The 72,089-nt window shown below is 37.2% G+C and overlaps 3 protein-coding genes across 3 annotated transcripts in view; all 3 read left to right on the top strand.

Annotated features, from left to right (window-relative positions):
- LOC134651242 (uncharacterized) overlaps nt 1-3,098 on the top strand; it is a 9,752-nt gene extending 6,654 nt beyond the window's left edge. The window contains exons 4-5 of the mRNA XM_063506307.1: nt 1,671-1,956; nt 2,898-3,098. Coding sequence (XP_063362377.1) covers nt 1,671-1,956; nt 2,898-3,049 — 438 coding nt within the window. The 3' untranslated portion in view covers nt 3,050-3,098. The remainder of the gene's footprint in view (nt 1-1,670; nt 1,957-2,897) is intronic.
- Nucleotides 3,099-53,995: 50,897 nt separating this feature from the next.
- Nucleotides 53,996-58,374, top strand: LOC134651241 (uncharacterized). Its single transcript, XM_063506306.1, has 5 exons — nt 53,996-55,484; nt 55,573-56,034; nt 56,442-56,672; nt 57,236-57,545; nt 58,105-58,374. Exons 1-5 carry the CDS (start codon nt 54,255-54,257, stop codon nt 58,290-58,292), a joined length of 2,421 nt encoding a protein of 806 aa, XP_063362376.1. The 5' UTR covers nt 53,996-54,254; the 3' UTR covers nt 58,293-58,374.
- A 3,303-nt stretch (nt 58,375-61,677) lies between these two features.
- LOC134651249 (hexosaminidase D-like) lies at nt 61,678-70,110 on the top strand. Its single transcript, XM_063506318.1, has 11 exons — nt 61,678-61,754; nt 61,836-61,890; nt 62,633-62,815; nt 63,061-63,258; nt 64,182-64,365; nt 65,796-65,950; nt 66,967-67,079; nt 67,738-67,835; nt 68,820-68,937; nt 69,395-69,481; nt 69,897-70,110. The coding sequence occupies exons 1-11, from the start codon at nt 61,747-61,749 to the stop codon at nt 70,108-70,110; spliced, it is 1,413 nt and encodes a 470-aa protein (XP_063362388.1). The 5' UTR covers nt 61,678-61,746.
- The last annotated feature ends 1,979 nt before the right edge of the window (nt 70,111-72,089 follow it).

Genomic DNA, 72,089 nt, shown 5'->3' with positions numbered 1-72,089 from the left:
TATCTATGGATAGGTCTTCAAAAATGATATTGAGGTTTCTAATATCATTTTTTTCTAAACTGAATAGTTTGCGCGAGAGACACTTCCAAAAATGGTAAAATGTGTGTCCCCCCCCCTGTAACTTCTAAAATAAGAGAATGATAAAACTAAAAAAATATATGATGTACATTACCATGTAAATTTCCACCGAAAATTGGTTTGAACGAGATCTAGTAAGTAGTTTTTTTTATACGTCAGCATAAATCGCCTAAATACGGAACCCTTCATGGGCGAGTCCGACTCGCACTTGGCCGCTTTTTTAATAAATAGAGTGATTCAAGACGAAGGTTTATGTATAATTTGTTAACCCGTGCGAAGCCGGGGCGGGTCGCTAGTACTTAATAAATTGTTCAATACCAGATTAGTGTTTCTGATGGGTGATGAGGTATAGCCGACAGACTGATACGTTGTCTTTATAATAAAGATATACTTACGCGGTGCATTCGTTCTAAGCCTACAAGATTACTACGTCGCCAGACTAGGCCTTAAAAAATGTATTGTCACTGTATGTGTATATGTATATCTTTCATAAACCAGTGCAAAGTAGGATTTGATTCTGTTTGCTTACATAATCCGTTTACCGCCATTACTGCTATTATTTAGCACGCAATGCCAAAACCGACCTTGTCCTTAAGGTCATTTGTACACGCCAACAAGCTAGTGTATTAACCTCATTACGTCATAATGTAAAACACGCTGATTTTTAGGGTTCCGTATTCAACCCACTGCCATATAGTTTCAACAAGACCGTCCGTCTTTCTGTCCGTTAGGCTAAAGTAGTAATTTGACATGTACCTAGTACCTACCCTACGTAGACCCTGACTCCAGCCTGCGGCTGCCATGAATTAACACCCTCGTTTCCATTATTTCAACCCCCTCGTTGCACAATGTAATATTGAAATTAGTCGTTAACATGACCGGTACAGAAAATTTATTTGAGATACACGACACATGACGTACCTATGAACTTTATTATCAATATGTAAGCTCCTTATAGCGACACTATCTCAGAGCTAAATAGAATATTGTCAAGCTTTACAGTACCCGCCCGTACCACGAGTCACACTGACATGTACGCTAACGTCTACTTAATTTACTTTCTATACATCTCGCTCGCACTAGCTAATATATGCCAGTACGAGCGAGATGCTTAGAAAATAAGTTACGTTCAGGCTAGCGTTTATGTCAGTGCCATACTGGTGGTAGCTGTACAGGTAGGAGATAGGTATACTCGTATCAGTCACGCCGATAAAGTAGTAAATAAAATATCCCCTATTGAAAATTCACTTATAATTTGGAAGTTTCGTTTATAATAACACCTACGGAACTCTACACTTATTATAATCTTAGATGTTCTTGACCGGTAATTTTAATATGCCTGCTTCTATGATAACGATAAGATTTTTAGTATTACCATAAAGTTAGTCTCTGTGGACCGAGAGAACAGGCAGAAGGTATCGTAAATCGTAATACTATATGAAAGTATTAGGTAAGTTGTAAGTTTTTGAGAAACTTGAATTTGACGATGCCTGTGGTTGCAAATGCTACTTCTGTGCATTTTGGACGACTGCATTGAATAACTAGTTCTTGTATTTGAAGAAAGACTTATCCTAATAAACCCTAAATTCCAGGTGGGCCTAGGCTACATAGGCGACTTCCCAAGCGTGTCAATCGGCAACCTCTACGCGGCGTGCCTCGTCTTCTGCGGGGCATCCGTCGCCGCCATCCCACCTGCCGCCTCCAACTACTGGCTTCTCTGCTGCGTGGCGGCTGCCTTCGGCTTGTTGTTCGCCGCTTCGTTCACATTCACACCGAGCTTGCTGGTGACGCTGGTGTCGCTGGATGAGTTTACGACGGCGTATGGATTGGTGCTGCTCGCTCAAGGGATCGGACATTTGATTGGACCGCCTTTGTCTGGTTAGACTCTTGTTTACTTTACTACCCTGTTTTATTACCATCATCATCTTCCTCGCGTTTGTCCCGGCTTTTTGCCATTTGAATTGAATCAAAACGAAAAAGTTTTCTTTTTTAACAATAAATACCTACCAATTCCTTTGAAGCAACGGGCCAGTCCCCTGGTGTCACATTATATTCCTTTGAAGCAACGGGCCAGTCCCCTGGTGTCACATTATTTTTTAGGGTTCCGTAGCCAAATGGCAAAAAACGGAACCCTTATAGATTCGTCATGTCTGTCTGTCTGTCCGTCTGTCCGTCCGTATGTCACAGTCACTTTTCTCCGAAACTATAAGAACTATACTGTTGAAACTTAGTAAGTACCTAGATGTATTCTGTGAACCGCATTAAGATTTTCACACAAAAATAGAAAAAAAACAATAAATTTTTGGGGTTCCCCATACTTAGAACTGAAACTCAAAATTTTTTTTTTCATCAAACCCATACGTGTGGGGTATCTATGGATAGGTCTTCAAGTTTCATGGTAATGTACATCATATATTTTTTTTAGTTTTATCATTCTGTTATTTTAGAAGTTACAGGGGGGGGGGGGGCACATTTTACCACTTTGGAAGTGACTCTCGCGCAAACTATTCAGTTTAGAAAAAAATGATATTAGAAACCTCAATATCATTTTTTTCTAAACTGAATAGTTTGCGCGAGGGACACTTCCAAAGTGGTAAAATGTGTCCCCCCCCCCTGTAACTTCTAAAATAACAGAATGATAAAACTAAAAAAAATATATGATGTACATTACCATGTAAACTTCCACCGAAAATTGGTTTGAACGAGATCTAGTAAGTGGTTTTTTTTTAATACGTCATAAATCGCCTAAATACGGAACCCTTCATGGGCGAGTCCGACTCGCACTTGGCCGCTTTTTTATACAAACTTTAATTTTACAGGTCTCATCTACGACCTAACCCTGTCCTGGGAGCTCTCATTCTACCTGGCTGGAGGCTGGATCGTGGTGGCCGGCGTGCTCATTTCATTCATCCATCCATTCCGTGCGTTGGAGCAGAGGCGACAGGCCAATCAGGAGAACGAGGCTATATAAACAACCAATCAGCTTCCATCTCCCTGCAAGGAAAATAATGGTAAAATAATTGGTAACCCTTAGACCGTCAAAGAGATCTACTGAACGCGCGCGGCTCCAACCCAATGTCAACCTTCGTGCATTCCGACAAGGTTCACGCGATGACGCGCCGCACATGAAGCGTGGCGTTCAAAGGGTTATAGGGGTTAGTTATAAGGGATATAGACCTTATACTCGTTTCTACTAGCGCCTGCAAGGATATGACTTGGTAAAATAACTCTAGTGGATAACTTGGGAGACCGGGACTGGATTGAAACTTGTCAAAATTGACAAAAAATAATAATATAGCACCTAGGAGTAATCAGGATCAGTTTGCCATGTTTGAATTGTGGGGACCTAGCCAAGCCAAGCCATTTTACAGAAAATACCATTATGACGTGACTTTTCGTATACATTTTTACTTCTCGATTGGCATTTGTCAATATACGGTTATCTTATCACCCATTAGTGCCAAGAAACCATGAAAATTTTTCGCCGTAAAAACTATTTATCTGTATTGTGTCGTAGAGATGCGTCAAAACAGCGTAGGAGCCACAATATCGGAAATACCGACTGCAAAATATGACTAACCCTTAATTTAGTCAAGTACAATTTTGTTCCAAACGAAGTATAATGTGATTTATCCTTACCTATAGGATCCTTAAAAGTGTAATGAGAGGACATGTTCCAGTAGGTCCGTAAACTAAATAAATACAAGGAATTTAATAGTAGATCTTAACTGTAAATTTTACACTCCAGTAGTAGGTTTTGTCACTAGTGAAATATTTTGAAAAGTTTACTTACAATTAATTTTTAACAAGCAGATACGTCTGCGAGCGATACTACAATTTTTTATATTAAAGGAAAAAATGGAAAATTAAATTAAATGAATTCCATCGAAATGGAATTGTTCGGTTGACTGTGGTTCGATATCTAACTTATTTTAATTTATTGTGTTGTTAACCACCAAGTAGGTATTTTTAAATATTTTTTGGTAGATCTTGTAGAATAATGTAAAATAACTTTGTTAAATATTATCCATGTATCAGGGGCAGGAATATATTTTAGATGTAATTTGTAAATTGAATACTATAATATTTTATAAATGTATATTTCAATCGTGGAGTGCAAGCCGAGAATAATTAAGGAAAATCAATTAAATTGAAGTACCGAATAAGACAATAGTTAGAGTTTAATGTGTAAGTAAACTTATCTTAAATAAGTACCAGGTATAATATACTCCACTATTACTTTTGTAAATTTTTTTGGTACCTATTTCATTATTGTTCAGGAATTTATACACTTCGAAATAGTTTTTGTCATTCACATCAATGTGATAAGGGTTCTAGTTCTTATGCTCTAGGTATACCTACTTATTAAATTAACCCCTTGTGGTAATCCCAATGCATTGTCGTTGCATTAAATAAAATTTGGTAAACGACTCCCATAACAAAACGTCCTAATGTAAAGTATATAAAAATACTACTACTATTTTTGGAAGTCAGTCAAAACTCCTGGAGAAAAATACAAATTACAAATGCAACAACACAAAAAGTTGTAAGTAAGTAAGTAAATAAATATCCTTTTCGAATATGCTCACTGTTTTTAAGTAGCAAAGTACCCTTGTTCGAGCTGCTGAGGTGAAAACTTAATTGTTGGTATATCTTAAGAAAACATGAGTGAATAGGTAAGTGATGAAGAAGGAATACATTTTTCGGGTTCTCTAATATGTTCTCACTGCTGAGGTGAAAAGTTTTGTGAACTACACGAGATCAAAGTTATTTACATCTCGGGCGCTTTTGAGTCCCTTACTACGCTCAAGATTCTAGTAGTATAGAATCTTTCGCTTGCACGGGACTCAAAATAAGCACTCGAAGAAATATCAAACTTTGATCTCTTGTTGTACAAATAACTATTATTATGCACCATAAAGTTAAAAAATACACAGAAAGCTAAATACAAGCTTAATACTAGGACAAAGTAGGTTGATTTTCGGTTACTTGTTGGTATTATTTTATGATATTTCAACTTTCAGTTATTTTTGGAAAGAATACCCGCAAGGGGCCCACTGATTACCAGTCCGCCGGACGATATCGGCCTGTCAGTTAGAACAAAAATTTGACAGTTCCGAACAACTGACAGGCCGATATCGTCCGGCGGACTGGTAATCAGTGGGCCCTTTTACAGGAACAAATCGCCATTGTACTTTTAATGAATTATATCTGACATTTATTTAATTACCTATCCTCGTTTTGTACAATAAAGTGTCTTTCTTAAAAACCTTTTTAAATATAAGTACTTAGGTAAAAATAGATTTAAGTGTAAATAAAAAACAAAACAGTAATAATGATAACGTGAAATCTCATAAATTGTAAGAAAATGTGACTTCCCACATATACATATAGCGTGAGGAAGCGAAGAGTTAAATACAGTCAACCACTTAGGTAACTCATATGGTTGCCGAGGTAGGTAGCCCATTTCTAGTAGAAGTTAGGTTGGTTTGTGCTATATTTTAGCCCAATTCAGTGTCCCACCGCTGGGCAAAATGGTATGAAAAAATTTGTACATTACTAGGCTACATTTGCAAGGGCAGAATTCAACCAAAACCTTAAAATATTTCACTTGCAACACGAAAACATGTCTAATTATCATTTATTTTCGGTACCCTGCATGTAGCAGTATGATTTTAGTGCCTATAATTTTAAACAAAGTATATTTTCAGAGTAACTGACATAAAAGGTAAAAAAACCTTCGTGGTAGGTATCCAATTATCCGCCGCAAGGTTTTCGCGGTGCGCCATAATTATGTTTTGTTTCTCTCTAACTTCCTGCGGGCTCAGCACGGCCGTCGTTTTTATCGACTATCACTATGCCCGTCACTTTTGCACTTACATACTTGTTAGAACGTGACAGGCATGGTGATAAACGATAAAAATGCGACCGTGCTACTAGGGCTGGACCTATCATATGAACCGTATGAGTTTAGTGGTATAAATAAGGGTTAGCAAATTACTAGCGTAATATATACAGGGTGCTTCCTGTAACAGGAGCAATAAATTAAACTGTAGGCTGTACTCCTCAAACTGACCAACATTTGTTCAGCAACTTTTGAAAATAACTCATGTTTTGATTTTTATTACACTATAAAGTTTATTCTAAGACGCAATGTATTGCAAATTTTGTTATGTTTAAAGTGTGACAAGCAACGTCAAACACACTGATGTCAGCGTACACTGAAGGCAATATTTATTTTGTATGAAAAAGGATTCATATTTTTTAAAAGTTGCTGAACAAATGTTGGTCAGTTTGAGGAGTACAGCCTTTAGTTTAATTTATTGCTCCTGTTACAGGAAGCACCCTGTATGTAGGTACTTAGGTCATACTGAAAATTCCTGGACTGGCCACTTAGAAAAAATAAGTTTTCTCATATATCAGAATCCAGAGACTTTCAGTATGACCCACGTATATATATATATCTTGTGCCTTTGTTTTCATATTATATTTTCTTTACGTCCAAAATACGCTTACCATTACCTTTGTTATTTATGTACCTAATTCTTTAGTTGAGCGTTTTAATAATTCTAAAGAACCGCTAGTTGTCATGGTAACGTCTCGTGCGTTACCTAAATAAATACTCGTTAAAATTATCGATCTTCAAGATTATGTTAGAAAATATGTCCAGTCACCAAAACTATTAGCTTAATTATCACCCCTGCATACTTATTTATATAGCTAAGAGCTAACAAAATTTATGTTTTCTTTTCGTAAGTAGGTTTAATTAGTAATAAATAGCATCGGGTATTCACCTATTTATAAGTACTTAGTATAAATAATATTATTTTATATTGAATATAAAATAATTGTCACTGTTGGGGGCAAATATTCTATTTATAGTTTATTTTTAAGCTTAGTTTTTAATTTTAGTTTGTTATTAATAAATTATAAATTATTAAAATGTTATTTGTCTTTCAATATCTGGCGTAGGCATTTATTTACTGTGTCTTAAATTATTTATAATAATTTTGTGATATGGCGTTCATTACCTTTGGTGATTTATTATAATTTTATAGAACCTATAGTAGGGGAGCCCAAGAGGGGATTTTTATGTTTACTCGAGCGCGTCAGATTAAGATATGAGTGATATCTTGTTACCCCGTGTACCTTTACCCCTTTTAGCCATCTTTGTTGAGCCCACAGTTGAGCCCTTGGTTGGTGGGGGGTTCAGCAGATTGTGGATTTCGTCATATTAGTCCAAATTAACGCTATAATTGTGCTATTACTAAATCTGATAATTATTTGCACGCATTTCCTTAATCTGACGGTTACAATGTAAAAATTAGGCGTCAAACTTGTGTTCGTCAGATTAAGAAAATGCCTACAAATAAGTGCTATATTAAGTTATAGAAAAAATATAGCATTAACGTGGACAATAACGACCAAACCCACAAACTGCTTAACGATTTTTTAACCCTCCACCAACCTCCCGAAATTTAAAAAAAATTGTAGACGCTTTCCAGCTCGCTGAAAAAAAAACTTTATGTAACTTTTTTTTCTTCTTATCATCTAATATTTCGATTCCAATAGGTCTGTATGACGCTCGAGTAAGTACACATTTAGCATCGTCGGCTCCCCAACTACTATAATATAATTAAGAACTGTTATTTGTCATGTTATAAATACATATTTTTTATATAGGTAAAACTGTGTATTGGCTGTGAAGTTTGTTTGCTATGTATTGTAGTAATTTTTGTTTATTAATTGTTAGTAGATAATTATGTTAATAATGTACTATGTACTTAATCTACTTATTAGCAGTTGGTAATGTTAATCAATAAATGCGTTATTTCGTTTTATAGTATGTAAATGTACTTAAACAACACATATATTATAGGTAGCCTTTAAATCGTTATAACCATTTTGATTTTGAATAGTGTCTAGAATGATTAAAATGACAGGGATGTAGTTCGTATATGTCATGCCACTTCAGTCAACCTCGGTACTTTTTGTACCGAGACTGCCTGAAATAGCAGGACACGTTCGCACGTTTCCGTGAAAATACGATGTAAAACAATTATGCACTACATCTGTACATATCCACTCACATGATTCCAGCAACTAGAGTTTCAAGATTGCGCACCTCTAAAATGATCGTCGCAACTCGAGTTGCAAAAGGAGTGTATGCTGTTTTTTATTTATTATCTGTGAAGGGCTGCACAGATACGGTATAAACAATTTTTAAAACACAGACTACCAACGTGACAATATTTAAAAAATGTTTCAACCATATAGACACAACCACAGTATTTCTTATCTATTTTACTTTGCAAGTTGTTCAGGAAGTGCGATGTGTAAAAAGTTGCTGCGTGTTTTAAAATGCCTCAAGTATTCAAATTTAGATATTTCTATTAGTAATGTATATTAAACTACTCCGCGTTTATTGGTCTATTAGTTTACAACTATATTTTAGACCTACTTAATATTGATGACCAAATAATATCACTTCAAAACAATAGTTCTGTAGATTCTTGACGTGTTTCTTATTTGAATGCCCTACATTTCTAAGATTACTAAATATATCTTGAGCAACCAATAGACATTAAATAGTTCGATTATTAAGTTACATTAATAAACCATAGAATGTATTAAATCACTGTGTATTACACAGGATTAGCGATCAAAACATGTGACGGTAAATTGTAAGTACAAACCCGGCAACTGTGGTTGCTTAAAGCATTTCTGCATATCGTAAGGCATGTGGTGTACTAGACGCGTTGCATACGCGTTTTGGGATTTTTTTTACTACTTACTTATAATTTGTATTTACTAATATTTCTTTGCTATTTACATTGAATAAACTAAATAATTATACGATTAAATAAATAATTAATTAGGTATTACAATTTTAAAGTTCCTATTTCTGTTGAACATGTGCACCGCGCGCTGTTGTGTCTCCACCCTAAATGGGTAGCCATCTTTATTTTTGAGATGGAAGAAGTCAGTTTACCGGCTTATTTACGTTTGTAATCAGTATAATTTTATGTGTTAATAGTTATTACTGGTTTATTGTGCTTAATATGTTGTGAAGTGTGTATTATGGTGGATGTATTAAACGTGTTAGTGTAGTTATAAGTTAGTTCGGTTGTTGGTGATCGGCAATTATAAAAACACCAAAATTTAGTAGGTACGTAGATACTCTTTTGTTATTTTAAGTTATATAGCTACTATCATCGTTATAATTGCATAAGTTATGCATTTTATTTCAAGATTATTAGTGTCTTAAACTGTTTTTTACTATATTTTAGTACTTCAGTGTCTAAATTAGCCACAAAAAAATCATGAACATAATATATAGTTTCACAGCAGATTGAGCAATTCGAAAGTTTCTTATCGGAATTTGAATTAGTTTTACTCGGCAATTTCATAGGTGAGCTATCAAGATGTTTAGTACCAATTAAAAGCTTATTAAGTCTTCTTTAAATTGAATACAAAAAAAAGATACGTTATCGATTTAGATTTTTAATTAAAAATAGTTTTCTACTATAACGCGGACATTATTTCATTGGGTCAACTTTGTGAATTTTTAATAATTATTTTTATTATAACAGCACAATGCTATAGTGGTAAAATAAATTCTTTGTTTCTTTATCATTAAAAAACCAAAATAATCGTTGCAAATGCTTTAGCAGAAGTAAAGTTATCGATTTTTGAAAATATCATGACACTGTGCCGTCGTATCTGCGAAATGGCAGAGCAGTTCAGGGCACCTTTTGTTAAAATCGGAATCATGTGAGTGGATATTATATCAACATACCGTAAAGTGGAATTCCATTTAGAATGGCGCGCTAACATTAGTCGTCGAATTTTGAGGAATAGGGAGTTGATTTTTGAACGCAAGCTTAATCATTTTATGATGTGGTTGGCAACCTAACAGAAATACGCGACGAAACGAATTCCTTATACAAATCGGTGATCAACTGATCAATCAATGTAAGCCACAAATAAATCAAGACATAGTCGTACTTAGTTATAGATAGTACTTAGATATCGTTTCATAGAAAATTTTAATTTCGCGCCTTTTTTTACTGACAAGATTTGCTTGACCATCTATATATTGATTAGGTACGTCCAATTTTTAGATCAAAATACCTTCAATTATTATAATGTGTAAATGCATGAAATATGTATGCATATAATTATGTACATTTTAACATAATATGTCCTTAAGTTAAAATTGTATAGATATAATTTGCACAATAAAAAAATGTGTAAATAAATAAAATAAGTACTGAACTGCACAACTAGTAGTCGTAATATAAAAATCTTGTTTAAAAAACTTTGTATTTCACTATCAACATAAAATATAACTTTAATGTGATCTGTTTAGGTGAAATTTGTAATCAATTAAAGAACAATAAATAAATGTTAACTGTATAAAGCACGTTTTACTACTTGCCTCTCCTACAAAATTTTATAACAAGAAAAATAAACTCTCAAAGCTTTGAAATTCTACTGAAGAATCATTACTTCATCGATTCAGAGGCCGTGAGTTCAAGTCTCACCCAAGACAGTAATTGTTCCAATTTTAAATTCATTCTAAGCTTAATAGCATCGGTCGCAGATGGTTCTGCTTATTAAAAATTAAAATCATTACTTGTCTCTTCCTTAGGTGTTATGATACGACGGACATGATTTCCAGGCCCCTTAAGCCAACGTGCTAATCGTTAACGCTCCGTAGCGTATCGTAGTCATCTATCTCTATCACTCATCCTTATTAGTGCGATAGTGACAGTTGCGTTTCGTTATGCATCGCGGGCATCAATCAGCATGAGCTATCGTCAAGACTGTATCAAAACCAGAGCAAACCGGAAACAAATCGTGTAATCAAAATCGGCCCCCTGGTCCCCCGCACACGTAAGTCGTATTTTTGAATGAATGAATGTTTATTTGCGTCAAACAAGCGTATATATATATATGTATGTATATATATAGGTGTTACATTTTTGTCTCTGTACGATCCTTGTTCCTTATTTTGTTTTGTTTGGAGTTTATTTTCTGCCCTCCGACTGGAAAGCCTTAACTTTCGGTCCGCTGCGCTAATCGAAGTTGCCGCTTTCCGGATCCGTTGAACAGAAAAATATAGTTTGTCAAAGGACTATATCATTTCAAACATAGACAGAGAGAATCATACGTTACTATCTTTGTCTTACACTAGTACTAGCACCCAAAAGAAAAGGATGAGTATAGTTTTATTTGTTCTTATTTTTTGGTTTGACCAACTATAGTAGGTATACACACCTCGGCCAGTAAATAAATAAGCCTCAGATCAGAGTCATGTAATAGGGATGATGACACATGTTGAATTTTATAACAAAATCTAGTAAAATAGATAGCAAATGAGCAATTTATCACAATATTGTAGATATTAAAAAAATATATTGAAATAATACAAAAATCTGCAGCATCTGAAACTTTCAAAATTATTTTTTTTTTTTAACTTTCAAAAACAAAATAAATAAGGATAACATTCGATTCCTCACATTTTACCAAAACTATATTATACATAAACGCAATATTTCACCGACAAAAATGCAATTTTCTTGTTTTGTTCATACTTCAAGATGCACTCTCAGTGACCTTGACGTCACGTTCATATAGCGATTTGTTAGGGGCGTTTCGCGAGTGAAGTACGACTGTCGGACTTTGACTATAATTTCTAACTTTTGTATTGCTTTAATGCAATGGGACCCATATAGACATTTGATCCTAAAAACAAACCTGATTAATTGATACCATAAATTAAAATTCGTCATCTAGCCCAGCGGTCGGCAACCCGCGGCCCGTGAACCTGTCATTTGCGGCCCGCGACAAACGGAAATGTCTGATAAAGTCATAAATATTAACAGAGTGCGGCCCGCGTGAAACTTCGTTAACTACTATGTGGCCCTTGGCTGCTAAAAGGTCGCCAACCGCTGATCTAGCCTATTGTCGGCCGAAGCGAAGCCGATCTTTTACTTTACTACCCTAGCACACCTAATATAGGTACTTAAAATAATAAATTATTTTAAATACTTACCTCATTAGAAGGTTTAAGCTTTTAAGTAATATTTTTATGATATTAAGTAGAATTAATTAGGTAGTAAGAATTACCAGGTATTGGATTTGAGCGATTTAATAAAATACACAGACAGTGAACAGAGCCAAGTGGCGGGAAAGAGGGGAGGCCTTTGCCCAGCAGTGGGATACCTACACTAATCGGCAATAAAAAATAAAAATAAAATACACCGTCCGTAATAAGGTAACGTACCTAATATAATAGGTAGATAGACTAGATAGCTAATGCAATGGTCAACTAATCTACAGCATTGATTAAGCAAACTCGCATTGTACAGTCAGCAGCAGAAGTTGCTAAGCGGGCGAGGTGTTCAAAATGATCTTGACGCGACTTTATTGTTAAGGGAATAATAGCGTGTCAAGGTAATTGTAAACACCTTTTTTTGTTTTTTTTCTATTGGGAGGAAAATGCATTCTGGATAACCGGACTGTTATGTCGGACTTTCACCGACTAAAAACCTCCCTGCAGTTGTCCTCCTCGGCGCATTTCTCACGGCTCTGGGATCTCCAATGAACGCGCCAGGTCCTAGCGTTATGCCCCTTTATGGGTCCCCTCTTTTTTCAGTCGCAGTCCCTAGCTGCGACCGTCTCCGACCCCGAGGACCCCTTTTAGTCGCCTTTTACCACAGGCAGGGGATGCCGTAGCCGTATATTCTTACGCCCGGGCTACACACCTCGCCCGCTTAGCAACTTCTGCTGCTGACTGTATAGGAATCAAGTGGTTTGTCACAGTGACCCAATTCTATCCAATATCGTTAACTTGATACTATTTAGCTAAAGCACGCACACTACGCCATTCAGCTGAGCATCAGAAATTATATAAATAGTAGATTGTTAATCGAGGCGTGAAAGGCACCCATTTCGGTCGAGGTAGTTTATATAGTCCGAGAGTGAAACGGGGCTTTTCACCCGAGTTAAACATTTTACTTTTCATTACGATAACGATATGTGTAATCATTAAAAAAAAACGTAACTAAGTATTTAGTATTTCGTATTTCTTAAGGGTACTTTCAATTAACAGATTAAGCTGGTAAAACTATTGTTATTTATAAAATGGAAATTGTACAACAAATCTATTTAAAACCAATTTTTAATTGCTCTTAAGACACGTACCGTACCTACTTAAAAAATGTCGGCGATAAAAATTTCTATCAAATTGGCATTTTTTTAATTTACAAAGTGGCTGTGCTTAATTCAAAATTAATTTAAGTTTACATGTTTCATTTTAGCCACAGTGTATAATTAATTAGAGTCAGATTAAGTAGGTACTAAATGAATACGTACCTATAGTTGGTCAAACCAAATCTGTCAGTAAATAAGAACAAATACAAATACAAATGCTTTATTCGTCGATCATAGGTGTACACAACATGAACAAAAAAACTATACTCATCCTTTTCTTTTGGGTGCTAGTACTAATGTAAGACAAAGATAGTATGATTATCTCTATGTTTGAAATGAGACAGTTCTTTGACAAACTATATATACCTACATAAATGTGTTTGTTGAATCATGCAATCATATGCAGCAAGTGCATGAATAACAGCAGTGCATTGTTGGTTCATTAGTTAACGCTCGACAGAGACACTTAAATAATATAGACTAACATTTTCCATACAAATTGCGATCCTCATTAACTTTATTATTCTTTCTCCATCCTCAAACCAGTTCCTATTTTTTATTTGTCTTTGGTCGATGTTCTGGGAACGATGTCCTCACCATTCAATTATGTTAGGTTTCAGATTACATTAACCTACCTAATTTATATTCATAACACCTTAGTAAGAGATAATCTGATACTTTGGACCGAATTTGACATGACAAAGCGTGGAAATGTCTCAATAAACTTTCATAAATAATTGACTTTCATGGTGACAATTCCACAATGTGTCTTTTCAAAATCTGTGCACAGTTTAAGTTATATAAAATCTATTATTTAAGTACATAGGTAATTTTGGCTATAATAGTTAGCTATAATCAGACAAAAATTTAGCGATCAGAAATAGGGTATCGTCTTGGGTCGTCCCATTGGTTTTTCGTCAAGTTCTTAAATTAGTCCTATTCTGCTTTCGTCAGCCATTCTACATTCGTCACAATCGTCGGTGGCTTTCAATGTAGAATGCGTGGCGAAAGCAGAATAGGACTAACTTAAGAACTTGACGAAAAACGAATGGGACGACCCAAGATACCAGAAATAGAAATCTATAATTTTCATATCCCAACCCCCAAAAGAGGTATACCTACTTAGTTCTGTTGCTTCATACAAATGGGGTAGGCTTCAACTGAGTGGTGTTGCTAGGTGTAGTACATATTTTTATTTTACAAGTAAATACGCTTTTTAAGTGTGACCTTGCACTCCGGCGCTATTCATAAACGTCTGCTAAGATAATCAGCTGATGATCATCGTTTGTCCCTCTCTGTGGCATAACGACAGATAGGGACAAACGACGATCATCAACAGATCAAGTTAGCAGCCGTTTATGAATATCGCCATGAACCACTAGTACATAAAACAGATTCTCCGGGCCTAAGACACGGCCCGACGCGATTTTGGCTGCAAAACTGAAATTGATTCCGATTTTAGTAACGGATGTTGCGTACACGCCGATGACGTCACGCGTTTATCGCTGGCCCCGTCACCAGTCGCGACTCGCGAGAATAAATGGGGTTTAAGATAACAGCTGTTTGAAGAGATTATTCTGCATTCATAGTTAAAAAATGTGAGATTTTTAGGGTTCAGTAGGTACATCAATGGGAAAAAAATGTCACCCTTCTAGGATCACTCGTGTGTCTGTTTATATACGTCCGTCTGTCACAGCCTATTTGCTCCGAAACTGCTGTATACACAGGATTACCAGAACGGGACGCATGCTCTTTGTCTTTGCCGGACAAACTTACAGAAAAGAGTTACACAGTACTACAGTACATATTTTACAAGTAAGTGTGAACTTGCACTCTTAAACACTACACAAAAAAGATTCTTCGGGCCTGAAACACGGCCCGGCGCGATTTTGGCTGCAAAACTGAAATTGATCCCGATTTTAGTAACGGATGTTACGTACACGATGATGATAAGCAAAATTAAATTAATTGACGGAACCCTCCTCAAACAGTTAAATTTATCTTACCGAATGACCTCGGAGCTCGGAGTCACCTATACAACCTCGGGCGATATTACCCTGGCTAACTGTCAAAGTCACAAATAAACCGAAAGATTTTCAGCAGTTCTCCTGAAATTCTCGCAACGTACAAACGCTTTTCACAATGCTTCATATAATTTAAATGTAAAATTCCACTGTAATAAAGTTTTACAACTACAATTAGGTATTCAAGTGGTATTGCCAAGTAAACAAGCTTTATCTGCGAGTGATAACAGCATTCGTGGCCCCGTCTCCCAGAGGAGCGAACGTGTATTAACATTTTTTATTTACATGTAGGTTTATTTAAGTTTTCCAGTGGGATAAATAGTGAAATTGTGATGAAAATGCGGCGAGGCGGTGCGAGGCGCGATCGCGCCGCTTCAGGTTCATGAACACGGACAGATGTGTACCGGTTGCCTTCCACGACGCACGTGCTTGTGAGTTCTGTGTTGTGTGTGAACTGTACCAGTGACGTGACCTGCTCTAAAGGTAACTTACTTTTATAAATAGTTTATGAATGAACCGCTCTCTTTGTTATAACCGTAGTGAAGTTGGCAATGTATTGATATGTTTATGTTTTGACGCTGATAAGTGTAATCTGCGTTCAATGAGAGTCAAAGTGATTTACAATTTATTTTATTGTTTACACGGGTTATCCTTCGTTACAAATAAGTTACAAGTTACTATGAATTATGATTATAACAAAGTGTATAAAGATAACGACAAAGTACTAACCTATATAAAGTTTTTAGTTTGGAAAACATAAGTAAATATAATAAAAAAACTGTTCAACCGTTAAAATTAAAATACGTCAGCTTCCAGACATCCAGTCACGTTCTATATTTAAAGTAAAACGTATCTATAAATAGTATAATATAGGTAATGTTGGAGTCGCGAGAGTAGCGAAGCCACGTAAGTGCCATTACTTCGCCATTACGAATGACACAGACACACAATTATTCTGTCCTTATCCTTATCTTGTTGGTATTTACTAGGAAAATTGCACTTAGATAAGTACTTGTAAAGTTGATTACTTTGAATTGATTAACACTCGTAACCGACGGCCCTACGTTTTTCAGCTACTTATATGTAAGAAATTAAACGTGTTAAGTATACCTACTTACTTACTTTATTATAAATTGACTCCTTTCATTTGTATAATATTTTGTTACCGGCGTTCCTACATTTTTCAGTGCATTTTTTTGTAAGAAATAAATGTATTATATGTATATAAATATTATAAATTGACTCAGCTTGCGCCTGCTTTAAAAACTTTAGACTCTATTTTCATTAATTCAAAAAAATGCTCTACAACATTTCTTGAATACCTGTTTCAAAGTATCAAGGTTCTACCTTCAGTGATTGTGGCTGGTAATCTTATACCTTTAAACAAGCAATTCTTGTATATTTATACATATATTTCGGGGATCTCGGAAACGGCTCTAAGGATTTCGATGAAATTTGCTATAGGGGGGTTTTCGGGGGAGTAAAATCAATCTTTATCTCTGGGAAAACGCGCATTATTGAGATTGATGTTTTCCGAGCAAAGTTCTCTTTATTGAAAATGGGCAGTATTTATTAGTGCGTGTAGGATCTAGAATCCAACGCTGACGGTAAGTATTATATCACGTTGTATAACAACGGTAAAGTTTACATAAGTATAATGTGTCAAATGATTGATAATCAAGTCAACAATGTACTAAAACGTGAACAAATATCGGCACGTGCCAGGGTCACTAACGTACGTTCTTAGGTATTATTACCACATTTAATGAAGATTTTTATACCGAGCGAAATTTTTTAGTGGCTACCTAACTTCAACATGAGAGAAGCAATATTTGGGTGACTGAGCCACTATTCAAGCAGAGCCACTGTTTCCACCTTGACCCTACGCGAAATTGATTAGTATACATATATTAATTACATTGATGCTAGGCTAGAAGAACCGACAGAATTTGTATGAAAAAATTTCAGAAAAAAATAGAGAAACAATGCGACGCGACGCCGACATAGTTACAAGTGTAGGTATTGTTAATCGGTATTGTAGGTAATATTTTATTCATAAGTCTGTTTATTTTTTATTGAAACGGTTAGCTGGAGCCATAAAAAAAATTAGCCAACTATACCTATAGCAACAAGAAAACGAGTGAGACTTACAAAAAACGTATATTTTATCCTTGAACTTAATGAGCGGAATTTATTATTTTCTACCTGAGTTAGTCTTTTGATTTATCGTAAATACATAGGTAATTTAAGTAAGACTGTTTCGACCGCCCAGTGGCGCCCTCATTAGGGGACTTGTGTCTTAATAAAGCAATTAATTTATGTATAAATCAGTAGGTATATATTGTTATTAATATTGTTGTCCTACCTTCTGATTTCCCAACTTTTGGTCTTTGTCACGTAGTTTTATTTTGCTATATCACCTAAATGGAAAAATTTATGGCCACCAATCCACCATTTTCCGTCTAGTAAATATGTAGGTAATTATAAGAATAATTTTATGCATTTTTGTTCTTTTTTAATAGAATTTAAAGTTTGTTGATTGCTGATACTATTTTTTTTTCTTCTGATGACAATAATAACTATACCAGTCTTATGTTATAAAACTGTTTACTGATTACTCGTATTTATTTTATTTATTTATGCACTTATTATATCTAAAGTCAAAAGATAAGAAGTACACATAGAATTAGCGTTTTAATGCCTTTTGGATTTGAACGATAGACTTAACAGGGACGTGGAGATCACTCTTTACTGCTGATAACGAATATTATATGTATGTGAGGATATACACATACTCGTATTATTATGTCGCGTTGCTAACTCATTTTAATATGGGAAATTTCTGTTTCGGTCTGCTTAGGGAAAATCATCACCTGAAAATGTTTTGCTTTTTATACTGGTTAATATATTTTTTATTCTCTCATCCTTATGGCTGAAAGTACCTACCTACCAAATAACTGCGGATTTTACATACCTAAGTTTAGTTCCTATTCATTATAAAATGCTAAATAAAATAATAATAATAATTTCATGTATAGATTACCCGTCCGATTACCCCACATCATTGTTCCATATCATGATTCCGCGTAAACATAATCGAAGTAAGCGTTCACTGTTGTCAAGCCAATACAGTTTGAGAAATCATCTGTCAAGTATTCAAACAGCTGTTATAAATTACCTGCCATGCTTCTTTTGACTCGTGTACCTGTGTCACATAACAATGGCAGTTATGAATGACATTCGACTCATAAAAACTTAACCTATCCATGTGCTGTTAAATCAAATAAAATTACACTTTGTTACCAAGCATTAAATACTACTCTTGGTGTTTAAAACGGTCGGGTAGCGCCATGAAGAAAAAGATACGATGGTCTGGAAATGTACGTGCAATATACAACCCTACTCCGCAGACATACGGTTCAAAACGCATTTCTTTTTAATACTTGACTATACAAAGTGCAGTTAGTATCTTTTAGTTTTATGTGGTCGGGCATGGCTTGGTACTTTTCCATTGAGTGGAGAGGCGAAAGTGAATAAGGTACCGGTTTATTTTTAAACGGGATTTTACAGGTCTGTTTACGAATTTAAACAAATACGTGGAAGGTGGTGTTTAGCCGAACAGCTGTTTGGTGAAAGGGGTTTACTGACATGGTTTATTATTGTAATCATAGTTAAATTTGCTAACCCTAATACGCTATAAATATGCATAACAAGTCAAAACAGGGCCTATTAGGCATTGCATATGAATATAACCCAATTTGACAGTTTGACAGTAGTAGTTTCTATAGGGTGTAGGTAACTTTGATTCTAAGAGGAATAACATGACATTTGCATGAAACATTTCTGTTGGAACAACTTTGTTTCACAAAAAACTAAGCATTTATAGAAGTATTTAATTTAAGTGATCCGATCATTCAACACATAAGTTGGAACCGTAGAATTACAACGCATTTCCGTTTCCTATTTTATTTAGTTTCTTAATCTTATATTAATATAACTTTAAGTTTACACATGTGGTGTGTGCCTATAATTAGCTGTGCAATAAACTTAAGACACCTATCGAATGTATCTATACCTAACAATGTATCATTGTAACCGCTGTTGGCAGACCTATTAAATAAAATAAAAAAAATAAAATGAAAGTGTGATTTTGTCCTGTTAGGTATGTATTGCTAAGTAGGGGATTTACTCAACACCTCTTATGTTAATTAAAACTGTGATTCGTTATCAAAGTATGTATTATACAATTGTGGCTTTCCTTAGTAATACGTAATAAATAAATCAAGCTATGAATATGTTTTTGTATAGGTAGCAAGTTAGCAATGAGTATTAAAATATGAGCGAGAATGGAACGAGATTGTATTTAGGTATATAGACAGTCTTGGTACCCGATGTCTATCTGGTAAGACCGTCTGGTCTTACCAGATAGACGGTCATGCCCACATTGACCTTAGTAAAATTTCATTTTGGACGAAGATAATAATATGTATATATTTGAGTTAATTTTGGACCACAGGGAGCTTTTGGGCTATAGTTTTTTGGGGAAGTTCTGAGATTAACAAATAGACAGAACATCAAACACAATAATATTGTCCATTGTATGCAAAAAAGTCGCAAAAAACGAGCAGATAAAAGTAATAATTGCTAATTTAAATATACCTACTTATTTATGGGCGAGGTCCAAACCAGTGTTTTGCAAATAAAATTATTTATAAGGCCCGTAAAGCTGTGTCTACAAGAACGGGTTTTGTATTGAAAAAATATCAAAGAATTGGGTTTACCTCTTGTTTATTGACCAAAAGCATTTTCAGAAGAAGAAATATTTAATTATTTTAGCATTGCTGTTCATTAGTTCCGTCTGGCCTTTGAGTAATTCTCGGCCATTCTCGGGTCAAAGGTGTAGGGTTAGATCCGGTGTGTAGCTTTATTTGACGTTCATAATTCATAAGCGAATTGTAATCTTGTTTGTGACATTGTTTCTTAATATTCTTTACGGTACATCTGGTGGTCGATTACGACACCCTGTACTATAATAAGCACATTACTTAACTACGTCGAAAATTTAAAGGGCCATATGTAGGTACTATAAAACGTAGTACGATACACGTGCGAATTCCCTATTTTTCGCACTTGTTTCGTAAAGAACTAACTTTATAGGTATTGAGATAACATGTCTTAAAATTGACTTTAAAGCGACAGAGAACAAAATGTGGGGCCCTTCTCGAACAATAAATAATCTTCAATCTAACAAATCATGTGGGTTCTATAAAAAGGACTCTAGACAGGCCAGTGTGTAGCGAGCTTTACCTGCCGTTCCTCGCAGAGCTTGTTAGGCGGGTTCTTGACTTAAGTTCATCGAACGTTCAAAGACGTTCGCTTACACATAGTCAGAGATCCGATGAGGAGTTCCTTAGCTTGACGGTTAATAAAAGAAACGGACATGGAATGGAGGTACCGTAAACTTTCTAAATATTTCCTGGCTTAAAAAAACAGGGATACTCTACCCAACCGATGTATCATATTGACTATACATGCAAATACCTAATTTTAAATCAACTAACACAAGTAGGTAATGTAGCAATCTTTGCTTTATTCATGCTAAAATTAGGTATGTACATGATTTGCATAGTGAACGTAATATCATCTGAGAAAATGTTACCTATTTTGAAAATTAGGTATAATTGAAAGTCTTTATTTCAGGTCTGTCGGCCCATATTCTGTTAGTGTAACTGCGCTTAAAAAATATATTAGTTGAGTACATAATTATATCTTAGCTGTTGCATTTTGTTACGAAGCGTTTATTTACGCTGATGGTTAATTCTTAAAAGTTACAAAGTTAAAATGTTACTAACATTATTAACATTAACATTTGGATCGCTGCTGGTCTGAAATAAACTTTTCTTTTTCTTCGAAAATCGATAATTATCCCTTGATGCCCCTTCATAAGAAGATGATCCTTCTGCATCTATAGCTAATGATAGCTAACAGACAATGTAATAATCTGACAGTCGGTTCCCTGACTCACACGAATACTTGCGCCATTGCAAACGATGCACCGAAGTCATGCTATACAGTACAGTCGCCATCAGATATATCGGAGCGGCCAAGGTGTTCACAATATCTGAACACGCACTCTAACGCCTTGACAATAGAGGCGCGTTCAAATATTTGTGAGCCCCTCGGCCACTCCGATATATCTGATGGCGACTGTACAGTGTCATGTTCAGTATATCAGTATGCGTGCTATGTTTTGTTTGCATCGTCTGGTGTTTTGAGGACAAGTTAGTAAACACTGCGCACGGGCAGATTTGCATTTGCAAATTGTGCAATGTCTAAAATCGTCGAGTCGCGATGTAATGTTTTAAAGCAACTGTGTAGGATTGTTTTCGGTAATTAATCCAAATACCTAACCGTTGATATACTCGTAAACATACGTTTTTCAGCAAAGAGGAAAACTCTCTCTCTCTCTCTCTCTGCCTAGCCTTATTCCATCATTTGGGGTCGGCTCTACTAGTCCTTATTTGCCAGGGCTGTCCCGGGTTGTCTTAGATGTGACATTTGCATCTTTCATGTTTTCAGCAGAGGAAAACATTGAGAGAAAATTTTGTTTTTCTTGTGGATTGGAAGACCATAGTCACTTTGGTAAACACTAGTGTTTACGACATTTTTTAGGGACCTAGGTTCCCTTAGGAGGCAATTGGTGATTAGAAGATGATTAAGATACTTTAAAAAAAATATCATCTTTAATGCGCAGTACAGGTACAGAATTTGAGCAAATTAGGTACTTTTATTTTTTTCATATTCAAGACCAAATGTGTGCACGCTTTTCTAAATGTATTTTAATAAGCGTAAAATTAAATATCTTTGGACGCTAAGTTTGAGACTAACTTCACTGTTTTTATTTCTTAAAGTCGTCTCATTTTCGAGAAGGTTCAAATGGTTCAATGCACCCATAATTTCCTTTTACTGCACATTTGGTAGTTTCATTTTCTTGTTTGTGGCAATGTCTTATAAGGTTTATTGTCTGGTATGCGAGGAATTCAAGCTGTCCTGTTTTATTTCAGAAAATAAAATAGCAAAAGCTAATACTTGCAAGGAATGCGGGTTCTAGCGAACGTGTGAATGAACTTGTTGGCTGAGTGCGCAACAGTTGCGCCCGCCTGTCGGTTTTAGGACACATTAGGCCCTTTTTAAGGCATTAAGTAATTTTTACTTTTTTATTTTATATGAAATTGTATAATTGTATTTTATATTTACATGATGTAGAAAAAGCTTCAGTTTAAAAAATAAATCTTTCGAGTTATCATATTTCTAATAGGAGTGTCAATAACAACTATGTCAAAATTGTACCATAGTTGTAGCATAGTAGGATTAATTTCAGTTCCATTTCGTTACCTTGTCACAGTGTCAATAGTATGACTTAGGGAAAGCGACTTTCATATTGATTGTCACTGTGACAAGGTACGAAATGATATGGAAATTAAATTATTTGACTGTACAAAATCAAACGTGTCAAAACCATCTGTCCATCTTAATGTTTGCACGCGACTTGTTTGCCGACAAACATCATAAACTTTATAAAGATTTTTTACGTTTTTGTGAATCAACATAGTCATCATCACTATACTTATCTTAAGCTTAATTAGGTATTGTCATATTCATAACATAATTTTACTTTACTATAACGTATTTAATTTTACAGCGCATTGGCGCCCCTAGCTGTAATGCTGTAAAATTATCCCTGAATAAATATCAAATCACATCTCAAATCTCAACAGTATCGTGGTGTTGCTAATTTTGAACCGTTATGCTCAGTTCTTTTGTTTAAGTAAACGGTGTTGAAGGTAAGTGGGCCATCGTACGATAGCCGAGTGTCAAGAACGACGAACAGATGTGGCGCTAGACGCAGCGCAGACATCTTATGTTATGTATGTAGATAACGGAAAAAGGAAAACTGGAAAATATGGGGCATTCCACAAAAAGGTCTACTTTATCGGGGACGTGACGCGTATGGCAGCTAGCTTAATAAATTGCAGAAAAATGGATTGTAAACTGTTGAATTTTAAACTAAGACTATCAGACGTTATCCATAACCATCAAATATAGACTTTTTAGCTTTATCAGAAGTGTTCAAAATAGCGTCATGTACCCAACACTTTTTTAGAATGTCCCATCTAATGTCTCGAGACTTACGACTTACGATACGTAAAGTTCTCAATTCGAGTTAAGTCAGATTTAAATAACCAGAAAATTACAGTAACTACAACAACAACACTCTTAACTGTCCATCGTTGGACCTGACAAATATAGACTTCTTAGCTTTATCAGAAGTATTCAAAATAGCGTCATGTACCCAACACTTTTTTAGAATGTCCCATCTAATGTCTCGAGACTTACGACTTACGATACGTAAAGTTCTCAATTCGAGTTGAGGTAAATATAAATAACCAGAAAATTACAGTACCTACAACAGCAACACTCTTAACTGTCCATCGTTAGGCCTAAACCTGACCTGACCTGGTGCTGGATGGTGTTATTGAACTTGTGGACATTCAGTCATATGTGACGTTATCTATAATAATTTTTAAGAAAAAAAACCGACTTCTATGCGGCCCGGTGAAAGATTATTGTAGATGGTGCGCTATGTAGAAAAGGAAACATTTCGTGTCTGTAAGGCTCGCAGTTCTAACCTAACCCACTTTTGTTCGGTTCTGTGAGGATAGCAGTTCAAACCTAACCTAACCCACTTAACGGCGCATGCGGTGCGGTGTACGGGGATTTGAGCGGGAGGGGTTTGGCCTCATCATACTTTATACCTACATTTTATGGTAGGTAATCATAGTGGTTTATTTAGTTTAGGTATCATAGTGGTTTTCCTGGTCAAGGTCCGGGTCTGTGTCCGAGTCCGGGTCCGAGTCCGGGTCTAGTCCAGGTCCGAGTCCGAATCCGAGTCCAGGTCCGAGTCCGGGTCCGAACCGGATCTGGGTACGAGTCCGGATCTGGATCTGAGTCCGGGTCCCAGTCCAAGTCAAAGTCGAAATTCGAAATCACCAAACATGTACTATTGCGTCGTTGAAGAGTTCTGTTCTGATCATCATCAGCAGTTCCAGTTCATCAAATGCGATAGTTTTTAATGTTAATGCTTTATTTTATGATGAAAATACAGAAAATTCTATACGTGTGCCTTTAAGATTTGAGGAGTTCCCTCGATTTCTCATGGATCCCATGTTCAGAACTTGAGCTTGACATAAATATGGCTTAAAAACCTAACTTGCTTAACAAACATAACGAAAAGAAAAAATCGCCAAACGCGAGCTTAAAGAGTTTCGTTCTGGTCATCATCAGCAGTACACTTCCTCAAATGTTACTTTTTAAATGTATATGCTTGATTTGTTGATTAAAACACAACAATCACTATATGTACCTATGCCTTTAAGATTTGAGGAGTTCCCTCGATTCCTTATGGATCTCATCATCAGAACTCGAGCTTGACAGAAATGTGGCTTAAAAACTAAACTTGCTTAACAAACATAACGAAGAGGACAAATCGCCAAACGTGAACTATGGGTCGTTGAAGAGTTCTGTTCTGATCATCATCAGCAGTTCCACTTCATCAAATGCGACAGTTTTTAATAAAAATGCTTGATTTTCTGATGAAAATACAAAAATCTCTATACGCACACCTTTAAGATTTGAGGAGTTCCCTCGATTCCTCATGGATCCCATCATCAGAACTCGTGCTTGACAAAAATGTGGCTTAAAAACTTAACTTGCTTAACAAACATAACGAAGAGGACAAATCGCCAAACATGAACTATGCGTCGTTGAAGAGTTCTGTTCTGATCATCATCAGCAGTTCCACTTCATCAAATGTCACGTTTCTGAATGTATATGCTTGATTTGTTGATAAAAAAAAACACAAAAATCACTATATGTATGCCTTTAAGATTTGAGGAGTTCCCTCGATTCCTCATGGATCCCATCATCAGAACTGGGTTTTGACAAAAACGGGACCAATCTGTATGCATATACTTACAATCAAAAAAAAAATTTTCAAAATCGGTCCAGCAATGACGGAGATATGGAGTAACAAACATACAACCGAATTGATAACCTCCTCCTTTTAGATTTGGAAGTCGGTTAAAAAGGGGACCTTATTGTCGATGGCGCTTACGCCATTATTAAAGATGCTCTGATAATAAACATAATGCCGCGCGACGCTGTACGGCGTAAGCGCCATCGACAATAAGGGCCCTATTCATACATAATGCCCCATATAGTTGTAGTAGGTACTGGACTATAGTTGGGAGGTTTAACAGTAGTTTCTGAAGCATTGACGAGTTATTCTAAAAGATAACGAGCAGGGTTGGGCTCGGCACTCCTCGCAACTGCCTCTAATGGGATATTACTGGTCGAGGCTACCCGTTACCTACATGAAAGGTAGACACGGACATTGGATATTTTAAATATAGGATCACGCACTCAGTGATTCATGAAAAATTTGTAGGTTGAGCTATCACGAGATTTCTACATTAGATTAGATATGCCCCTTTTATATAAATTTAAGTACTTATTTTTTTTAGAGAATGCCATATATGGCTATTAAAAAAAACGCTGTTAGTCTAGCGTGTGGCTCAAACCTAACAAGCAAAGAGTTTTTCGGAAATTATGTACGCTACGATTATAATTTCACATTTACCAGCCGCGTTTTGGCGAAGAAAAATATTGTGAGGAAACAGGACTAATGCTAATCCCTGTAAGGTCGAGTTTTCTCTCTGTGTTTGAAAGTCAGATGGCAATGGCAGGCATTTTCGTAAAAACTAGTGTCTAACTGCGCCAATTCTTGGGATTGGTTGCTAAGCGAACCCCAGACTTCTATTACACGTAATGTCAATTGGTTATAATTGTAGATCGGAACAACTGACCGAACCGTCTCGAACCCCATCATCTGACCAATTGACTCGCACTGTACCGCACAAATATATTGTTCCAATTACAAGCAATTGTACCAGAATAAACTAATGGATATAGCGGCACGGAAATAGAAGTGCTGTGGGCGCCATATTGATGCTAATTGATTGTTTTATTAGTGAAATGGTTTAAACCGATGGAGAAAGGCCCGTAACTATTGGGTGGATCAACTTTTTTGTGATGTTAATTAATTGTTATACACTGTCCAGTTATCCAATGGACAATAGTGGCGTAGCTTGTTAAAATTAGGTACCTAAATGTTATATCACGTTCTACCGGGCCGGGCACAGTTGGGAATATGTACGTATAGATATATGAATCATTCCCATCAGTCCCAGCCTCGTATGGCGGCGGTCACGTCGGGCGGGGACAAATGGGAAATACAACCTCAGTAGATGGCTCATTATAAAAATTGCTTGTAGGTACCTGTTACTACCACAAAAATGCATGTTTTATTAATTTAATGTTTGAATGGCACATAAATCAGATTTATTGACATAACATTGCATTGCTTTCTTGAAGAATTCTGAAAATCATAAAGCTAAGGTGTTTCTTACATTTCAAACGCGAGTGACTACGTAGTGAGAGTGCGAGGATCTTCCGAGGTTTCAGCTTTTAGTTTTTGGTGGGACGTGTGCACTAGACTATAAGTTTTCCAGGTGACAATTAACACTTGGGGCCGTATGTCACAATTATAAAAGACATTCATTAATAGATGTCACAGGCGTCCATAATGACCTCATGAGGCGATAACTCAAATGTAAGAGACGTGGCCAAGTCTGGAGGCGGGCTGGACAAATTTCTGACAGTCAGAATTTAAATTTACACGCTCCGTATCTCTAGATTGCAAACACAAAATCACGTGCAGGCCCCGGTTTTCTGTAAATAAATTAAATTGATTAACAGCGGTCATTAAGTAAAATTTACTATTTTATTATTATTTAAAATATTTACTTAGTAAAGGAATTACTTACCTACATGCACCGAACATCTTGTACAATATAAGTAAGTACATAAATATACCAATATCTGGGAGCAAAACATCTTTTTTTTTTCCATGGCCTAACAGACGTCGGCGACCACCTTCGCCATCTCTCTCTCCTGCTCTTAGCCATTCTTACCAGTGTGGCTGCGTTATAAACGTGCATCCAATTTAATGTTGTCAAGCCAGGTGACTCTCCTTCTTCCCCAAACAAAACATATAAAAACTCAAAAATGCGCGCTTTCCCAGAGATAAGACCTAGATCGATTTTTCAGCAGTGGGACACAATATAGACTATATATTAGGTATAAAAAAAGGCAAATGAAATTTCGACTTTTTGCGGTAGGTCCTCTGATCCTTCCTAATGGCGGCGCTCTGGTCTGAAGTATCAAAACACACGATGCCGTCTATAGTTCGTTGGCGTTAAGAATGCGTCAAGATCTTTATTGTCAACCGTCCGGCCTAGAGCCATGTCCGTAACCAATCAAATCGCTTTCAAAATTAAGTTCACAGTAACTAGAGGGGCTACCGCGAAAACCGAAATTCGCTAAATCGGGGATCTTTCTCTTTTACTCCAATGCAGGCGTAATTAGAGTGACAAGGAAAAATGCCCGCAATTTGCGAATTTCTATTTTCGCGGTTATAGCCCTGAAGGCATACTTTCTAATTAGGAACGATTTGATTGGTTACGAGCATCACTAGGTCGGCGGACAGTGATGAATGTGATGATTTTACTGCAATCTTAGCGCGAAAGAACTATCGTATTCACCTCAAAACAGTCGCCATCAGATATATCGGAGTGGCCGAGGTGGTCAAAATATCTAAACACGCACTCTAACGCATTGACAATAAAGGCGTGTTCAGATATTTGTGAACGCCTTGGCCGCTCCGATATGTCTGATGGCGTCTGCACCAGACGTAAAATGACGTCAGTTGGCAACGATTAGGATCACCAGATCCGGAGATTGCGAGGTTTATCAGCGAAATGGGTTTACGAGTGGACCAACTGATTTGTTATGACGGCTCGTCTGGCAGAACAAAGGAGTTTTCAAAATATACGACCCTGTCTGTCCTTAGTGTGTTTTTACTGTGTTTGTTATATCTTGCTACTGTTTAAGATAACGAAGGATTTTAATAATGTTTTAGTTTGTACAAAAATACTCTTAAAAGGTGATATGCCTAATGAAATCTCTAAGTTTTTGTGTCTAGGCTTATAGTTCGTTTTTTTATTTAGCATTAGACAAAAGGTAACCAATATTGACGTGTCTTTTTATAGAAAAACACTTTTGAAAAATAAGTCACGGCACATATATAACAATTATGAATCATATACGATTATTTACATTATTTTGCTTTCATGAGTAATAATAGCATGGACTAACCTACTAGGACGCGCCATCGCCATTTTGAGTAGCGTGACTTTATATTTAGTTCCCAAAAGTAAAGCAGATGTCTCTAGTAGTGTCAAATGTTGCAATAAGTGTGATTCTGTATTAATGCCATCTGACGGGTTGGAATGACAACTATCGTCATGCTCTCGTCTTGCCTCAATGTTGATAATATATTTCGTGAGATGGCGCTTCGACCATACCCCGTACTGAATGCGTTTCATTTGACGCATTTTTTTGGCTGTTTGATATTTAAAAAATATAAATATATTCATTCGTATAAAATATAAATATAATACGCATTAGCGATGTCTTACTAATTTTAATAACTCTAATGCATTTTTCTGTCACATAATATTAATGTTACCGACGCGCGGTAACACGATACATTACATTTAAGTATTTTTACCTATACTTGGTCAACCAGATCTTGACAGTAGAAAAAGGCGGCAAATTTGAAAAATGTAGGCGCGAAGGGATATCGTCCCATAGAAAATTTGAATTTCGCGCCTTTTTCTACTGTCAAGATCTGATTGACCAAGTATATTTGTAATATATTTGATAAAGTTCTATTTTTTATTGACATATTTATTTACACTGGGTACCATGACAACCTCAAATATTATACTCAACATATGTAAAAAGGTAAGTAATGCATAAAGGCGTATCCAGACTAGTAAATTTTTCGCCAGTCTGATAAAATTCTCCGATTGAATCAGGCCGAGCGGACGCAAATACCAATTTGATTCCCCGATCAAATAAGCAGGTGCTGACACAAAAATGCCAATTTTCACAGTAATCATCTATGGAATGCAAATTGGTGATTTAATTTGTGTACCTACGTGTGGATGCTAAATGAGATTGGCCAATTAGTGGGTATCCAGACGGGACTGATCAAATCAGTCGATTTGTTCAGGAAAATAATTGGCCAATCTCATCTTGCCTAGCGTCCACACGTACCTACACAAATTAAATCACCAATTTGCATTCTACTATGAAAATTGTCATTTTTGTGTCCGCGCCTGCTGATGTGATCGGGGAATCAAATTGGTATTTGCGTCCGCACGGCCTGATTCGATACGAGAATTTCATCAGATTGGCGAAAAATTGTCTCGTCTAGATACAGCTTAAAAGTACGTACAGATCCTAGCATTCCATAGATACTAGCTTCGAAAATTGGCATTTTTGTGTCCGCATGATTTGATCGGGCAATCGAATCAGCGAGCCAAATTGCCGTTTGCGTCCGCACCTCCTGATTCGATCGAGCTATTTAATCAGAGCGCCTACCGCGAACCACGTTCGAAGTGTTTCTTCTCTGTCGCACTTGTAAATTCGTACGTAAGTGTGACAGGGAGGTAACACGTCGAACGTGGTTCGCGGTAGGCCCTCAGATTGGTGAAAATTGACTAATCTGGATACGCATTTATGTATTTAACGTATCAAAGATATCTTTGAAAAATCGAATATAGGTATAGACGGTCAAATCAATTCGTCAGTAAATAGAAACAAAAAAAACTATACTCATCCTTTTCTTTTGGGTAAGACAAAGATAGTATGACTCTCTCTGTCCTAGCGAGCGCAACTTTGAGATATTCTGTCAGAAAACTTTCAAACGAGAAGTAAGTAAACATCGTAATCATTTCAATGAAATCTAATGATATTACAGTATATTCGACATATCTGGACGATGGTTGTATTGAGAATTACATTAGCATTGTGGTTTTCAGTTAAAAAGAACGTGCTTGTGACGGGAACAGGGTTTTTCGTGCCATAACCCATGAAATTGTCTTCCAGCCCGAGACAATGAATAAGGGCAAAAATTTGGTGTTACCTGGGCACGTACTGGAGGTGCAAGACATCTGGCAAGGCGACAGGTTCTACATAATCAAAGCCCGAGTGGTTCGTCAAGCCTCTGACGGCGACAACGTATAAGACAGCCTTAATTCTTAATATCAATCGTCATGTTACTAGAGTAACATGCGATTGTGTTTATAACAAAAGTGGCAAATTCAAGCAGCATTGCAGCACTAATTTACTACATCAATCATGAAGAGAGTTCCACTAAACCAGCCAGGAACAAAAATGGGGCTAGTAGGGATAGTCCATGGTAATAGTTACTGATTTTTTAAAAGCGTTTTTCAATTATAAGACACGTTATGATCGCGTAGTCATTTTCTAATGCTAAAACAACGAACTACATATAAGCTTAGAATAAGACCAGAGGCTGAGTCCTGCCAACTGTTTAGAAGCCTAAATAAGCTTTGCCAAACAATAGGTACCTTTGCAACATAGGTGCTTTTGGACACATTGCAATATCGCTTTTTTCACTCAATTTTTGTAAAAGCGATAGAGATGGAGATAATTGTATTTTGACTCTACATTTTAAGGGTCATTCTCTGAGAATACATCTGCGGTTGCGTCTAATTGCCACGACTCTTTTCACACATTTTGTATGGGTTGCGGCAAGTAGACAGCAGACATATTTTTTGAGAAAGACTCTTAAAAGGACAAGCTTTATGATTTTTATGAAACCAGTTGAGAACTGGTTTTGATAAATATGATACCTACAGATATTTTAAAACAGTACTAAAGCTTGATAATAAGGCTCGTATTGTGGTTAAAAGACGACGATATACCTGTACAGCAGGTCTGGTGCTTCCTGTAACAGGAGCAGTAAATTAAACTAAAGGCTGTACTCCTCAAAGTGACCAACATTTGTTCAGCAACTTTTAAAAAATATGAATCCTTTAGACTTCCTCTTTTTCATACAAAATAAATATTGCCTTCAATGTACGCTGACATCAGTGTGTTTGACGTTGCTTGTCACGCTTTAAACATAACAAAATTTGCAATACATTGCGTCTTAGAATAAACTTAAAAGTGTAATAAAAATCAAAACATGAGCTCATCAAAAGTTGCTGAACAAATGTTGGTCAGTTTGAAGAGTACAGCCTACAGTTTAATTTATTGCTCCTGTTACAGGAAACACCCTGTATAATAATTGTACATAAATATACATACAAATAAATGCCCTTACCAGGATTCGAACACAGGGCCTGATTTATAGGCAGGGTCCCTACCGAATAGGCTAGAAGGCCGTTAAATTTCTTAGTTTAATACAAACTAAGAAATTTGTTATATGTTAGGGTTTGCGGCGTATAGTACATATACATATATAGTACATAGAAGTGTTTCATTAGTAATTAAATAAGGTAGGTAGCTATAAGATAAACAGCTCTGCTAGGAAGGTTACTAGACTAGATGGTATGTAGTAAATTTTCCACGCCAGATTGCTAAGTCAGTTCCTAGGTAATAACATTTAATATTTTCCGTGCAGGTCATAATATAACCGTAATTTAATTACATTTTACAGTACGTTTTATAACGGTACTAAATATAAGTACATTGCACTGTATTTAATTGCAACCGATTCGTTTTTTCCTATTTAATTTTACCTCAAGTTGTTTGAGCAATAAATTAAACTAAAGGTTGTACCCCTCAAACTGACCAACATTTGTTCAGCAACTTTTGAAAATTATGAAACCTTTAGACTTCCTTTTTTTCATACAAAATAAATATTGCCTTCAATGTACGCTGACATCAGTGTGTTTGACGTTGCTTGTCACGCTTTAAAACATAACAAAATTTGCAATACATTGCGTCTTAGAATAAACTTAAAAGTGTAATAAAAATCAAAACATGAGTTATTTTCAAAAGTTGCTGAACAAATGTTGGTCAGTTTGAGGAGTACAGCCTACAGATTAATTTATTGCTCCTGTTACAGGAAGCACCCTGTATACTATTAAATACCCAGTAATGATTTTATTTGCATTCCGTATTATTACAAACACCAATTTTATTATGCAGTACCTAGACATGTACCTATTTTTAGGTATAACCTTGTTTCACCGTGTCGAGACTTAACAATACTTAGTTTAAAGTTTAGTTTCAATATTTGGCCTTCAAATCAAGGGTGAACAGGTACCTTCTGGGCAGGCTCGCTCCATCGTAGGCCACGTCTTCGCCTCGGCTAGTCTGTGGCCATGAGTAAGCTCATTTATATAAAAAAAAAATTGGCGGCAATGAACTTTTTGATTGTTAACTTAACTTGAAGCGATCACTAGTATTTGGGAAAAGCGGCGATAATTGAGTTTATCCATATCAGTCATTTAATTTGCCCCCTAAAATCCGATGTCTGATCATGACACACTTTGTTACTGCAGAGATTGCAGAGTAAGCTTGGTCCGACTAATCATCTCAATGAGGAACTCGTCTACATTATGGAAACAGTTTTTTTTTGTCTACGTCGATACAGTCGCGCACAACGGCCTTTATGAAATAATAAAATACAGCTGAGTGATAAAAATACGTCGGAAAATTAATGACACTTTTTACGATCCATTGCGAAACAGGCGAAAAGCTTTTAACGAGCTGGCTAAAGTTCAAAGTTCAGATATACTTTATTCATGTAGCAACAAGCACTTATGAATAGTAGCTACTTATAACATATAATTATATTATCTTAAGCTAATTTTCAGAGAAATTTATTGAAGTAAATATAATTCATAACCGTATTGAATTATTATTTAGTTCAAATTTAATACTGAAATTCACAAAAAGATCGTCAAATTTTTTTTTGTATTAGAATGTTTCTAGATTATTCTAGATTTTATAATCTAAATGTTAAAAAAACAACAAAAGAAATACATAATACATTGGAATGTCCATTTCCGCCGGAACGGTGTTCCGCCGTTAAAGTGCCTACTTAAGAGTTAAGTCGTCTGAGATCAAAAAGATCTGTGCAAAGTACGAATGACTCAATTTAAGAATCTAGAAACATATGCCTGCAGTCAAGAGAAACTAATTTTATTCTATTTGTATGGAAAGTATCCATATAAAGTTACTTAAACGTTAATAAATTATTCTTGTCAGGATTGTGAAAGGTTTGGCTGGACGTGACATTATAAAATATATCATGGCGACAAGCGCTAATGCTTGCAACGTTAACAAAAAGGGTTATTTTTTAAAGTTTAAGTAAATGTTTATTATTTGGGAGTCATGTATTTTTTTAAATTTTGTCAGATCTGTTGATACACTGTTGTTCGTGACTGTACGTAGCGAGAAGTATGTGCGAACCGTGTTAAGTCGAAGTGACCATGGACAATCTCAAGCAAAAAAAACCGGACAAGTGCGAGTCGGGTTTCATACAAATTTACCTTTTTTTTTTAATTTAAAATTTCTTAAAAATTGTACATAAAAAAATTCATTGGTAATTACGAAACCTTTCATTTTTGAAACGGAAAAAATATAAGAAGCCTCCGAAATTTACAAAATTGTAAAAATTTCGCAAATATGGTAACTTTTCGACGGCACATCCGTTTATTTGATACTCAAATGACAAATGGGCACCATCACCACGCACAGCCAATAAAAACATTTTTTTATCGTCTTGATCAATATCTGTTATTCCAGCAGGTCCATTTGTCGCATCCAGGGTTGGGCAAAATACTGGCTTCCACGTATTTGAAATACAAATTACAAAATACATTTTTAAAAGTATTTGAAATACAAAATACAAACTACTTTGGTGACGGGTATTTGAAATACAAAATACAAATTACAGTGTTTAAAATAATGTATTTCAATTACAAAATATACCTTTATTTATTTTTTTGTTTAGCATTTAGTTTTAACGTTAACGAATATCCTTTCATATAAACTTATAGGGTCATTGCGCTAGTTTTCGTCCAGCTGTAGTTTACGTCCACTTGACGAAATTTGTATATATACCTACATTCCTGCACAAATTTGGACTGATTTCAATCCTTATGTCTAAGGCGTCTAAGCAATATATCTGTCTACATATAACAATGATATTTCGCAAAAAGGAAGCGCTGGTGGCCTAGCGGTAAGAGCGTGTGACTTGCAATCCGGAGGTCGCGAGTTCGAACCCCGGCTCGAACCAATGAGTTTTTCGGAACTATGTACGAAATATCATTTGATATTTACCAGTCGCTTTTCGGTGAAGGAAAACATCGTGAGGAAACCGGACTAATTCCAATTACGGCCCTAGTTTACCCTCTGGGTTGGAAGGTCAGATGGCAGTCGCTATCATAAAAACTAGTGCCAACGCCAATTACTGGGATTAGTTTCCAAGCGGACCCCAGGCTCCCATGAGCCGTGGCAAAATGCCGGGACAACGCGAGGAAGATGAAGATTTCGCAAAAAGTAGTAAATTAAAAATGAAATATGTATTTGATAATCCGTCAAGATTTAAACGAAAAGTTCCACGCAGAAGTTGACCTAATATAGATCCAGTATCCAGCCAATGAAAATTGTATCTCGGCTGGATCGGAGGTTCGCGGTCGGCTCACAGCTTGTGCGAGAGATTAGACATTTTAGGATTATAGAATTTAATAAAATGTATTTATAGAAATGTATTTTGAAGCTTGAAGTATTTGAAATACAAAATACTAAATACATGTGAGTGCAGTATTTGAAATACCAAATACAAAATACTTTTGAGGTAGTATTTGAAATACAAGTACAAAATACTAATTTGTATTTCAAATACGTATTTCAAATACATGTAATTGAAATACTGCCCAACCCTGGTCGCATCATAAAAAGTAAATGAAAGACCGCGGTATTCGGAAAACAAGATCCGTTCTAGAGAAGAGAACGATACGATATGTACTAAATACCTGGTAGTTTAGATTTCAACTAGATATCTTTTGCAGCTCAATACGGGCAACCAATGTCACTTACGTTAAGTATTAAGATCGTTTCAAAATCGTATTATTTTTTACAAAAAATACATAACGAGACGTTTTAGACATTTGTCATTCAAGAGTATCTCCAGAATCGCGGAAATGTCAAATGTGACAGGCTAATAGATCTTAAAATATCTTTTCACCTCAGCAGCTCGAACAAGGGTACTTTGCTACTTAAAAACAGTGAGCAAAATCTCATTTTGCTCACTGAGTGAGACAAAATGACATTCAAGTGACCTTAATATTCAAATGTCATTTCAACATGCGGGGTCTAATACAAGTTCGAAATACTTGGATTTTATTATCTCTGTCCCTTTCACGTCGTTAGCAAAAAGAAAGAGACAAAAAAATTTTCAAACGACATTCAACGGTATATTGACGGTTTATAATAGACCCCTGAAAAACGTCAGAACGCATCGTTCCAAAACACATACAAGTATGAATTCTTAATATGTAATTAATGAAAATAAAAGTTTCAGATTTGATAAAAACTGATAAAAACACTATATTTTACGTAATTTATGGTACGATTAAAATAATGAACTCAAAAAATACACAGTATATCACGTAAAATAAATAATTATACTTTTAAGAATCTCTACAATAGTTTACAAATAGTAAGTATCCGTAATTAGGACCGTATCTTACAATGTTTTTTTTTACAAAAAAAAAGTTGCCGATTCAAATGTCAATCAATTGATGGTCGTTGTTTTCATATATTACCTATTTTACTGAAATTAACTACGTTTGTTTGTTTGTTTTTGTGTTTGATTGTGGTAATTATACTTAATTGTTAGTATATCTTAAGAAACATGACTAAATAGGTAAGTGATGAAGAAGGATTACATTTTTCGGGTTGTCTAAATGTTCTCACTGCTGAGGTGAAAAGTTTTATGAACTACACGAGATCAAAGTTATTTACATCTCGTGCGCTTTTGAGTCCCTTACTACGCTCAAGATTCTAAATTAGATTCACTCGCTACGCTCGTGAATCTACTATAGAATCTTTCGCTTGCACGGGACTCAAAATAAGCACTCGAAGAAATATCAAACTTTGATCTCTTGTTGTACAAATAACTATTGTCGTATCTTGGTGATGTCTAATAGATGTCTAGTTCAAAATCCGAAACGGACCCAGCCAATTTACTCCGAAGTGCCAAAACAAAATGTTTTTCACGTGAAACGTGCGGTCTAGACGGACTCTTGGCACGGGGTGAACTGGTGAAGTGAAGGTCGATTGAAGGTTATACAAATTTACTCCAAATGAGATAAGTGTCCGAAGCGAGTGCTATAGCACATTATAATGATTTAGTGAGTTTTATTTGATAATTTGTTGAAGGATCGGTTAAGTTTAACAATTAAACTGTGTCCTGTTATTTTTCTTGTGCAACGAATTGCTCAAAACCGGCCAAGTGCGAGTCGGACTCGCGCACGAAGGGTTCCTTCTTCTTCTTCCTCGCGTTGTCCCGGCATTTTGCCACGGCTCATGGGAGGAGCCTGGGGTCCGCTTGGCAACTAATCACAGTAATTGGCGTGGGCACTAGTTTTTACGGAAGCGACTGCCATCTGACCTTCCAACCCAGAGGGTAAACTAGGCCCGTATTGGGATTAGTCCGGTTTCCTCACGATGTTTTCCTTCACCGAAAAGCGACTGGTAAATATCAAATGATATTTCGTACATAAGTTCCGAAAAACTCATTGGTACGAGCCGGGGTTTTCGAACCCGCGACCTCCGTATGAAAGTCGCACGCTCTTACCGCTAGGCCACCAGCGCTTCAAACGAAGGGTTCCGTAACATAACAATAACAATATTTTTATTGACAATAAAAGTTTAACAGGCACGTTACAGTGAATCCCGCACTAGGCATGGCCTGTGTCGCGGGGTCATGGTCATCACGAGTTACCAATAATAAAATTTATAATTACCTATAGGTATTAAACATAAGAATAGGAATTAAAAAAAGAAAGAAGAGTGTGAACTTGTATTTGTGTAAGCTTGTTGTGAGGAGGGAGTGAAAAGTGTGTGAATGAAATCTAAGAATGTAATGTATGTAAAAGTTTGTTTAGATTTAAGTGTGTTCGAGCGTTATGAAAAACTGAATAGAAGAACATTACGCAAAAAACGCCAAAAATATCACGTTTGTTGTCACGTTTGTGGTAATAGGGTACCATTTTTACCCTTTGGGTACGTTAATCCTTACCCGCCCGACGTTGCTTAACTTCGGTCAAAAATCACGTTTGTTGTATGGGAGCCCCACTTAAATCTTTATTTTATTCTGTTTTTAGTATTTGTTGTTATAGCGGCAACAGAAATACATCATCTGTGAAAATTTCAACTGTAGCTATCACGGTTCGTGAGATACAGCCTGGTGACAGACGGACGGACGGACGGACGGACGGACGGATGGATGGACGGACGGACGGACGGATGGACGGACAGCGGAGTCTTAGTAATAGGGTCCCGTTTTTACCCTTTGGGTACGGAACCCTAATTACCCCACGGGAATTGTGCCGCGACCGCCACAACTAGAATTTTATTTTAGCTAATCAAAACTTTCAGTGATCAATCACAACTTTTTTTTAGCTGCGGGCCGGCAGATAGGTAATTGTCAGCCGTGTGAACCGTTTTTCGAAGTAAAAAATGTACCTACTGGGAGTTTCGTCTATACACATTTGGCGCTGATTTTAATTAGTAGGTACAGTACCTAGTTGTTTAGGTAGCAAAATATGGTACCTATTTTTTAGGGTTCCGTACCCAAAGGGTAAAAACGGGACCCTATTACTAAGACTCCGCTGTCCGTCCGTCCGTCCGTCCGTCTGTCACCAGGCTGTATCTCACGAACCGTGATAGCTAGACAGTTGAAATTTTCACAGATGATGTATTTCTGTTGCCGCTATAACAACAAATACTAAAAACAGAATAAAATATAGATTTAAGTGGGGCTCCCATACAACAAACGTGATTTTTGACCGAAGTTGAGCAACGTCGGGCGGGGTCAGTACCTGGATGGGTGACCGTTTTTTTGCTTGTTTTGCTCTATTTTTTGTTGATGGTGCGGAACCCTCCGTGCACGAGTCCGACTCGCACGTGGCCGGTTTTTCCGTCTTTTATGTTATGAGTTAGCAGACGGTGACCGCTGTAAAAAACGAATTCATTCATGTCATGTCATCACATATTCGTACCTAATGAATATAATTATGTGTGTATGTATTGTATATACATACTTATATACCTACATAGGCTAATTTATCTGCGTCCTGTTTAGTTCGCATTCAGCTTTGTCTGAACCCGGTGACATTTGTGTACCTAACTATGCAATTGTTTTGTACACAAAAGAATTCATGTAAGTACCTACTTAATACAGTTTTATTCATGTTTTTGCTGAATAAATTGTATTTTATGTCCTACTTGTCACTACTTACTTTCAGAGATAATCTAAATTAGGTAGAATCATTTCTTCATACCTAATGAACATCATTCCAACTACGTTTTATGTATAATAATTATAATCATCGTCCAATTAAACCTTATTGGACATAGGTACAAAAAAGTACAAATTGGTTGATTGTTTCAAATTCCTAAGATTCCTGTACAAAAATGTTTACTAAGTGCTATCCATTTTTATACCCTACAAAAATTTTATTACAATACCTGGGATTCAACTCTCTGCAAGTGAGGCGTAACCATAATCTAGGTATTCTAGGTGGCTTGTAGAACATTGCGCGGAGATTCCGACTGCCCTGACCTAGTGGCACGGATAGTGAGGCTCTCTGTGCCTTTCCTATCCAAGCAGAAACTTAGGCCTAGACACCATAACCTTCTTGCAGTTCCAGCAACGCGTACTGCAGCACACCTAAAATCTCCTCTCATTCGCGCTCTGAACGCGCTTCTGTCATGGGCTCATGAAAGTGATTTGTTTGCAAGTCGATGGGCAAGTGTATACATGTAGTATCTGTCTGAAGTATTGCGAGGCGATGGATGGTAGTGGTATGTATTTTATAAAACTGTTTTTGTAAAGTGTTGTGTACCGTAGCGTATAAGTAACTCTAAATTGTACAGTGATTTGGTTTATACTGTCAGACTGTATACATTCTGTTTGAATAAATAAAATAAAATATATTTTTTTTAAATATTATAAAAAAGTTAGGGAGCATTTAAAAATTTGTATGAAATCTGTTTTAAGCTTCAAATTTTTTCAAATACTCTTCTTCTTCTTCTTCCTTGCCACTTCCTATCATTTGGGGTCGGCTCTCCTCGTTCTAAGGCGCCAGGACGGTCTGTCCTGGGTTGTCGCACCTGTAAGTTGGGCTCGCTCCAAGTCGCGGGTTATGGTAGCCAGCCACGTGTTTTTGGGTCTTCCTTTGCCTTTTCTGGTGCCTGGCATTGCCAGCGCCTTCCTGACCACGTGATCTTCGGGACGTCTCATTATGTGGCCATACCATCTGAGTCGGCTTTCGGTGATCTTTTCTGTGATGGGCGCAACTTTGTAACTCCCTCTGATATAGGTACTCGTTCCGTATTTTATGGAGTCTTGTTACGCCTGCTGCCCGCTGCGTTTTTCAAATACCTAATCAAATAATCTAAAAAAAAGTCAAACGTAAGGGGCATATATATGATTAACTGGTTAATATACATCAAATTACATAAAAATATTTTCCATAATGTAAATATCCAGAGAGGAAAATGGGGACTACGTTTGTATGGAGAAGCGGCCGTCCCTTTTCCCCTTAAGCGTGTCGCCGTCGTGGGACTTTTAACAGTTTTAACCCAAACATGCCGTCTGACAAATTTAAAAATAGACGCTTATGTACGTTTGCACAACGTAATATAAACGTTGTGCAAACGTTTTTCGTAGTCCGTCCGTATACAAACGCGCTTACGGCACTAAAAATGGTACTAGTTCAGCGGTGTCACTCACGAAATCGACCCAATCGGGCGTTAACGCAACTAGTTGCGACAAATCGCGCGCGTGATGCGAACTCATCAACCAATCGCGTTATAGCGGTGTCACACCACTGTACTGGCCCCATTCATGCCCCATTCTTATTGTTCGTAAGGCAGTCCTGTTATAGGTCAATGGTTGATTCCATGAAACTAATTTGCTCGACAACGTCAATTACTTACGTCGGATGATCTCATCTTGATTAGTTGCGCTAAACGTTTGTATTTCAAGTTTCTCCCCTAGAACGTACAGTCACCACACGGGATAGTTATGCCATTTAGGGTTCTTGCTGAATTGGAAATTCTATAGCGTAAGTATTGTACAACCAATTTAGCTAGGCCCCTAAATGGCCCAACAATCGCGGAGCGTGATAGTACATTGATCAAGTAAAGGAAAAAATCGTTATATACAAATCACTACTAAATGTCAATTTTCCTTCCTTTCCTAGATAAAACCTAGATAAAAGTCTTGATTCGAAGACTCGAGTCCTTTTAGGTTGAACTAAACTTAAAAAACTCAAAAAAGGAAGTATTTTAAGCGCAAAGTCGCGTAATAACGACTGGAGTTCTTCAAATGTAGATTTAAAAGACTTTAGTTCTTTCTTAGTTAGTTTATAATTACCTATAAGAGTCTGAAAAACTGAGTCGAGTCTCAAAGCAGCAGACTCAAAGCCACTTGCACCATCCCACTAACCCGGGGTTAACCCGGTAAACCTGACGTTACCATGGTTACCAGTACAATTTGACGCTGGGTTAACCGGTTAACCCCGGGTTAGTGGGATGATGCAAGTGGCGCTAAGCCGGTTAGTTTTGCGAATCGGTCGGTTAAGAATGTGAATAGCAATGCCGTCAAGATATGACAACAGACCTATTGAGTATGATTACTCTGTATTCAGTGCGTACTGTCTCACGCCGCTACTCCTAAAGGAATTCCATCCTTATTTACATTAATCTAGGGTCTAACTTAGATTGTCACAATGATTGTGCGTCGTACTAGCGGGTCAGTATCAGTAGAAACTGGACTTGATTCAATGCGGATCTCTACTGGCATTTCCTTCAATTGATTCGGTGAAGGAAACTATAATTAGGCCATTGCTATTGACAGGCGTTTGATGCACTTGGCTGGGGATTGACGGTAATTGGTCGAATTAAGGTTGACGAATGTGCGTCGAGCCGGTAAATTGTCATTGTCGATGTATTCCATTATTAGTTTGAGCAAATGTTGCTTTCGACTAGATGTTTGAGTAATTTTTTTGCTCCTTGTTTATAATTTGTCGAGTTTATAATGTACAGCGTGTGGTTCATGATGATTTCGACGTAATTTAGGAAAAGCTTCACAAAAATCTGCCAAAAGAATTGGAACTCTTTATTAAAAAGACTACTGTACTCCTCCAATTGTAGTCCTATTGGGATACCCTCCTCCCTCCTCCAATTGAGGGGGGATTTAAATCTTCTCGAGGCAAAGGTGTAGGGTTGGAGCCGGTGTAACTTTATTTGACGTTCATAAGCACATTGTAATATGCCTACTTGAATAATAAACTATCTTTATCTTTAAGAAAATCATAACTTCGTCGAAAATAATGTCCACACTACCGCTGGAAACTTTTTCTAATAATGAGTGAAAAATCGCATCTCGCTATACTTCGGTTGTCTGACAACCGCCCAGGCATATGACGAAACACCGATGTCACAGGTTGCTGACCAGCGACGCGTTTCCTCTGAACTCGATTGCTAAACGGTTATTTATATACTCAGAAGCCATATATGTACTTACACAAGCCAAATGGCTGGAGTTCTCTGTAATATTCTCGTTATATGAAACTGAAGATCATAACGTTATGTTACGGTCTTATTAGAATATGTAGGTTGCCCCCCCCAGAGGGAAAAACCTTACAATGTTTTACTCCAAAACTTACGTGGTTATTACCAAATGAAACTTCGTCGTAAGTACATCAGTTGTATGAATCGGTACGGGTCCTATTTTGGACGCTGAGCGTAATTGAAAACACGCATATATGTTAGGATACCAACGTTACTTATAAGTTACATTCAAATTATTCGACCTATTTGCAACAATGCAATGATGGCATTGGCATTATTGATGACTGACACACCATTCCTTATAGGTATTTGTAGCATCATTATCCTTAACATAAAGTTACCTACTTATTGTACTAACAAAGATTAACTGTCCAATAGAAACGTTAACTCAACGAAATAAGGCCCACCATGGTCACATAAGTATGTATTTGTATACTAATCTTATTACAATACGTTTTGCATTGCGATCGGTAATGTGCACTTTGCAATAAGCACAATGGGCCGCCAATGCCGCCATTGAGTAGTTAATGCAAGCGACCATTGTCAGGGCAAAAAACTGTTTAACCATTGATACCTAACTTGACGGAGCGCATACAGTATAGGTACGCAGTGAGCTGCAGTGACGTGTACCTACAGGGGCCTTGCCATGATGTCCTTATTGCGATGCTGTTTCGGACCGTATAAGTAAGCGATCTAACCATCGGTATTTAATTTTTAACTTGTGTACACAGGCCAACCTTTGCTGCATTGCTGTAACCAGCGGTGGTTTCATTCCCGGATCCCTATAAGATATATTTACCTAGTTTAGGGCTCAGGACACTATTACTAGGCTGTCTAACATTTGAATACTCCTAATACTCCTACTCTTCTATTTATGTACTATGTAATAAGCTGCGTTTTTGATAGTTTAGTTTAGTTTATTAATTAACCATAATGTAACATGATCATTATATGGTTAAGTCAGAATTTCACAAATCGCAATATTATACCTAAATAAATATTTTTTCATTTTCATTTACTACATCCCCCTAGAAGAAGGGTGGGAGGGGATTTGGTGGGACCTGCCAAACTAACTGACTTGTATGATACAAGTTCTATCGTATGATATATATTACCTACGCTATATGTATAGTAAAACGCGCATGAAACAACGCTTTAATCACTTAATCTTATTTGTCACGGTGCTTAGTCAATGCTATTGCTGTGCTGTTTTACACGTAACTTGCACAATGGTTGAGTCGGTTCACATATGTACATATAATATTATTATTTATTAGAGAAGACTCAGGTTTTTGAATAAAGAGAGATGCGTTGTTACTGTAAAGTCTGTAAAGAACGAAAGAACTGATCTAATCTACGGCAGGAGCGCCAACTGCACGTCGAAAATCCTCATCCTCATGGCATGTGTCTTCATTCGATTTCCTTTTGGGAGGATGTGAAAGGGCTCTTCCGCATCCCTGCTTTGATAGATAGATAGTAATTGCATACATGGTAATTACAAAGAGTGATTTATTTCTTGCTTTGGAGCCTGTTTCGGGTCGCGCCCCACAAGGTGGGGCGGTCATTCGCCGTCGTTTTGGGGACGGTTGTATTTGGTGCTTGCCAGCTTTATCACTACCGATCTTTATCCAACCCCACGACCCCTAGCCTGGTGATACCGTTTGAGCGGGGCCAGGTTTCGGGGCCGCAGTGAAGGCGACCGGCAGCTCAGGTTGCGTCGTGCCTATATCGGCGTCGAAGATCCTCAAAAACGGATCAAAACATGTCATGTCGGCTGTACACACTCGTCGAGAGCCTCTCGCCGAGAATCTCGGTACCGCTCCAATCCAATCGAAGCGTGAGACGAGACGAGATGGGAGAAGCATGTACACTCGTTCTCGGCCTGTGTTGGGGTCTCCCGACGAGTGTGTGATGTACAGCCCGCATCAAACGTTAAGTACCGTTGACGAGCAACGATAGAAGTCACAACAACAAAATCGCTTCCCGTCATTGTCTTCCCTTATGGCCTGTATTGTTTACAGTTTCGCAATTCTGCTAACCGCACTGCACGGTTAGCCAACTCGGATGTTTTGACACTGCAGAAAGTCATCATCATCTTTATCCATCTGATACTTATATCAGAAAGATTTTATGTACCTACAGCTGATAGATAAAGGTACGTAAATAGATACCTAGATAAACAGTCTGACACGTCAGCCAAGTGGCTGATATGGAGTAGGGACTTATGATTACACGGCCTTTGAGTACGATTTCTAATCATCATCTTTCTCTCATTGTCCGGGCTTTTTGCCACGGCTCATCCCATTAATTGGTGTAGGTACTAGTTTTTACGAAAGCGATTGCCATCTGACCTCCAACCCAGAGGGGAAACTACACCTTATTACATAGGTAGATAGGTACCCAGATGACTCTTGTGTTAAGCTATTAGAGAATGTTTGACGCTGCAGCAGCTATTTAATTCAGCAGTAAATATGTAGTCCCTACGACTCAAGGTCATTATCAGCGAGTCAGAAATAATGTTAGTTCCAAAGTATTAGCATTTTATTACGCTCTGACGTCATAGGCTGTCTTAAATTATTGTTTACCGTCAGATTTTTTAGGACGTACTTATAGTATTTTTAGAGCGCGCCTCACTTTATGTCTTTGCTTCTTGTGGTGTCCTGGTACTGTTTTTCTCCGAAGGAAATTTCATGAGGAGGGCAATAAGAGACTCGAAATGCAAAAACGAAATAAAATCCTCGATTTCGAGTCTCTTATTGGCTATAGTTTCTGAGTTGAATGATCAGATGGCGCTGATAGCAGTAATTCAAACTGCATTCGGTCGGAGGTACACATCTTCGATATCATCATCATTTAAGTTCTTGGAAATGGATATGGATTTAAAAATAGGATTATGACAAACAGACTGTATTAAAATCATAAATGAAGCTTAACTAAAATATTAGCAACCATTCAACAATGTTACGTTAGTAATTAGCGTTTACCAAATCTAATCTCTTGGAAGATGAACGAAATGTGACCGGCAAAACGTGCCACTTTGTCGCTTGCCATAAGGACGCTTTGACAGGTTATTCGTATAAAGGTGCAAGCAAATCTCGTCCTTATGGTAAGCGACAAAGGAACGTTTGGCCGGCCGCGGTCACAAATGGTCTCTGTATGCTCGGACATCAGTGACGCAAACATTTGTTTTGCTCTCTAGATGGACATTTAAGATTTGAATGGCGTCGGCACCGAAAATAAAATCAATTGAAATACTGTATTGTCGAATGCATTTTAAAAATGGTCGTAACATAATGCTCTTAGATATACATCTTATACTTATAGAATAAACCAGAATGCTTAATTTGGTGTAAATACATACAATACAAGACGAAAAAAATACAGAAAAAAAATATTTTTAACCGACTTCCGAATCTCAAAAGGAGGAGGTTATATGTTTGTATGTTTTTTTTAGTTCTAAAAAATAATAATGGGATGCCATGACGCTAAATTACAGATTTTTGAAAACTTACATGGTTTTGACCTATTAACATCCGATTCTTTTTGTATCTACAGTGCGATGATTAGTTGATTACGCGCGCTTAATTTGTTTGATAGGTACTATATCAAGGAATTTGATTTCACTACGACATAAGAGCCGATGTTGATGATGATGTACCAGCGTACTCTCTCTTCTACCTGTATATTATTCATACTAAAAACAGTATAATATTCATGCTCACTCCTCCAGGGCCTTAACCTCGTTGGTTAATCCGCAGAGCCTTTGGCTTCCCCGAGGTATTCGTAATTCTATTTATAATTCTTGCCACTGTCTTGCTTTGTCTCGTAGCTTTCTTATACGCCGTCCTTTTCTCAAATATGTAAGAAAGAATCTGCTATGATATTTGTAAAATAACAACTGTTTGTTGTGATAGTATGTTGCCAAAGCTATCTAGAAATATGAAAAACTGTGTTGACGGCGTTGAAGTTGCGTTAGATTGAGATTCCCATACGTTTAAACTTCTCTTTTGCTTACTTCTATAGTAGTGCAATCTCGCTGCATAAGTAGATGAGCTATTCTCATGTGCACTTAGTGCCTTCAACGGATATCAGATATCACGGATGTCACTCTTATAAACTAGGGAGTTTTTTTACATACACGGAAAAGACTGTGTGCAGAAAAATCTAAAAATTTTTTTTTCAAAGTTCCGAAGGCAAATGGCAAGCAATAATGTCTGTCTGAAACGGTCTGAAATGTACGGTCTGAAATGTATTGTGTACAACATTTCGGTATTTAAGTACGTCGTAAAGAGTTTGGGCCCGATTCGGATTTTGAACTAGACATCTATTAGACATCACATCACCAAGATACGACAACGATATTTTTAAGATCTAACCTGTCAAATTTGACATTTTCGCGATTCTGGAGATACTCTTGAACGATTTCCACAAGATATTATTACGATATTTTAACGTAAAAGTGACATTTGTTGCCCGAATTGAGCTGCTTAAGAGAACTAGTTGAAATCTAAACTACAACGTATCTAGTACATATCGTATCGTTCTCTAGTCTGGAACGGATCTTGTTTTCCGAATACCGCGGTTTGTTAATATTGATTCATAGAATCATCACTCATCTTGCAAACAGATGTTTGGGTTGTTTGGTCTACTGGTGCGAAGCGCAAAACCATTTACAATTTTGTGTCTCATTTATGATTAAAATCTGAAAATTCATGTAACAGCTGGACGAACGCCAATACCATACTAATCAACGAATAAATAATACAATATTAAACTCTATTACAATGAATTAAAGTCTACGTGTTTATTTGTATAAAGCTTACAGATACAGCTTTCTGTAGACGTCATACGGCGTCTCGTTTTACAGAAACGCAGACTGCGCTTACGTAAATTGAAGGTTTTCTGGCTATTAATAGAGGAGACAGTTTTTTTAGACTGTGGCGAAGGCCGGCGGAGCCAAAGTTTTTGGGCAGTTTGTCATTACTTAGGTATGCACTGAGTATTAACGCACGTTTTAGATGTACCAGAAGAGACAATCTTTGAATACATTCGTGCCCCACCTTCGGCTTTTGTTGCGTAGGATGACGTAGGACGTAGTCACGTCCATGGGATACCCAGTCGGGTATCCCATGTCCTTCCCGGGCCTTAAGATAAGATAAAGATAGTTTATTCAAGTAGGCATATTACAATATGCTTACGATACGGCTCCAACCCTACACATCTGCCTCGAGAAGATTTAAATCCCCCCTCAATTGGAGGAGGTTATCCCAATATAGGACCAAGCTTATCTCCATATCAAAGTGCATCTAATCGGTTCAGTGGTTTAAGCGTAAAGTGCGTAACAGATAGACAGACAGGCAGAGTTACTTATGCTAAGATAGTAAAGTACGTACCTAGGTACCTAGGTACTTATACTTCTGTGCTTTAGTACAAAACTTGATATCACAGGCTCGTGGCAAAAAAACGCCCGATAAATGAAAAGGAATCAATTATTTTAATTATAATAATTATGACACAAATGGCGTTCGTATTGCATTGACTGCAGCCAAAGGGAATAAAATAAATCCTAGTAGCATATTTGAAGTCGGCCATTATTGTGTGATAATTAGCTGTATTAATTAAGTATTATGGGTCAGCGCGATAGCCGAGGGCGCGGGTTCAGGCGCGACGTGTGAAATTGATACAATTTGCGTTCTTTCTTTACAATGTACCATCCAAACAGTTTACTGTCAAAGACAGAGATATAGGTCAGATATATATGTATTGCTGTAAGTTAAGTAAGTACTTAAGTACCTATGAACGAGATACATTAAACCACAATCTTGAACTTCCCAGTGCAATTGCCTGTTTAATTGTTTATCTTCGGTGTAATTATACAGATTAGATAATTTTCTCATCTAGAACGACTATCAGTATATTATGTCTAACAGCTGGTTGCCATCTTCAATCTGCAGTTTGTGTAAATACGTATGTATGTACAAATTATGTTTGTATGTATAAATTGTATAATCTATGTGGATATGTAGGTGTCAAATTCGATTTTCCCACAAAGCGAGATGTAGACTAATAGCAAGAACTTGCATGTAATTTACGTTAAATTGCCGAATACTAAGGTAAACTGCATTTTGATCTGCAAGTTTGATCAGACACCACGATAATGAAAATTGCATGCAAGTTCTTGCTAATCTAAACCTGCGTAAGGCGTGCAACTTTCAAACTTGCGAAAGTCGCGAGTTCGAATCCCAGCTCGTACCAATCAGTTTCTTCCTCTGGCTGGACCTCTGGCTTCTTCAGGATGCAACTGGGGAAACGTCAACTGTTCAAGGAGAAGTTGATTCGGCCACTTGAAACAATTCTTATAGTTGGGCCCCATACATTCCACGACTCTTCTCTTTCCGCACAGACTCTACCAGGAAGTTTTACGAAACGCCAAGGCGTTTATCCACTCAAAAGCCGATGGTATCTCATTGTCAAAGTTACCTGTACCTGCTGCCTTTCTAAAAACATTACTCACTGTATCACTGATAAGGAGATACAACTTTTTATTACTAAGGTACTTACGTGGAACGGCATCAGTTCAGTTCTCACTGGAATCTGATTAGATTAAGGTCGGTACTCATTATCCTGTTCAGTCGTTTACCTGGCTTCAATGGTTCCTTTTTACGATTCTGTATTCGCGTGACTGTGTCTAAAGGTGGGAGTAACAGACGAATCGCTCCCGAATCCACGCGCGCTGAACATAGTTGTATTTGTCCGCAAGTAGATACAGCGAGCTGCAAAAGTGTATTCCCACTTTATGAATGGAATCCGGAAATATCACTACACCTTTTAAAACAAAGTCCCCTGCCGCGTCTGTCTGTTTGTATGCTGTTCGCGATAAACTCAAAAACTACTGACCGGATTTTCATACGGTTTTCACTTATCGATAGAGTGATCCTTGAGGAAGGTTTGTGTATAATTTGCTAACCCGTGCGAAGCCGGGGCGGGTCGCTAGTAATAAATATATATTATGATGAAAAAATATGATGGAGATGCAGGGATCATTCGCGTAGAAGTAGCAAAAAACTGTCAACTTAAATTTCACTTTTGTATATTTCAAGATAATATTCTCTTATTTTGACACCTAACTATATTTACACGGTTGAATAAGTGGCGTGAATGAAAAGGCCTTGACTCAGTAGGGGGCGGAATAAACGTGGCTACTCCAAATTAAGCCCGACTATAACCATAACACAGTAGGAGGTTGTCGCTATTTCCGAGTCATCCTCATAATGTTACTTGGCATGTCACGCATTTGTCGCCAGCGGTGCAATAGGTACGAATTGAAAACAAAATAAACTAAGCACCACATTTAAGTATTTCAATGTATCTGTAACATGGTTAGGTAGTTTCTGTTTCGAAAATTAACAACAAAAGCAAAAACAAACAAAGCCACTTTGAAAAATCTATTGCAAATAAAATTACATACACAAAAAAGCGATAACTTTCAGACAATCGTTACCAGCCTAACTTGCTTATCGTTATAATTAATTTTATTGATTTCACTTTTTAATCCAGAGTGTACCTATTAGTTGAAAGCGATTTAGATTGAGATATCAATGTGTTGCCAAACAAATTCACACCTTTATTTTAGGACATTCTTTGTAAATATTATGTTTATGAACGACAACATTACGTGACTAATATAGGTAGATTAGGTAGGTATATAAAATGTCTGATCGGAAAACTTATCATCACTTATCAAACTGATAAAGCGTTTATATAAAAGGCAAGCAAAATTAAACTGAAGATAGTCGCATTTTTTCATGCATCGCTTTACGTTTGCAATAAATTGGTTTTGTTTTTATGAGAAATAAATACCTATACGTTACACAAATTATTACTTATCGTATCCTTCGGTTTGTTGACCTTATATATCGCCGTGTGCCTGCTATACGGCCACAATTCAAAATTTTTAATTTTCTGGATTATTGCAGATTCGTATTCAAAATTGTTCAATTTACGACCTTATTTCGAGAGCCATAGCAAAAAAGGTCTTTAAGAGCCTTTTTCACACAAGTGGCCTTATGGATTTGACCATAAATTGTCAGACGATTCCCTGCAATACAGCCACTTGCCAGTCTGCCGTCTGGCGTCGCACGTGAACTGACGGCCCTTTTGAGTTGTGGCTATATAGCACACGTTTTAAATGAAGCTTTTGAGTTGCGTCCTAGAAAATAAAAATTAGTTGAGTGATAATTACGATGAATCACTATAAATATAAAAGAAACAAACGGCAATTGGTTGTGTCACAGCAGTAAGTATTACACTTATTATTACAAAATTACCAGCTCGCCACCGAAACTACCATAACGCAATAAAATGATTAAGCAAATCTCAACTTTGTTTTCTTACAAGTGCGGTTCAATATGGCTCATCAGTGAGGATCGTGAGCCTAATACATATTTTTACCCGTCTGAAGAAAGATAAGTATTGAGCATGTTTTCAAAGAGTGTGTATGTATTTAACTAACATTTTATTGTATATAATATTATGTGTGTCTAATTCTATAGCACGCTTTACTGCTAATAATATGCAACGGATTTTATTGTGTGAGGTAAATTACTGTGTTCGGGATGGTTGTATTCGGGATGGTGTCATAATATTGGAATTTTGTTAAATATTATAATAACTGCTTTTATTTTGGGGACTTTGGCGCCAAAAATTAAATCACGTGGAAAGTCGTTACTTTGATATATTTACATTTACTTATTTGATAATGGTAAAGGCATTTTCGTGGTAATGACTGTGTTTAATATTTTTTTCGGTGTGTGTCCTAGCTATTCAATTTATTTCCATTAAAATGCTTTTATGAAGGATGATAGAAACTATTATAAATATAGCTATGTTTTATATGCTTGCTTGTTTTAGATCTAAAATTTCGAGGACTACGAGTAGATCTGCTAACACACGTAATGCCACCTCGGACAGTCTCTCTCGTGTGACACCTTTGTCAAAAGCGAAGGATTCACCAGAAAACAGAATTACCTATGATTAAGTTTAGTGTCCAGTAGTTACGTGTTATTGATGTGTATTGTGTAAGTACTAAATATTGGCCTTTTAAAGGAAAATATACAGCAATTTACTACCTTTGTATTTTGTAAGTCTACTTAAAGAAGACTGATTATTACATACGTTGATTCTACTAAAGTAACGAAAACACAATATTTTGTATATCAACGCTTTTTTTATTAGTGCTAAGTTGAAATACATTGTGATATTCGTTATTTCTTGTACTGATTACTTATAAGAAGTTACCTACTTGTAAGAATTAACTTACTGAATACATTATAATAAATAAATTGCCTGCAATGTTCTTAAAAAAGATGTTGATTTCACAAATTAGCAAGGAACAGTATTGTGTTTTGATTTCTTATTTTATAATATAGTAGGTATTCTAAATACTTTTTATTATTTTGAATGTTTTAAAAAAGAAGTTTCAAAGTTTTATTTGTTCAAATCTTATAAAGAACCTTTTAAACAATTAATATTATTTGGTAATGACATGGTATAATGTTGCTGATTATAAGCTAGTTACACATAATATCGCGTACAGTGATCTTGTTCCTATCAAAGTTGATAAAATAAAGGGATTTTAACTATTTTGGTGTTTTTATTTATATTTGCATGGTAACCTTTATCCAATAATTTTGTTTAAATTTGGCCGCATCTCAAAATCTTTAAAAAACGTTTCTGCAATACGGCCACAACTCTAAATACCTGTCTTTCGGGCCTTGTGTCTTAAAAAATATACATTTCTTTTAAAAAGTGGCGTGGTCATAAGGAGGGTTATATCATTCCGAGTAAAAAAAGCTAAATTTTAAATTCATAGACCTAAAACTAAAGGAGTAAGATCCTATTAAACACCCTGAACTATACTCTCACAACTTTGAGACGCGATTTCTCGTAAAAACGGTTTTTTGAGATGTGGCAGTGTAGCAGGCACACGGCGATATATCAGTGAAAAATATTTCGATACCTACCTACTTGACTAATTTTTTTTTCAAAATAAATACAAATAAAACAAAATCACAAATAACCTAGTCAAACATCTCGTCCCGCGCCCTTCCAGACGCAAAAGTGCCCATCACGCTCGCCGCGTTGCCACGCTGAATCGCGACATCAGGATCGTAAACTAAATAGCTATTGAAAAACGTGACTGCTATCGAAGAGGTACGTTTGTTGATGTTTATAAAAAAATATAAGGTAATTTTCTGTTGACTTATGAAACGTTTTCGTCGGTTTCGGAAGATTTTTTTTAGGACATACCTACTTACAGTGATTTTTCGCTTATATTGTATTAAGGGAACTCTATCTATTCACAAATTAAAAAAACAACGGGTTGCACTCCGGGAGTGCCGGCAAAAGTGAAAACTCAATGACATTGTAACAGTTTTTCAATCAGGTCACGTGTCCGTCTTACGAATTTTCAATCTGTCGAATCTGTCCTCAACGTGACCTGTCGCGAGTTTAACATTTTTTCCCGACCTCAAAAAGTGCACAGCGCCGCTAAAGAAGTTTTCACTTAAAAAAATCGGCGCATGGGTAGACATGTTGAACAATTTTACGGTACAAAAATTACTTGCGAGAAAATGTCACCAACAAGACAGATCAATCGATAATGATAACGGTTTTCTGTAATCTTTCACGGGAACCATTAATTTTTGTGATTTATTTAACAAACATTAATGTCTACAAGACTAATGGTTCCGAAAACGAAGGGCCTTGGTTTCGTGACCTATTTTAACAAAGTCGTGTCCCGTCCATCGTTAGGGCAGTAACGCAATGTAACGCATAAAAATGTCTTTCTTATTTGCATCGCATTTTTCCGTTGGTTAAACTAAATTTTCGGAAGATTACGAGAACGTATTTAAACAGCTAAATTCTGGCCACCTGTATAATACCCATATAATGAAATAGTTGGCATAGATTGTAGGTATCATTACTATGTTTATTTATTACCTATCTACCGCCCGACAATTTGTAGTAAAGTTACACACAATGGTTAGTTTCTATGTATAAACAAAACGCGTACAAAATCTTTATTGGCACTGTTTTGTCGACAATCTGGGGGCACGGGAGTGCCCCCGCCAAGTCGAGCGCGAAGCAAACACTGCCGTACCATCCCTTACTGGAACCATTTCGCCGCATTTTCAGGCCCCTATTTAAGAATGCTATTTACAAAATGTAATAGGTAATTTATGGTGACTAGGTAGTATATTATGTCTCTGAAATAATGTAATTATCTATCAGTTTGTTCCTTGTTTATACCTACTTACTATGTAATTATAATTAGGTATTATATCTACATATTCAAAAGTTCAAACTGATTAGCGAATTGGCGCCGGCGGCGCTATGTTGTCAGTGTCAGCGAACGATAAAAAATTTAAATATTTTTTTTTTCATTATCAACGATAGAATAAATTTATCTTTTGTGTCGCCACAGCAAAGTTATCGAAAGTCCCCTAAAAGTGCCTTCTTATACTTTTTATAATATTGTATGTATAAGCAACCGATTTTTACATTATACATACGTAAAAGCTATGATGTAATAAGTGGGAACTAAAATTTGATCACTGGACCATATATTTACAAATGTTTTTTTTTGTTTCAGATTTTAACCCTGCTAGTCGCCAAGTTGAAATGTTGCACTTTTCGAAACTTTAAAGCTTCATGTCAATAAAGTTTCGACGGTTCAGGAGTAGAACGCGCGAAGACAAAGAAAGTGACCATTTCGAAAGTGTGAAATCGAGGACTAGCCGGTCCTTGATGAACCCGACAACATACAATCCTTGCGCCCTTACACTTTGTATCTCCAAAAGGCCTTGTCGCTATTCAGCTAGAGATCCAAGATTAAGACAATCTTCAAGAGAAATCAGGATTTCTTCAACGTAGAAAGTCTGTCCGGGTGACAAACCCAAATTCGGTAGAAATCAACGTTCCTTAGAGGAGTGAATTAGAGCACTTAAGTACGTACTTAGACCCGTACTTAAAACAAGCTCGCGTTAAAAACTAATGGACTCGCAAAGAGCCCAGGCAAATGGAATTCCAGGGAAAGAGAAAGTATTCAAGTATGAACAAAAAGTACCGTCTGAAGAGGAGAAGACTACGTCTCCATTGCTTTACAAAGCTGACAACATTAAGTATATAGATGCGGTGGATGACGAGAAGTTGAACAATGACGACAAACGTGATAGAGATCTAAATACTGTAAATTCTATGAAAACGAATAATGTTACAGACAGTTTGGCTGTGTCCTATACTAAGAATGATAAAGATGAAGATGCGGTGTCTACAAATGAAGGAGTTAAGTTCTTGGGGTTGGGCGATACGGATAGTATTTGCTCGAGCAGGCCGCCCGAAGAGCAAGGCCCACAGATACCTGACGGTGGTTGGGGATGGGTAGTCGTAATTGCGTCATTCTTGATCGCGACCGTCGCTGACGGTTTAGCCTTCTCGTATGGATTAATCAACGAAAAGTGGGTGAAGCACTTTAATACGACCGAAGCCAAGGTTTCTCTGATCGGAAGTTTGTTCATATCCGTCCCGCTGATAGCTGGACCTATAATGAGTGCCCTCGTAGATCGATATGGATGCAGAAAAATGACTATGTTAGGAGGCGTAGCCTCTACTATTGGATTTGTAGCTGCAGCAGTTAGTGACTCTGTGGGAGTTCTGTATGTGACTTATGGTCTCATGGCAGGTCTAGGAATGGGGCTCTTGTACGTCACCGCTGTTGTATCCATAGCGTATTGGTTCGAGAAGCGAAGAAATCTGGCTGTTGGACTTGGCTCCTGCGGTGTTGGGTTTGGAACATTCATCTACTCACCGCTGACAACGTTTCTATTAGACTACTATGGATGGAGAGGAACACTCCTTATATTGGCTGGCACAGTACTTAATGTGTGCGTATGTGGTGCTATCATGAGAGACCCTGAATGGTTGATTGAGGAACAGAAGAAAAATAGAAAATTAAGTAAAGCAAAAAGAGCGTCGAGTTCAATATCGATTTCTGCTAAATCTGCAAAATCATGCGGCGGCGAGTCAGTATATCCTGGTACAGAAGAGTTGAAATCATTGATGAAAAGTGGGGAGACACCGGAGTATATACTAACAGCGCTAGTAGCATCAATAGCGGAAGCGGAACAAGTGGAAGCGACGACCAAAATGAATGCTGATCTATCACAAGCCAACAAAGTTAGCTCTGTCATAAATTTGCCAACATTCTTACGACAGAGTGAGAAGGTATTTACTCTATTGTTAACTATAAATCCATTGCATTATTTTTCCATTTGGATAAAATACATTGATTACAATTTTATGTTTGTTTCAGGTTCCAGTAGAAGTTCTAGATCAACTGTCAACGAATAAACGTCTATACAATATCATATTACAAAACTATCCATCACTTCTCGCTTTAAGAAGCAACTCTGAGCAGAAGCTTCCAATCGAGCCGGCTACAGACGTTTCTAAAAACAAGCCAATTAAAATGTCAATGAAACTGAAATTAAGTAAAAAAGAAAAAAAGAAGGAATTTGAGTCAAAACTGGATATTGTAAGGGAGAAACTGTTACAACCTATTCCAGAAAATAAGCCCGCTATTATAGCTCCTAGAACTGACCGCCAGGATTGGTGGAACTTGAAGACAGATAATCACTACTTAAGAGGTATCAGAGTACATCGTAATTCCATTATGCACAGAGGTGCCATGATGAACATTGCGAAATACAAACTACGCGCGTCTTCATGCCCTGATATTTATAGAAATTCCATGTGGTCAATGGAAGAACAGGAGGTAAATATGACATTTCACTTAATTAGTCAACCGTTTGCCTAATATGTAACATTGGATATAAATGAAATATACATGACGTACTATTCAACTTTTCACGCGTGAAGCGGTAGAAATGTTATTATATTCATCAGTGAAATATCAAAAATACTCAAAATGTTTTCTTAAATGTTGAGACATTCATTTGATTGGCGCCATTACCATACGAATTTTTAGTTGTTTGTCTTGGAAACAAATTAATATCTGTGCCATTTCTTTAATCTCGGTTATCTCTGTCCGTCTTTTTGGTATCTTCACCCCACCAATTAATGCCAACACTGTTAATTCCTTTAAATCCATAAAGTAAAGAATAAAGTAGGTGAAACCTGTGTTTGAAGATGATTAAACACATTTACTTATGTCATTTTCAGATTGACGGCTCCTGGGGAAGGCGCTTAATCGACGCTTTGAACAAAACCTTCGACTTCAACATGTTCACCGAGTTCCACTTCCTGATGATGAATATCTCCACCCTGGTGCTGTTTATCTGGTTCATCGTGCCGCTGTTCTACCTGCCCGGCTTCATGGAGGAGACTGGGTACTCCACGTATCAGGGCCCGGTGATGCTGTCGGTGTTCGGTGTAGCCAATATTATTGGTATTGTAAGTATCATTTACCTAATCTTCTAAAATAATTACCTATCTCATTCTGACTTTTCACGGATACCTATCCGTACCTACCAGCCGTAACAACAGACATTGGAAAAGATCCGTTTTGTCAAACTTATTCGCGCGGAACTAATTTCAAATTAAAACTGGTTTTTCATTACACTGATTTAAACTTTCACGATTTTTACACATGATTAAATTGTACAACGGGAATTAATCGCGTATCTAAGTTTTAAGATTTACCTCCGACGTTTCGAGGACGGCGTTGTCCCCGTGGTCTCGGAGAAGACTTCTTAAAATCTTAAAACTTAGATACGCGATTAAGTCCCGTTGTACAATTTAATAATGGTTTTTCATTGCTTGTTGATGTTACGGAAGAATTCAACAATCAAATTGCAGTATTAATATTTGAAAATAATTGAATACAAAAATCTAAAAAAAGACGTCTTTGCGCACACACATTGGGGAAAGAAAATATTTTTGACTTGTAGGCATTGGCAAGGCAAGGTAGGTCCTATACCTACTTCTTATAAAATAAAGAAACCTTTATTTCCCAGGCGGGTCTCGGCTGGATGGGTGACTTACCATGGGTAAACATCACGAAAACCTACGCGCTGTGCCTCATCTTCTGCGGAGTCTCAATCATCATGTTCCCCGTCCTCATACGCATCATGGACCCGTTGGCGCCGCACAGCTTCTACATAATAGCGGTGAACGTCGTGATATTCGGGCTGACGTTCTCGAGCTCCTACTCGTATACGCCGAGTATTTTGGTGGAGCTGATCGCCCTGGAGAGGTTTACTATGGCGTATGGACTGGTGCTGCTGAGTCAGGGGTTGGGGCATCTTGTTGGACCACCTATGGCTGGTAAGTAACGATATATATATGTGTATTTATAAATAAATATACAAGAATTGCTCTTTTAAAGGTATCCTACCTAAGGCCCAACGAAAAATTGAGTATGTAGTACCAGTAGTACTATTGTTTTATACTCATTCAGACCCAAGTACTTAAAAGACTTTTTTTAATGTTATTGTACTTATACAGCACCTTGTACAGCACTTTGATTTTTTTTACGAACTTGTTAAAGGGCTCACAGACAAAACAAAACGGTCCTTTGAAGTTCGTACACGCCAATTTCGATAAGCGCAAAATTTGAAAACAAAATATATTAAGTCCTACTCGTAGGACCGTGATACGCTATGACTACACAATTGTTGTAGGAGCTGGGTCTGAATAAGAAAGTTAATAAGTACTATGGGTAGGACCTTGGGCCTTAGGAGGGTATAATTAATAATGCCAACATTTTGAAATTGAATCACACACACCAAATAGTATGATAGTTACCATGACTTGGCATGGGTTTACATGTACCTAAGGTTTTCAAATTTTAGTTAATCTAATGTTAAATTTTTCGACATTCCAGGTGGCTTGAAAGACAAGACCGGCTACTGGGACGCCGCATTCTATGTCGCCGGCGTCTGGGTGATCATCTCTGGCATCCTGGTCGGTGTGATTCCTTACACTAAGAACTTCCGTATTTGCGGCAACGCTCCGCTGGCGAAAGATGTTGCTTCGGAACCTGATCCAGGTGTTAGGATCATTGTGCATTAAATGAAGAGTGAAAACATGCGTGGAGGGTCTGCCATCTTGTAACTTGAAGAGACAACTTAAACTTGTCATGCCAATAAACAGGTGGATAGCACAGCAGCAGTTGACGTACGTTCCTTAGGATCGAAATATTGTGGCCTAAATCGAAAACTTACACCTGATAGGTATTTTGCACTTTTCTCCAAGTGATTCACGTGGGCAGTTCACGCACGCCCCCTATACTGGCTATACTTGTGTTAAGGATTCTATAAACATTGCGACAAATGGCATGCGATTTTAGATAATTGCCGGCTAAGTATGTGCAACGAATTCAAAAGATTTATGAAAAGCCGCAATGTATCGCAAATCGCATGCGATTATCGGTTATGGTTTTAGAGGCCATTAGACAATTTTACGAAATTGAGTTTAGAGAGTTGTACCTACCTTCCTAGAGTTGTTTAAATTTGAAGTGACGAGTGTGCCTTAGAATTGATCTACATACTTTTGTATGTTATAGTACTAGCTAAGCTATAATTTTTGCTTTATTAAAATTTAAACACTCCGTGATTTTAGTTATTATAGCGTTTGGTACTGTGCCTATTATTTTAGAGATATAGAGATTTAAAATTCAAGTTTTTGTAATTGAATTATTGTTTTAAATTCTGCAAGTAAAATTATAAAAGTTCAAAAACTGATTTTTCAAGTTTTTGTAATTGAATTATTGTTTTAAATTCTGCAAGTAAAATTATAAAAGTTCAAAAACTGATTTGTTCGTACATATCCCTATTATGTAGCTACATAATTCCGTAAGTTTCGTAATAGATAGTTTAAAATCTTGCTTGTGGAATAGAACGATTAATTCTTTTATTAAACCTTCAAGGGCAAAGGATTTGTATTTTATTGCAATTTTACGTACCTATTATGTGTTGGTTTGTATTTTTTTACTTTTTGTAGCAATCATTATATACCTACACATTACATTAGGTCCTTTTAACTTAGGTACTTTCATGGTTCTTTTGAGATTTTTGTATGAATGATTAGTGATTATGAATCCGAATTAATGTTAGCTAAGTATACCCTATGATTTATTTAACCCAAGATAGGTTATAGGCGTTCCAAAATTGAAGCGCTTACCTTGTGACAAATTGTACAAGTTGCCTTTAGTCGCACCTGGGCAAGCGAGATGTGTGCACGTGCCTATGTGCACACCGAAATAGAAAGAGACGAGCTTATGTTTAACAACGAGTATGACAAAGATGGATGGAATACGAAAATTAATAAAAAATAAGATTTCTTCGTAGGCACAGAAATAAATATGGAAGTATTTTTTATGCTCCTCAAGTAAGAGTATAACCTATCTATAGTTAGGTAATATAATATCATTGGCTATACCTATTTTTAGTTTTCCGGTCAAGTTTGTCCATAGTAGATTGGTTTATGTAGGTACCTATTTTATTTTATTGGAATAGCTATAGGTAAAATTTACAATTGTGAAAAAATAAAAAATGAACTTGCCATCTAATCACCGATTTTATAAACTATGAATTTACTTTTTATGAAAACTGTTTTTGAAGTATTTTAGATAATAAGTTTGTTGACTCTACTTACCGTAAAACGGGGTAAATAGGTCCAATATTCACATTCAACTGGAATTTTAACCATCTTCCGTAAGTCATAGAGTATTTTATAGTACTACATAAACATGTATGGTAAGCTCTTTTAGATGCTGAGTAGCCTTAAATTCCCGACTTATTGCCATATTTTGATATATTTAACAAAAACCTTATCGGATTCCAATTTACCCCTGACGGGGTAAATAGGTTCGAAAGTGAGGTTAATTGGAATTTTCACTAGGGTTGTCACTCAATCTATTCAAAGCTAGATAGGTACCTACCATCATCATCATCATCATCAGATACCTTCAAAACTAGTCTCGGAAAATCTTTACAATAGGCACTAAATTAACATTGCATTAGACATATAATACCAAGGTCTCTAGGTAGGGGCACAGTAGTAGGTAGGTACCTACCTAGTAGGTACCTAAATAAAATTTCCTTAAATTTACTAAGATTTTAATTTTTGACAACCCTATTAGGCAATGCCAATTTTCCCCATTAACAAACCAAATAACCCCCACGTTGTTCCAATTAGACCTGTTGACGTGCCAATTTCCCCCTTCACCGTTCCTATTATCTCAAAAATAACCTAAAAACGAGTGGTTATCGAAAAACTAAGATTTATAATGAAATATTACAATTATTTACTTACTTTTTGATTTATATAAACCACAATACACTATTATGATCGATATTACACAAATTTCAACACTTTTCACAATATTACTTACCTAAAACTTGAAGTTAAAACGCACCATGCACACGTGTTGACGACTACCCTGACTTTAAATGTGTTTTTCTTACTGAAACGCCATTGGCTGATTTAAATGCTCAGTGTAGCCAGTAGCAAAAAATACCATATTCGTTCAGAAATTAATAAGTTGACCTCCTGTCTGGTTGTAATGGAACTAACAGACCAGTTTAGAAAAGCAGACTTTTATTCCAATTTACCCCGCGATTCCTATTTTCCCCGTTTTACGGTACATAATATTTACATTAGTTGTAATTTAATTAACCATCTATTACAGAATTAAAGTTTGTCTTAAAAAAATGCTTTTATTCCCAAATCTCCTTTTAAAGTATCCCATCAAATTGAGGGGCAACTAAAATAATTTTAGCTGGCATTGGCATACCCACAAACTAGGTACTAAGAAGATACGGCATACCACATTAAGCTTTTGAGCTTTTAACTTTTAACCATTTGGGGTTATTGACCCCATCTATTGAGATATAAAGGGGTCCACAGACCTGCAACAAGTAGGTGTTAAGAATTCCATCGATCGATTAAACGACGCAATCTATCGAATTCAATGAAGCTATGAAGATTATAGTCTGGCAAACCAATTTGCCAGAAGGAGAAGGCGAATTCTAAAGCGTATTTTTTTCTACTGTACTTATATATCACTTACTTATATACATTACTTGGCAAAATCACGATCAAATCGAAGACAAAATCTATAGTCTGTCAAAGGTCTGTTTGATTTCAAACATAGACAGAGATAATCATACTATCTTTGTCTTACACTAGTACTAGCACTCAAAAGAAAAGGATGAGTATTGTTTTTTTTGTTCCTATTTACTGATAAGATTTGGTTGACCCAGTATACATGGCACATCTACAGAGCCCCTTTGGTTTAAAACAATTGAAAAATGTCTCTGCCCAGCGAGCTGTCAAATTTGTCAAAGTCAAATTCATAGTTAAAAAAAGTCAAATCAAATTGCATTTTTGAAAACAAAAACATACAAAATTACGTGTTCGACTACAATAGATATTAAGTTATACCCTCATAACAAATAAATTGTTGTTCATTTTGTGTAAATTACTGTTCAGAGGCTCACACAATATTTACTTGGCTATTAAAATGCACAGGTTAGTCGTCGAATACTTAAAAACATAAGCAAATGAAGATCAATGTATTGATGTAGTTTAATAAACATTCATTTGTTTTAGAATAGTACATTTGGATTTAAAAGGTGCACCGTTCAAAGTACATTATTTAGAAAAGGTACGTATGTTATTTGATCGCTTGAATGTTTAAAGTGTTAATAATTAATTTAATTATCTACGTTTCAATAAATTTTAGGTTCTTGCCGGCATTTTAACACCGATGTGCCATCGCAGAATTTCTAAAATTGCTAAATATTTACATGGAATAATTTCGGAAGCTTTTCATAATTTCGTATGGGAATTGTAATTTTGCTTTTGATAGTAGATTTTTTTTATTTGTGGAATTTCGATGAACAACGAATTTCCAACTTTTTGCAAACTTGCACATCTGTAGTTTTAACCAGTTGAGTCCTACGGACGCGATATCGCATCCGAAATGATGATACATAATGTATTTAATTTAAAAAAATTCAGAACCCAAGTGTACATTTTAATCTGCGGGCGCAGCATGGTTCCATTTTTATCGCCTGTCACTATTCCCATCACTTTCGCACTTGCATACTTGTTCGAACGCGACAGGCATGGTGACAAGCGATAAAAATGCGACCATACTACCGCCGCTGTAAGTATTGTAGATGCATAGCACAGAATAAACAATACACATTTACGGCATTATTCATAAACTTCAGCTGATGATCGTCATTTGTCCTCTGGAATAACAAACGATCATCAGCTGATTAAGCTAGCAGCCATTTATGAAAAACGCCATTAGTTTATTCACTTTAAATTTTAGAGTGAATAAACTAATGGCGTTTTTCATAAATGTCAAGATTTTAGAGTCTAAAATCTTCATTTACTAGGTGATACTAGCAGCAAAGTCATGGGGAGCAACAGGCATCCTTCTAGAGTGGGAGGACACCTTTCCGTACTCTGCAGCATTGGCAGACATTGGCAGCGTCCGTGGCAGCGGGGGCGATGGCATGTACAGCTTAGATGAAGTTCGGCATCTGCTGAGGTTCATTAAGGATCATGGCTTGGAGCCTGTGAGTGAGCCTTTTTTATTTATTGTGGATTTATCTTATGAAGATGTGAAAAATAACTCTTTTGGTTGTAGTTAGTTGGTTGGTTGTCAATTTTTTTGACACTTTCCGCAAATTTCACATCTGTAATCTTTATACTAGGATGTTTACCTCTATCAGGAAACTTTTTATTAATTATTTGTTATGAAATATCAATGCCAAAAAATAATTCTTACTAAATACTAAACGAAAAGTATGATAATTTACAGATCCAACTCATCCAAACCATTGGGCACATGGAGTTTGTGCTAAAGCACCCGGCTTACCACAGCCTTCGTGAACTAGCTCGCTCGCCGGCCGTGCTGTGTCCGTCCCGGCCTGAAGCCCTACAGCTGGTTAAGATGATGCTGGATCAGACGCTGGACGCTCAGCCCGCAGCGGAGTACCTGCATATAGGGGCTGACGAGGTAAAGGACATACTATAGCCTTACTTTCACCTATCAATAGAGTGATTCTTGAGGAAGGTTTAGGTGTATAATTTGTTAAGGTTTTGTGTAACCCGTGCGAAGTCGGGGCTCACTAGTTTAATTATAAATCAAATATTTAATAGTATACACAAAAAGAGGAAAGTCAGCTTCTGGTAGCGGAAAGGAAAATCTTTCGTAAGATCCTGGCACAGACAATCCAACCTCTAGACATAGCATAGTCGCGCTACCCCCTCTGTCACACATACGGTAGCGTTACTCCATCTTCGAGTCAATCCCGTGCCGTGATTGGTCCGTGTCTGAACGGACCAATCACGGCACGGGATTCGCTCACCTCGTCCCCCCGCACCCCCGTATTTTTGGCAGCATCGGTTTCATGAAAGAATTGGCCTAAGCTCAGTCTAGAGGTTGGATTGTCAGTGGATCCTGGGACCTATCAAGAGAGACAACGGCATCTGGAGGATAAGAAGGAATGCCGAAATCGAGGAGTTGGTGGCCGGACCCAATGTCATCGGCGAAACGAAATCCCACAGACTTTGCTGGTTCGGGCACCTATTAAGAATGGGAGAGGACCGAGCTGCCAAGAGGGCGTACCTGGGAAGACCGACTGTAGTAGGTAGTAGTAGTAGGTAGGTAGGTTGGCCCTGATACCGCTGAGGAGACAGTGTGGAAGCGGATCTGCGTCAGCTTCAAGCCAATAATTGGCAGGAAATGGCGCGGTATTAGGAAAAGTGGTGTGCTCTCGTTTCGGAGGCCAAGATCTTCTTTGGGTCGCTGAGCCGTAATAGTTAGTTAACCTCTCGTTTCCCAGGACCTCTCAAATCCATACAATTCCGACTCATATTGGAGCCACTGGGAACTGAGAGGTTAATAGTATTAGTGAAAAACCCTTTACTTTCTTTCAGGTATGGCATACAGCGGTATGTGCAGACTGCCAGAGCCGAGCTGCCAACAACATTCACAACACCGCCAGCCTGTATCTAGAGCACATACGAGAACTGGCCTTATTCCTTAAGCAGAAGAGGCCACATTTGACTGTGCTTATGTGGGATGACATGCTGCGGTCAGTTAAAGCTGAGACATTGAATGGTAAGCATAGTAAAAGAAAAGACAATTTGAAATAGAATCTGTTCAGAAAGAGAAGGGTCGTAGCAGGTATTGGGCCCCATACATTCCGCTCAAACGCTACAGGGGGATTGTCAAAGTAAATTATTATTATTATTCTATAAGCAGGCAGGCTAAAAAAGGTCATTATGGACACTTGCATATTGCCCAGTTTGACATATGGTTGCCAAACATGGACCTTCACAGGCAAAATTCGAAACAAAATCACAACATGTCAACATGCAATGGAGAGGAGCATGCTAAAACTCAGAAAGATACAAAAAGTCAGAAACGAGGAAATAAGAAAGAGAACGAAAATTATAGATGCGCTAAAACAAGCCCTACAACTTAAGTGGAAATGGGCTGGCCATTTGTCCCGATACTTGGACGGAAGGTGGACCTTAAGAGTAACAAAATGGCCAGGACCAAGGGGAAATGGAAGGGTACTGAGGAGGCTTTTACCCAGCAGGGATCAGTGCAATCAAAAGTGCAACCAATTTAATAAAAAAAAAAAAAAAAAAACAAATGATATTTAAAGCACTGAGCAATAAAGCTATAATAATAATAATAATAAGCAGGCAGGCAGTTGTGACAACTGATATTGCCTGTATCCAGTAATCATTGACAGTTGTCATTGACAAGTAGATGTATAGGTGTGCTTGTCTAGTTTATTTTTAAATTGGTTCACATTTTGTGCTGAAACCACATCTTCAGGGAGTTTGTTCCAAGCCCTCACTACTAGGTTGGTCAAAAAATGCTTATATGGGTTTCTGTGGGACTTATGCCTTTCTAACTTTAAGTGATGACCTCTCAGACGGGTGTTGTTGTTGCGCTTGAAATTATGGAGCCACAGTAAATTTAATGCCATCTTTCGACAGAAGATTAAAACCTTTAGAACACCATTTGACTTTGATCCTTATTTTTTCACTGATATGTGTTAGATTTATTGTTGAAAAGTAACGCCATCTACTCGAGACTAGGCCAAAGGTATGGGTGCAATCTTTTCGGACGATGGCATGTGCATTAAAGTTTAAAATACCCGGGACACCGAGCTTGGCTATGAAAACATACAAAAACTCAAAAATACGCGTTTCCCGGAGATTTTTGCCCCCGAAAACCCCCATACAGCAAATTTTATCGAAATCATTAAGAGCCGTTTCCGAGATCCCCGAAATATAGGTATATAATATAAATATAAATGTCACCGTAAAATTGTAAACACTCGTCATATTATAATCTCGCTAGTTACATTATAAACTGACGGTAGGGAGATTATAATCTAACCTAACCTAACCTACGTTAGATTATAAACTAACGGGTTCACAATCTTACGGTGTCATATATACATACATATAATACAAGAATTGCTCGTTTAAAGGTATTAAAGTTTAAATAAATAAATAATTCATTTTCAGCATATCAGCTAGGAGAGCTAGTTCAGCCAGTAGTCTGGCAATATAACGCTATAGAGCACTTCCACATAGACCCGTCACTGTGGGGGAGCTACCGACAAGTGTTCCCGCAGGTCTGGGCCGGCTCTGCGTTTAAAGGGGCCAATGGCAGTTGTCAGGTGACTACACTGTGTTATATCATATCAGCTAGTTCAGCCAGTAGTCTGGCAATATAGCGCCATGGAGCACTTCCACATAGACCCGTCACTGTGGGGGAGCTACCGGCAAGTGTTCCCGCAGGTCTGGGCCGGCTCTGCGTTTAAAGGGGCCAATGGCAGTTGTCAGGTGACTACACTGTGTTATATCATATCAGCTAGTTCAGCCAGTAGTCTGGCAATATAGCGCCATGGAGCACTTCCACATAGACCCGTCACTGTGGGGGAGCTACCGGCAAGTGTTCCCGCAGGTCTGGGCCGGCTCTGCGTTTAAAGGGGCCAATGGCAGTTGTCAGGTGACTACACTGTGTTATATCATATCAGCTAGTTCAGCCAGTAGTCTGGCAATACAACGTCATGGAGCACTTCCACATAGACCCGTCACTGTCAGTCATATCTGAGAGTTAGACCAAGAAAAGTCTGCAACGATTTTGATAGCATACGCAGTGCAAGTGTTATTTATACGTCATAATTCCATACAAGTTTGACGTTTAAAATAACACTTGCACTGCGTGTGCTATCAAAATCGTTGCAGACTTTTCTTGGTCTAACTCTACCTACATACAGTGCCTACTACGGGATCTGATAACTTTTTAGTGTAAACACTATATGCGCCTGTTAGTTTTGGCAACATGAATTGTTTTTGGTTGCAATGTATGTATGTATGTTTGTACAGGTCAAATCTTGCAAGTTAAATTTGACCCACTTCCCGACTTCCAATGAAACTGAAAATTTGCATGAATATGTAAGTCTGGTGACAATGCAATATTATGGTACCATCGAGCTGATCTGATGATGGAGACAGGAGGTGGCCATAGGAACTCTGTGATGAAACAAGGCAACCTAATTGTGTTTGGGGGTTTTCAGAATTATCTCGATGAGTATTAGTTGCTTGTGGAAAGAAAAGTACAGTCAGCGATAAAAGCTTGTACCAAAATTGATATTTTTGCCATGTAACTACTTATTTACTATTGTTACAGATACTGTCCCCAGTTAGAAGGTACGTCAGCAACCAAGAAGCATGGAGGTTGGAAGTAAAGAAATATAGTCACAGCATCAGCTTCGCTGGAATCATTCTGACTGGCTGGTCAAGGTTAGTTTTCAGGGTTCCGTACCTCAAAAGGAAAAAGAAATGTGCAGTCAAGTGTGAATCGGACTTAATGTACGCAAACCCTTGGAACGCGAGTCCGACTCGAACTTGGCCGGTTTTTCTTTAGTGTGTGATATGTTTCAGTTTAAGACGAAACAGGAGCTGAGGATTTAAATATTATAGGAAAATATACCCGTTTCGCTAACGGAAGCGGCTCCTATAACTAGTGCGATAAGGACAAGGCGAAAAATCCTGCGTAAAAGTCTCAAAAATCGAGGTTTCGTACTCGACTGTTTCCTCCTCCAAAACTTAACCAATCGTAACCAAATTTGGAAATCTAAATGATTATGAAATTATCTGTGTCGGACCGTTTTGCTTTTTTGGCTAATTGATATCAGTTTTGAATACCACGACTCTCATTGCGGCATAGTCAATTAGGCCATTTTGGCTATTTTTGAAGGGCTCTAGCGCCTCAAAAAACAAAAATATCAAAAGAAGCAAAACGGTCCGACACAGATATTGACAATATTAATCTGTGTTGAAAAAATAATTGCTCTAGCTTCAAAACCCACGGAGGAAACAGTCGAGTACGTTTGTATGGAGAAATGACCACTCCTGTTGGCTCTTAACGGGGTCCGTTCATATCAATTAACTGTTCCAGGTTCGATCACTACGCGACGTTGTGTGAACTGTTACCAGTTTCGCTGCCAAGTCTTGCAAGCTGTCTAAAGGTGTGGACTATGGACGACATGTCTATAGGTATATATATCATGTCAATAACTCTAATATATATATATATATATATTTTTTTTACTCTAATATTATGGTACCTATGACATTTGTGTAGTCTAAATCCGAAGGGTAGTTTAACCCTTAAATGCATGACTTTTTCTTTTTGCCCGAAATTAATATATGTATCACATAATTTTTTGCCGATTCTAGGAAAAATAGTAAAAAAAAAATATAACTTCGATTTTCACTGCGAAATCAGTGTTAGAAGTTGAATTGGCTAAATCATATTTATGTAAATATGTAATTTTCAGTAATAGATATATGACTTTTTTTACTACCATTAGAAAGGTACACTATTTGTGATATACCTATGATAAAGTTTTTAAATATAAAATAATTACAAACCCCGAAAAATCTGCCCAAAATGACATACTAAAAATCATCAACTACCAGGTTTTTCCAAGTTTTCCGACATTCCGTCTATAAACAAATGTAATTTTTATAAATTAAAATACTGCGGAAACTTATGTAATGATTCGGAAAATTTATTAGTTTTACTATTGAAATAATATATAGGAACAAATGGAATTTGTTTAACCTTTAATCTGTGAGCTGTCGAATGCTTTGTAGACATTTGGCAACACTATGCATTTAAGGGTTAATTGAGTTATATGACTAGGTCGATTTGTGTAAGATTGATCCGTACTAATGTTTATTATTATTTATTTATTTTTATTTTAGTTATTTATTACACAAAAGTTACAACTTTTTTGTTAAGGACAAAGCTCCACAAAACTACATTTGTTTGACTGTGGAGTCGCATTATTCTATACTTCAATAAAATGTTATAAGTAATAGGCTTACATTGGGAGTTATAATACTAGGTAATGTCATGAATACTCTATAGGGCAACACATTCCCCTATATTGTAATCAAGAGATACATTTTAAGACTCTTTTCTATTTTACTTTTTTTGGGCTCTTTTACTATTACTATTTATATACATTCCAGATACAGTAGTAAGCGAAGTGCTGCCCCCGGAGCAGTGGCCGGGTTCGGAGCTAGCACGGTGCGTGCACTCTTTCGTCGTGCTCCGCGACCGTGCCTACACACTAGTGCACGGTGACCTGTGAGTTTATTTATCCCAGATACAGTAGTGACCGAAGTCCTACCCCGGAGCAGTGGCCAGGTTCGGAGCTGGCACGGTGCGTGCACTCTTTCGTCGTGCTCCGCGACCGTGCCTACACACTAGTGCACGGTGACCTGTGAGTTTATTTATTCCAGATACAGTAGTACGCGAAGTGCTACCCCCGGAGCAGTGGCCGGGCTCGGAGCTGGCACGGTGCGTGCACTCTTTCGTCGTGCTCCGCGACCGTGCCTACACACTAGTGCACGGTGACCTGTGAGTTTCATACAAATAATTGAAATAATAATCTTCTTAATAAACTTTCGCTGCAACAATCATCTGTCAAGATGCTGTGGCCAATGATGATGATGACACTCCCTGCCTGTCATTGTCATGTTTCATACACTAATCGCCATCGCCATGCAAACATTGCATAAAAAATTATAATTTTTCTTTTCAGAGTAAAAACTTGGCTGAATCCGTGGCAAATAGAAAATGGATACATAAATCCCGTCCAAGTAGAGGGCCTGGCCATGACCGTCCAGCAGTGAGTATATTATACGATTTATTTTTATAGGTACTAACTATAGTACTCGTATATTTATAACTATTGTACAACCGATCATGTATAGCTCCTCTTTTTCACCGTCATAGATATAGCATATAAAGTTAAACGAAATAATTATTAGGGTTTGTAACTTTATTATACAGGATGGGCCAAAAATACGTTGACACTAATACTTACGTAAGTAGTACAAAATAACTTAAAAATTAAAACTACAGTCTTTTTATGCAACATGAATTAATTGTCTTCAAAATAGCCTCCTTTCGCTTTGATACACAAACGCAAACGTTTGTTAAAATTTTCAACGATATGCCGCAGCTCCTCCAAGGATAATTTATCACATTATTTGGTTGCTGCTTAAAAAATAATATAAATAGACAAAAAACTCCTATTTCAGTTTACTCCTAGAGCTAACATCCCTCCAAACCGACCTGACTCGAACCCTATACGCTGTGACGGGTTCCCGGAGTGCCAGCGAGTGGCTGGCCACCTTCCCCGCCCCCGTGCTCAGACAACTGACGGAGCTGCGCGACGTGGCCGCGGCGGCCGCCAAGGGAGACGCCAGCGTCAGTCCCAGGCCGAAGCACTGCCATTTGATGACGCCTACTTAGGTATGTTATACTGCTGTCTTTTTCTAACTTTGTCCTGATTTTTCATTGTTAAGAACGATGATGAACGGATGATGAATGAATGATGAATGAATGAATGATGAACGGATGATGAATGAATGATGGATGAATGGTGAATGAATGAATGATAATAATGCTAACATCCCTCCAAACCGACCTAACTCGGACCCTATACGCTGTGACGGGTTCCCGGAGTGCCAGCGAGTGGCTGGCCACCTTCCCCGCCCCCGTGCTCAGACAACTGACGGAGCTGCGCGACGTGGCCGCGGCGGCCGCCAAGGGAGACGCCAGCGTCAGTCCCAGGCCGAAGCACTGCCATTTGATGACGCCTACTTAGGTATGTTATACTGCTGTCTTTTTCTAACTTTGTCCTGATTTTTCATTGTTAAGAACGATGATGAACGGATGATGAATGAATGATGAATGAATGAATGATGAACGGATGATGAATGAATGATGGATGAATGGTGAATGAATGAATGATAATAATGCTAACATCCCTCCAAACCGACCTAACTCGGACCCTATACGCTGTGACGGGTTCCCGGAGTGCCAGCGAGTGGCTGGCCACCTTCCCCGCCCCCGTGCTCAGACAACTGACGGAGCTGCGCGACGTGGCCGCGGCGGCCGCCAAGGGAGACGCCAGCGTTAGTCCCAGGCCTAAGCACTGCCATTTGATGACGCCTACTTAGGTATGTTATACTGCTGTCTTTTAAGGTTGTCACGATTTTTCATTGTTAAGAACGATGATGAACGGATGATGAATGAATGATGAATGAATGATGGATGAATGGTGAATGAATGAAGAATAATAATGCCAACATCCCTCCGAACTGACCTAACCCGAATCCTATTCGCTGTGCTTGATTGTATGATGAACGGATGATGAATGAATGATGAATTAACGAATGATGAACTAATGATGGATGAATGATTGATGAATGGTGAATGCAGCCCAGATGAATGGATGCTGGCTGAATGATCAACTAATGGTGAATTAATGAATTCATTAATTAATGATCAATGGTTGATGTATGAATGATGAATGACAAATGGCTAAATAACGAATGAATGATAAACCAGTGATGAATATGTGAATACCTCGTGGTTGTAAAAACACTGCAGTTTGACGAGTACCTACGCCTACGTACTACTAACATACATACTTGTATACCACGATTAGTTTTCCTAGCGGGAACGTGAACATTTCTGGCATTTATATTATAATATCATGTGTTAAGAATATACATTTACCTAGTAGGTATTTATAAATGAATAATTATCCCATTTTAATGTTTTTTTTTATTAACAATTTATTGATACATACAATAAAATATGTATGGATGTCTTTCGGTTCACAGGTTGAGATGGAAGCCAACATGTATGTCAATGAAATCATGGTGTACACTGTATGTTCCCCTTGCCCGTTTTATGGAACGCACGTGGAAGGGTCTCTATTGTTTCCCAAAAAGTAAAAAAAAAAAGTTTTACTCCCATGCGGAGACAACACCCGCCATGTTATACCTACCTAACGGCTATAGGGTATTTGACTGTTTAAAATAAATTATTTTACACCACGCATGAAATAAAGGACCAGAGGATTAATAGAGAAACGTAGACAGCAGTTATTTGTAGACACTATTTCTATTTTAAAACCCGTAAAAAACTATAAAGAGTAGGTAATTTGATTGTGACGTCACATGCTAGTGTTTCATTTAAATTCCATAGAAGCAAAATCGTTTTGACACTTCTAAAAAAGAAACTGGTTTGACTAGTAGTCAAATACCCTATTGAGAGGTCATAGAATAATGGAATCTGAAGTATATGTACAGTCAGAATCCAAAGTAAGTGAAAAGTATTTAGCATTCTCTAATAGAAGAAAACGATGTATACAGAACAAATTGGACTGTCACAAATACTTTGGAACGCGAACTGAAGAGGTATATCTCCAAAATAATTCT

This window comes from Cydia amplana, chromosome 9 (assembly GCF_948474715.1).
Source record: "Cydia amplana chromosome 9, ilCydAmpl1.1, whole genome shotgun sequence".
NCBI lineage: Eukaryota > Metazoa > Arthropoda > Insecta > Lepidoptera > Tortricidae > Cydia > Cydia amplana.
The sequence above is the reverse complement of the archived record's forward strand: the minus strand, read 5'-3'. Positions and strand labels throughout refer to the sequence as shown.

Coding starts and splice junctions, on each gene's coding strand:
- LOC134651249 (XM_063506318.1), top strand. Junction 62,816..63,060: donor AGGATCATGGCTTGGAGCCT/GTGAGTGAGCCT, acceptor GATAATTTACAG/ATCCAACTCATCCAAACCAT. Junction 69,482..69,896: donor CTGGCCATGACCGTCCAGCA/GTGAGTATATTA, acceptor CTCCTATTTCAG/TTTACTCCTAGAGCTAACAT.
- LOC134651241 (XM_063506306.1), top strand. CDS start 54,255: ATGGACTCGCAAAGAGCCCAGGCAAATGGAATTCCAGGGAAAGAGAAA. Junction 56,035..56,441: donor GGTCAATGGAAGAACAGGAG/GTAAATATGACA, acceptor TGTCATTTTCAG/ATTGACGGCTCCTGGGGAAG. Junction 56,673..57,235: donor TAGCCAATATTATTGGTATT/GTAAGTATCATT, acceptor TTTATTTCCCAG/GCGGGTCTCGGCTGGATGGG.